The following is a 67,774-nucleotide window of genomic DNA, read 5'->3' as shown; positions in this document are numbered from 1 at the left end:
TCTTTCTTTCTTTCTTTCTTTCTTTCTTTCTTTCTTTCTTTCTTTCTTTCTTTCTTTCTTTCTTTCTTTCTTTCTTTCTTTCTCCAGACAACACTGAACTTAGCTTATTTTGGTGCAGGTGCAATGCTGTGTGACACTTTAAACATGTTTAATTCACACTGGTCGTACCTATGTCAGAGAAACTGAATGCATATGAAGGGCCAGATCCCCAGCTGGTTTAAATCAGCCATAGCTCCATTAAAGTACATTAGGCCAGTTGCCCTGCTGGCACAATTTGGCATAGTGCTGTGGAGCTACACCAGTTTACAGGCACCGACTATCTGTATGCTAATGGTATAGTGGTTTGAGCATTGGCTTCCTAAACCCAAGGTTCTGAGTTCAGTTCTTGAGGGGGCCATTTAGGGATCTGGGATTAAAAAAAAATTTGGGGATTGGTCCTGCTTTAATCAGGGGGATAGACTTGAGGTCCCTTCCAACCCTGATATTCTATTTCAATGTCCTTCTTTTATACCAGGCACTCAAGTTCACCTATCTTTATAATTATACTTCTTGCATTTGTATACAAGCATATATAAAATTTGTGAATATTTGGTTGTCTACTTTCAGGTGATGTAATTCAATGGGACTCTTTTTTATTTGATTATTTCTCTTCAGCTCCCACCTGTATTTTATCAACGTCTATCCTCTCCTCTTTATTAGGATATAGAGAATCCCCATTAATAGATTCTCCTATAAGGGGTGACTCTATCCAAACCATGTGCTCTTCTGCCCCGTCAGCTTTCTCCCAGCCTTTAGTTAATAGAGATGACATCTTGGCCCAAAGATTCTGGTAACTCAAGAGTAATATAAGCACACATGTAAGTTAGTTGTCAGGGGTCCTTTGGTTCTAACCTTGGTATAAATGGAAAAGTACCATTACATGCACTGATCTGGCATTCCATGTACCACTCAGTGCAAATCTAGTCACAACCAACCTGCAAAAGAGTCCAGAATTTGCCTGCTGCTGTGAATAATATTTATTTGAACACCATCTTTGTGCATCGCTGTGCACAGTATGTATACAGTACAGAAAAGCAGAGGCTGTGTTTAGATAGACAGCCACAGATAGATAGGATGAAATACCTCTCATTGTATCATAATGACAAATTTCTGTTTGATTTGAATTATGGTAGATAAAAATCTATCTATAGTATTTACACTGGTGGTGGTGTTTGTCTAGATATATGACAGTGTAAATACTCCTGTGTTCATAAACACATTGCATGCTATGTTCTCATGGAGAAAATAATGTCTCAATAATGATTACATTTATAAAGAAACAAAGAATGAGACTGTGGTCATGGGAGAAAGGCAAACATTTTATTCTTAGTGAATAGTCTCAATCAAATCATTTTCCACAGGGCAGCTCTGATCTCCTTGTTCCTCATGCTTTAGATGATCGGATTCACCATTGGAGGCACCACGGAATAGAGAACAGCCAGCATAAGATCCAGACTGGATGTGGAGCTGGAGGTGGGTTTCGGGTAGGCAAAGATGCCAGTGAAAAAGAACAAGAAGACCACAATAAGGTAAGGAAGGTGAGGAAGGTAGGTGGAGAAGGCTTTATGCCTGTGTAAGGATAAGTCCTTTGTCTGCAGCCATATTGTAAGGCCTAAAGCCTAAGGCCTTCGTCTGAAGCAAAATTAAAAGAGCAGCCAAGCAGCAGCCATTAGCTGAGAAGCAGGAAGTCACATCCTCACATTCCATCTAAATTACATTAAAACAGTGTAATATAAGGCTGATAAGAAGGAGACCCTGTCCTAATGGCACCCACTATCAGCAGATCATAGAAGATAAAGAAATAGATCTTAAAATGGCTAAAGAAAAACTTAGTTTGATAGCATTCTGTCTGACAAGAAATCACTTATCAATAGCTATGGTTGTGAAATCCTCATTTCTTTATTGTTTTGTCATTATGGTCTCCACTTCCTTATTGTTTATCTGTATAGTCTCTGTCTGGTTCTTTAATTGTTCCTGTCTGTTACATAATTAATTTTGCTAGGTGTAAATCAATTAAGATGGTGGAGTAAGATTGGTTAAAGAATTTTGTTACACTATATTAGGATTAGTTAGTAAAAATTTATTATAATGATTGGTTAAGGTATAGCTAAAAAGGACTCGAATTTCACTATGTAAACTGGAGTCCAAAAGGAATTTCTTTGGGAACCAACTCCAGGACACCGCCCCAAAGATCAGAGCTGCCAGACCTCAATGCTCTTCCAATGACACCGTGCAGAAACTGGAGTCCCCCAGATGGACCTGATCCCGACTGGCCAAAATGATCCAGACACCAAATGCAATAACCCCAACTTGACTGTGGTGTGAGTGAGAGGAGGTGAGCTTGAGGAGCTGGGGGATTTCACAGAAGAACTAATCGAACATGTTGCCTCCACAGAACATCAATACAAACATGTTTCTGGTGTTCAGGGCAGAACTGAGAAGACCACTGATCCAGGCACTGTCTGCCATTTGGACACAAGCTCCCCTGTTCATCACTGTCTCATAGTGCAGTGATTGGGAGATGGCGACGTATCGGTCGTATGCCATGACAGTCAGTAAAGAGATTTCTGATGAAGCAAAGATGAAAAAGAGAAAGACTTGGGCAAAGCATCCAGAGTAAGAAATAGACCTGGTGTTGGTTAGGGAATTGACCATGGATTTGGAGACAGGGATGTTGGGGTCCACTAGGCATAGCTACCAGGTAACTCGGGAGAGTGGAAGGCCAAAAGTGCCAATGAAACTCTTTTGCTCTGGGCCTACCTGAACCCCCAAACCCCATCTTGTGAACTCTCACCTACTTCTATGCTAACTGCTTACATGCTCTGAAGCAGGCTGAAGCAGAAATGTAAGGTCAGCTTTCTAGCAGATGGCTGCAGTTTCACTCACACTAGCAGACATAATAGAGATAAGGAGCGAGGGAAAGGAGAGGTAGTTAGTTTACAGGCGTCTAACCCAAGGTCGCAGAGACTGGGAAAAGTTTTCTCACAAGCTTATGTAGAGTTTATTGTAACAGTTGTCTGAAAGGGAGGGGTAAGGGGGAACAGCCAGACAAAGAGATGTATGCAAACAGTTTGGAGTATAAAAGGTAAAATTTGTTTGTATTTGTTGCACTGGATTTGAGACATGCTGGTCTCCTAGTGCCATTTCAGAGCTCTGAAATAAACTTGGCTTGCTTTCTCCCCTCGGTGTCTTTATTGGTGCCAAGCACACCGGGCAACGAACCACTGTTGTCCCCTCGAGCCCTTTTGGGCGGGCAACAGTTTTGGCATCCCTGGGTGGGCTCAAGGCTGAAATTTAGCCTTGCCCAGATCCCTCCTGGTGGCCGATGGATTACGGCGACGACCGATGCCCAGAGCTCACCGGTGACTTCATCAGGGGCCTCGGCAGAGACGTGATTTGATCGACCCCGGAGGGCACAACGGTGCAACGCACACAGACAGTGGAGAAGCAGCTGCGGGCGACCGTGGGGAACCGGTCCCGTGGATAGGGTGACGGTGAAGAACCGGACCCTTGGATAAGGTAGGAACAGTCCAGTGGGGACTTTACCTGTTTTGACCTGGGGATGCCCAGAGTCTCCCTAGAATATGGGGCAGGGACAGAGTACAGCTGGCAGGGTACAGTGTACACCCTTAGAATTCATTCCAGTGAACTGGAAAGTGTTTGGATCTGACCAGTTGATTAAAAGTAAATTGAAAAGGTTCTGTACAGTTGATTGGCCTCAGTACCAGCTGGAGTGCCAAGAAAGGTGGCCACTGGAAGGATCACTTAAATATTCTGCTCAAGTGCCATTTGACTCCGACAGACTCGGTAGTATTTGCTGCTAAACCCCAGAACCCTCCCACTGTTGTAATGCCAGAATCGGTGTCCCCTTCGGCTCCTCCACCCCCACAGGCTTCAGAGAGTACCCCCCTCCCCGGGATTGTATCCGTTGATTACTGAGAGTGTGGTAGCCCGTCCAGGAACACAGGAACGGCCAGCCCAGCTAGTGTCTGTCTATTCGCATGTACCTTTTAATCCAGTCCATCTAGCTGCTTTTAAGACAGAGGCAGGAGAATTCTCAACGAATCCAAGCAAGTTCATTTCTATCTTTGAAGGGTGTCTAGCTAGCCATAAGCCTGACTGGGATGACTGTAATATACTTATGAGAACCCTGTTGTCTGAAGTGGAGCGGAATCAGGTCATAGCCAAAGCCAGGGAGGAGGCACAGAAAAGGCATGATGAGGATAGAGAAGGCAAGCCCTTGCCGGATGTCGCTGTCCCCCTAGGGGACCCCCGGTGGAATCCGAATGAGGAGGGGGATTTGAGGCTGCTTAACTCCTATAAGGAACTGCTTATGCATGGTCTCCGACACTCAGCTGTCAGGCATAACAATTGGGCTAAGCCTTATGAACTAATCCAGGACTCGAAAGAAAGTCCAGGGGCTTTCCTGCAGCGTATTCGGGATACCATCAGGCAAACTACTAGTGCAAACCCAGATGATCAGGCAACTGAGGCAATTATAAAGGGTATCTTCACCAGCCGTGCGGCCCCTGATATTAAAAGGAAATTGCAGAAGAAGGAGAATTTAATGGGAATGTCTATGGCTCAGATTTTGGAGACTGCAAACAGGGCTTATAGCCTTAGAGAGGGAGAGAAGGAAAAAAGGCAAGTGAAAATGATGGTAGCAGCAGTGCAGGCTGGCAGCAAAAAAAGGCCACAGAAAGGTGGAAGGGGCAGGGGAATGAGAGGCCGTGGATGTGGACGCCCCGGTCCCCAGGAAAGGCACCTGGGTCGCAACCAGTGTGCCATATGCCGAAAGCAGGGACACTGGAAAAATGAATGCCCTGAAAGGGAAGGTACCCCTATGATGGCAGCGGAGGATTGAGATTAGGGGTGTCAGGGGAGATGGACCATCCTACCCCCGGAACCCCGAGTAAATGTGCGGGTGGGAGATGCGGATATAGACTTTTTAATAGACTCTGGAGCAGCAAGGACCGCTGTAAACAAACCCCTACAGTTGTCTGTGGCAGGCTTCCTCACTGTGGTGGGTGCCACAGGGAAAGGAACCAAGTGCCCAGTATATGCCCCAGCGGAATGTGCCTTGGGAAACAGAACTGTATCACACAAGCTGGTTTACCTCCCTGATTGTCCAACACCACTACTAGGACGGGACCTGCTTTGTCGCTTAGGTGCCACCCTGCATTTCACTCAAGATGATATAACCCTCACCTTACCCCCTGAGAATGCTTGGATAATGATCCTTGCAGTTGAACCCTCAGCTATGCAAGCCCCAGAGTGGAGTGAGTGGGAAAAGCAGGTTTTTCCTCTAGTCTGGGCATCAGGGGTCCCAGGGAAAGCAAACAGTCAAACCCCTGTGCATATTCAGCTCCTCCCAGGAAAAAGCCCAGTGTGGATCAAACAGTATCCAATTAAAAGGGAAGCCAGAGAGGGACTACAAGAGACTATAGATCGATTCCTAGAGTGCGGTGTACTATGAGAATGCCAGTCAGCTTGGAACACCCCCATTCTGCCCATACAGAAGCCCAATGGCACATATCAGCTGGTACAGGACCTCAGGGCAGTTAATGAGTGGGTTAAGACTCTGCACCCCCTGGTTCCAAATCCGTATACACTGTTGGCCTCTATAGGGGGGCAATATACCCATTTCTCAGTCCTAGATTTAAAAGATGCTTTCTTCACGATTCCAGTTGACACCCAGTCTCAGGAGATATTCTCCTTCGAATGGGAAGACAAACGAAGGGTTAAAAAGCAGTTTTGCTGGACAGTATTGGCTCAAGGATTTAAAAATTCCCCCACTCTGTTCGGACAGGCTTTGGCCAGAGACTTGGAGGAGTGGGATAATTCAGACAGATCCCTCCTGCTGCAATATGTAGATGACTTATTAATTGCTGCTGTGGGTCTAATCCCTTGTCTCAGAGCTACTGTGAGTCTCCTAAACTTTATTGGACTGCGAGGATACAGGGTATCTCAAAGCAAAGCCCAAATTGCTCTTTCAGAGGTTCAATATCTGGGATTTCACATCAGGCATGGAGAGACACAGCTCTCAAACAAAAGAAAGGAGGCTATCTGCCAAGTTCCCATCCCCAGCAACCGTAAATGGCTTAGGGCATTCCTGGGCATGGCAGGCTTTTGCAGAATATGGATTCCAGAGTTTGGACTGTGGGCTAAACCTCTGTATGAATGTGTTAAGGGAGCGGAACATGACCCCTTTCACTGGTCCCCAGAAGCAGACAGGGCATTTAAAATCTTGAAAAGGAAGCTGATGGAAGCTCCAGCCCTAGGTCTGCCCAATCTATCTAAGCCGTTCCAACTGTATGTGCATGAACGAAAAGGGGGAGCTTTGGGAATGTTTACCCAGCTATTAGGTGCCTGGAAGCATCCAGTGGCATTCTTTTCTAAACAACTGGATCAAGTTTCAAAGGGATGGCCAGCCTGTTTGAGGGCGGTCGCAGCTACTGCTCTAGTGCTTGGGGAAGCTGAAAAACTGACACTGGGAGGAACTGTGCAAGTGTATGTTCCCCATATGGTCCGAGCCTTGCTGGACACTAAGGGTGGTCTTTGGCTCACACAGGCTCGGGTTGCTCGGTACCAGGTGAAGCTGTTAGAGAATCCTGAAGTCACCCTGCAGATCTGTCCCTCCCTTAATCCAGCTACCCTGCTACCAGAGACAGAAAAGCAGGAACATGACTGTCTAGAAATCATAGATGTTCAGTATTCTAGCTGCCCAGATCTAAAAGATCAGCCACTCCCAAATGCTGACTTGGAATGGTATACAGATGGAAGTAGTACTGTTGTGGATGGGCAAAGGAGGGCTGGTTATGCTGTTGTGTCTCTTCATGATACCGTGGAAGCTGAGAGTTTACTGGCAGGGACATCTGCCCAGCTTGCTGAACTAGTGGCCCTGACTCGTGCACTCGAGCTGGCAAAAGACAAACGGGTTAATATCTTTACTGTCTCAAAGTATGCTTTTGGGGTATTGCATGCTCACGCTGGTTTGTGGAAGCAAAGGGGAATGCTAACAGCCCAAGGCTCTCCGGTCAAGTATGGGTCTCAAATTCTGGCTTTTAGAAGCGGTACAACTCCCCTCAGCAGTAGCAGTGGTGCATTGCAAAGCCCATCAAAGGGAAGATCAAGATGTAACCAAGGGCAATGCCAGAGCAGACAGGGAAGCTAAGCAAGCTGCTACCCTGAAATCACCAACTAAGGAGAATGCCCAGATGCATACCCTCATCCCATCAGTGGGTGAGCTTGCAGCCCCTCAGTACTCCCAAGAGGACAGAAACCTGGCTAACAGTCTCGGTCTCCAGGAAAAGGAGGGATGGCTTTATTCCACAGAGGGAAAAATCCTCCTGCCCAAGGGCTTAATTCGACCAGTGTTGCAGAAACTGCATCAAACCACACACGCAGGCACAGAGGCTCTTACCCAGCTTATGAATAAATATTTTTTAACCTCTGGACTTAAACCCCAAGCATTACAGGTACAAGCTGAATGTTTAATCTGCCAAAAGAATAACCCTCGACCAGGAGTAGCAGTGCCACCAGCCACCCTGGAACCTACCCCAGGCCCAGGATTGGTGTGGCAAATAGACTTTACTGAGTTTCCCAGGACCCAAGGGTACAGGTACCTTCTTGTCTTAGTGGATCGATTCAGCGGATGGCCTGAAGCCTTCCCATGTCGTAACAACACTGCCAAGACAGTGGCTCAAGGAAATCATTCCTCGCTTAGGCCTTCCCCAGTGGATGGAATCTGACAATGGAACACACTTCACATCTCAAATTGTTCAAAAGATATCAAGTGCTCTGCAAATCCCCTGGAAACTCCACACATCATGGCGACCACAAGCCAGTGGAGTAGTGGAACGCACAAATCAGACACTTAAGCGACACCTCTCAAAGGTCTGTCAGGAGGCCTCTCTTAAATGACCTGATGAGATCACTGAGTGCTGTGTTAACTAGTGGGGGAGCCTGAAGCTATATTGCTAAGCAGCTGGTGGAGCAATTTGTGGGGACGACTGGAGGAGCAACGAGCCGCGCGGAGCCTTGCGGGGCCGGTTGGAGTGGCCCAGGGGAACGGCAAGCGGAGCTGTTTGCGGGGATGGCTGGAGCGGCTCACGGGTCGGTGAGCGGAGCGGAGCAGCTTGTAGAGTGGAGCAGTTCATGGGACAGCAGGAAGTGGACTGGCTCGCGGTGAAGGCTGCGGCGTAACCCAACGGAGAGATGGCCGGCCGGCCTCGGATCACGTAAGGTGCCCCTTAACACCCTGCGTGCCCCCCCCCCTTTTACTCTGGGGCTGCACTGACCAGGGACAGAGACTTTGGGGTTTGTTGGACTTTTGGGACTTTGGGTGGTTGCTGGACCCAAGAGACTTTGGGGGTGTTGGACTTTGGGGACTCTGGGTGATTTTTGGGTTGCTGGATTCAAGAACCAAAGGGAAAGGACACAGCCCAGTCTGCTGGGGTGGGTTTTTTGCTCATGGTTGGTGTTATGAATCCTGTTAGTGGTGTTTTTCCAATTTAATGCTGATGTCGTTTACCTCTTGTTATTAAACATTTTCTGCTACACTCAGATTCCGTGCTTGCGAGAGGGGAAGTATTGCCTCTTAGAGGCACCCAGGGGGTGGTATGTAATTGTCCCCCCCCTGGGTGGGGGCTCGAGCTGGTTTTCCATTGCGTTATTGAAACGGAACCCCTAGATACAGAACCCGGCCCTTGTTGCTGCCAACTTAGATGGGCAGAAGAGTTACACATGTAACCCAGGAAGAAAGCCCAGAGCCGGTACTTAGTGCTGTGAATTCCAGGTGAGAGAGAGAGGGAGGTTTGGAGGAGGAAATCAAATACATCAAGAGGGGAGAATGCGAAAGGTCTGCAACACGGCAGGCTGAGACTTTTATCTCTCCCCCCTCCCCCGAGAGAGGGAAAACTGAGGCATAGAGTGATCTGATTCCCCTCCCCAAATTATTTTGCAAAGGAGGGGGATGGGGGCTCCTATCCAAACCAGTTCCCTTCCCATCAACTCTGCTTCCCCTGCTGCAAGACCACTGTAGGGGCTGAATATCTCCATTAAACTCTGGCTCCTTCATTTGCCCTGCAACAATAAAATAGACCGGCTTTGGGGGGGGGAGGAATATCCCACCCCCACAAGCTGTGTGGACATTACGTTTTTTTGGGGGGGGGCATGATAATATTCCGGATCGATCAAACACCCAGCTCAGCTTTCTAGCCATCCAGCAGCTCTAGGGCAGGGAAGGAAGGTGCTCTTGGTGCAGAGTGGTCGCAAAACAGGGGTGAATTTAGCGAGGGGGGGCTCCGGTTGAAATCCCACCCGATGCAGCCACACAGAATCGCTGGCGGCACTAGGAGAGGCCAGGAGTGGAAGCAGGTGGCCCGGGGGTGGGGGGACATTTGCCCTCAGTCCTGGGCTCTGGGATGGACTAGGCTGGGTGGGTGGTGGGTTCAGTCTAGTCTTCCAGCCTGTTGCTCTCGCTGGGGTTTGTGGTTTTCATCTGGCTCCACCGAAAAGATCAAACAAGCCCAGTAGAAAAGGGGGTGAGAGAGGCGGGAAGGGGTTTGTAAGGGGTTAAAGTGATCCATCAATGAAAGAGTAAAACCAGAATTTGACTGGGTTTCCCCCCAGCCACCACTCCTGCAAACATTGGGCAAGGGGCAGCCCCATCCCCCACTGAGGCTATGGTGAGGGGCAGCAGGGGAGGAAGGAAGCCACATGTGATGGCAGTCCCCTCCCCCCCAGCACCCACCACCCCCTCTCCGGCCCCCAAACTCTGTCCCAGAGCCTGCACCCACCCCTCCTCACTCCCTCCCAGAGCCTGCACCCCTCCACCCATCCTGCACCCCACACCGTGCCCCAGCCCGGAGCCTGCACCCAAACTCTGTCCCACTCAGCCCTGGGCAGAGGTAACCTTATTCCAGTTCTTCACCACCCTCCTAGTGAATTTTTTCCCCCTAATATCCAATCTAAACCTCCCCCACTGCAACTTGAGACCATTACTCCTTGTTCTGTCATCTGGTACCACTGACAACAGTCTGGATCCATTCTCTTTGGAACCCCCTTTCAGGTAGTTGAAAGCAGCTATCAAATCCCCCCTCATTCTTCTCTTCTGCAGACTAAATAATCCCAGTTCCCTCAGCCTCTCCTCATAAATCATGTGCTCCAGCCCCCTAATAATTTTTGTTGCTCTCCGCTGGACACTTTCCAATTGTTCCACATCCTTCTTTTAGTGTAGGGCCCAAAACTGGACACAATACTGCAGATGAGGCCTCAACAATGCCGAATACAGGGGAATGATCACATCCCTCAATCTGATGGCAATGCCCCTACTTATACAGCCCAAAATGCCGTTAGCCTTCTTGGCAACAAGGGCACACTGTTGACTCATAATGCAGCTAAGATTTGGTATGATAAATCAATGCGTCAGCAGGCCATGTGATGTTGCATTGGAATCATTACAGATGAACTGTCATACATGATGCTGAGTGAGTCCATGTCATATTTCCCTGGAAAGTGGATATCAGTGTTAGCATTTTAGTTTCATGCCCAAGTCCAAAGCCTGCTGTTTGAAGCAACAGGGGATCCCTCTTGGCAGAATTGTTGCATTTGGGGTTGCACTTTACTCCATCCTTCACATGGCATTTTATCAAGCCATATCCTGAGCCAGATCTTTAGATGGTGCAAACTGATGCAGCTCCATTGACTTTAAGGGAGCCATGCCAATTTACATTTGTGTGTTAACTCACCACTCCTTGTTAATGGCAATGACGAGTGCTGTGCACCTTTGACACTCCTACTATGACATATTACTGAGGGGAATCTGGGCCATTCCCTCTGTCACTTTAATCCTGACGATTGGTTTTGTCCTTCCCTTAACAGCCATCACACAATGTGCCGAGGAAGAAAATGTCCAGCCGAACTACCATGACCGGGTTCCTTCTCCTGGGATTCTCTGACATTCGGGAGCTGCAGATTTTGCACTTTGTGGTGTTTCTGCTGATTTACCTGGCAGGCCTGATGGGGAATCTTCTCATCATCACAGCCATAGCCCTCGACCACTATCTTCACACCCCCATGTACTTCTTCCTGGTGAATCTGTCCATCATAGACCTCGGCTCCATCTCTGTCACCATCCCCAAATCCATGATCAGTTCCCTCATGAACACCAGGGTGATTTCTTATCCTGGATGTGTCACCTAAGTCTTTCTCTTCGTAGTCTTAATTGCAGCTGATCTTGCCTTACTCACCATCATGGCTTACGACCGACATGTCGCCATCTGCCAACCACTGCACTATGAGAGAGTGATGAACAGGAGAGCTTGTGTCCAAATGGCATCCAGTGCCTGGATTACTGGTATTGTCTACTCTGCTGTGCACACCGGGAACACCTTCAGTTTACCCTTCTGCCAGTCCAATGTCATCAACCAGTTCTTCTGTGAAATCCCCCAGCTACTCAAGCTCGCCTGCTCTGACTCATACCTTAGTGAAGCTGGGGCTATTGTCTTTAGTGTTTTCTTAGGTTTAAACTGCTTTGTTTTTATAATTGCATCTTATATTCAGATCTTCAAAACTGTGCTGAGAATCCCCTCTGAGAAGGGCCAGCATAAAGCCTTCTCCACCTGCCTCCCTCACCTTACTGTGGTCTCCTTGTTTATTTGCACTGGGACCTTTGCCTACCTGAAACCCACCTCTAGCTCAGCATCAGGTCTGGATCTCATGGTGGGTGTTCTCTATTCCGTTGTGCCTCCAATGATGAATCCAGTCATCTACAGCATGAGGAACAAGGAGGTCAAAACTGCATTGAAGAAACTGATTGTGTGGAGGTTATTCACCAAGAATTAAAATGTCAATCATTGCTCCTTGACTGCGATTTCATTCTGGATTTCTTTATAAAGATAATCAAGTGATGACAAAACTGTATTCTTGAGACCATAGCAAGCAATCTGTTTATGAAGTAGTAACATTCAGAATAACTCAACTGAATAAAATGACAGTGAAGAATTACACCTGTGTAAATAAGATCAGAATCTATATATCTAACCATATATATAGGTTGGTGTGTACATAGATTTCTTAGGGATTTATAGTGCTACCATCGCCATGCTGTCTGACCATATAGCACTAAATATCAATAGCCATAACTATATTCCTTGTGGAGTTCATGAAGTCTTGCTCTTCTCCTTTTTTGGGATAATAATTGTGCTTCATGTATGGTTGGTTTGTCTTGTGTTTGTTTGATTGTTTCTTTTTTCATTTTGTTTCATTTTTTATAGGTTGGTCACCTTGTTTCTTTGTTTCAGGTGGTTTTTTGGGGGGCAGAAATTTTGGATATTATATATTATTATTCAAATATCTTGGGACACCCCTTGAGCCTCGTGTGAAATCCGTGGTATGTTGTGTTCCCATTCTCTGGGGTTAGGTTCAGCTAGGGCAGGGTGACAAGGTGGTTTGCTCCTGAGATGAGATCAGAGCCATGGAGACCGGATTCAGCTATCTAGCCACAGAGACATAGTGGGTTGTGACAGTGTTTGAAGCCTGCACAAGCTGGGATCTTCTCTAGAACTGCGAGGGGATTTCAGTCCCTGATCCCATTTAGTCCTTCAACTCGCAGGCTGAGAAAGGGAGCAGGGAGTTCCCATCTTTGGAGTGGATCCCTGTCTGCTAGGAACTACAGAGAGATCCAGCAACTCAAGGAAAGGGCAGGGAAATTGCTGCTGGATAATACAGAGATGGGGCATTGTTGACAGATAGGCAATGAGTGAAGAATCCTGAACTGTGAAATGCATCACAAGCTGGGAAATTTCCACGAAGCTCAGCACAGTAAGTTGTCTGCTTTGAAATATCTACAGCAGCTCAGTTTTTTCCCCCCAGAAAAAAATGGATTTTTCATAGAAATTGTTTAAACCAAACCATTTTTGTTTTTGTTACTTGAAAACCCACCAATTTCAGAAAAAAATGCTGAAAACTGGGGGGAAAAATGCTGCAATTAGAAATGAAATGTTTTCAGTTTCCCAATATCAATATGGTTTTTCTAGCATAATGGAGGCTTCCCACGAAAATTTCTTCGACAGTGTCATAACTATAAAGGGAAGGGTAACAGCTCTCCTGTGTACAGTACTATAAAATCCCTCCTGGCCAGAGACTCCAAAATCCTTTTACCTGTAAAGGGTTAAGAAGCTCAGGTAACCTGGCTGACACCTGACCCAAAGGACCAATAAGGGGACAAGATACTTTCAAATCTGGGGGGGGGAAGGCTTTTGTTTGTGCTCTTTGTTTTGGGGGTTGTTCGCTCTTGGGACTGAGAGGGACCAGACATCAATCCAGGTTCTCCAAATCTTTCTGAACAAGTCTCTCATATTTCAAACTTGTAAGTAAACAGCCAGGCAAGGTGTGTTAGTTTGTTTTTGTTTTCTCAATTTGTAAATTTACCTTTTGCTAGAGTGTTTATCTCTGTTTGCTGTACTTTGAACCTAAGGCTAGAGGGGGGGTCCTCTGAGCTCTTTAAGTTTGATTACCCTGTAAAGTTATTTTCCATCCTGATTTTACAGAGATTTTTACCTTTTTCTTTAATTAAAAGCCTTCTTTTTAAGAACCTGATTGATTTTTCCATGTTTTTAGATCCAAGGGGGTTGGATCTTGATCCACCAGGAGTTGGTGGGAGGAAGGAGGGGGGATGGTTCATTTCTCCTTCTTTTAAGATCCAAGGGGTTTGGATCTATATTCACCAGGGAATTGGTGAAGAGTCTCTCAAGGCTACCCAGGGAAGGGAATTAGCTTTGGTAGTGGTGGCAGTGGACCAGATCTAAGCTGGTAGTTAAGCTTAGAAGTTTTCATGCAGGCCCCCACATTTGTACCCTAAAGTTCAAAGTGGGGAAGCAGCCTTGACAGACAGAAAACCCAATTTCCTTTTGAAGTAATTGAAGCAGAAAATATCTGCTCATCCGTAACTGGAAACTTAGATTTGAGCCAGAGTGGGAACATTAATATTGTCCAATAACAGCACAAGTTTGAAACCGATTCGCTCTGTTGCAATGGCGTTTATTTCTGTTTCAAAGGGATACTTTCAGGATGGTAAATCTGAGTAATAGCTAAGTCAGTAGCCCACAGCATATGTATTAAACATACTAACTCCTTTAAACTAATGACAGTAGGTAAAAGCCCCCAGCCAACGCCTGTCTCTCTTGACCCTGTGCAAGTATCTAGAGAAGGTCAATGGGATTAGAACCTAGATCTTCTGCTTTAGCACCATGTCTTCTGACTCTTCTGCCAGCTGAACACCAATACTGTTCACAGGTGCACAGAACAGACACATAATCAGACACAGCCCATCCCCCACAGAGTTCCGTCCTACCAGACAAGGCAGAGAAAAGGAGAGGGGAAACTGAGGCACAAGGAGGGAGTGGAGTGGCCTAAGGTCACACAGCAGGTCAGTGGCAGAGCCAAGAACAGAATCTGATGGCCACTGACTCACACATAAAGTGACAGAGGTAAATGACACAGCAGAGAGGTAGTTGAGTGATCAAAGGGCATAATGCATTTGTGAGACAGAATGGAAAAAACAGGAACAAATAAAACCATATGTAAAGAAAAACCTTTTGAGGTAAAATTTAAAATATGGTGGGAAGATGGCAAAAATGTAACATGAAAATAGGTAAAGCCAAAAGATTTTGAAGAGCAATGGACATATTTGTACATACTAAAGGGGGAAGGTCACCTAAGGTTTAGATTTAGTTATGATGAGAACAATCTAAATATGAGTACTCTGAACTGTACCTTTTGGAATTTAGAATTTGATGTAGTCACCCTAGATGTGACTAATAAACAAAAATGGGTAATGCTCATGTAAAATGAAATGAGTCAATGGCTCTTAAATTATGGAAATATGGTATAATAGCAAATCCTTCCATAATGATAAGATTGAGTTGCTTTAGGAAAATTAATGGGGGAATATATTTTCGGCAATATGGGTTTTTTTATGTCTATTAATCAGATACCAGTAAACAAGATTTCACCAAAAATCGTGGCAGACAAGCACCCATATAGGAGGGGAGAAGTAATCGAAGCCCCAACTATTGTGGATCAAACATCTGGTTGAAAGAAGTGCAAGTAAACATAAGTGCACAACATCCGAAGTGTATGCCATATGCCTTGCCTGTATTACAAGTGTGGCAACAGCAATGGGGAGACAACTATATGAAATAAGAGCAGTATAGGTAAATATATCATAGGTAGTATTGAAGCTGGAGCTGGAGTTTTAAACTCATTTAATATTAAAATGTTACAAGGGAAAATGTCAGCTTTGGGTAAGATTTTGGGGGCTATACAGACAGATGTGACACAAAATTTTGATGCATTATCGAAACAAGAAATAAAAAGTGTGGAACTCCAACTAAAACAAGCCCAAGCCTTGAAAACGTCTTTAAATGTAAATCTATTTAGTGTGTCTGAAATTGACAGTAAAACTGTACTAGCAGTACAATGTGTACAAATGCAAACTTATAAAATATAATACATAAAAAAATGGTTAATCCATTAAGTAATGGGCAATGGCCTTTTGAATGGTTCAAAGATCCTCATATATGAAATCAATGAATTACAGGATGGAAGAAATATATGAAGTTTAACTGGGATCAAGCCACTCTAAGGGGAGAGTCAAAAGGCAAAATGCTGTTACACAACACAGGAAAGCAAAGAAAAGCAGTAATGGCCTAGGCATTGCCAAAAATTATGAATGGAGAGTTATGGCAAATAGAAATAACTGGGACACACTTGATTCAAGAAGAAGGGGATTATAAATTAGTAGAATTAACAAAACATTGTAAAGAGTGGGGATGAAGCAAATGGGTGTGCCCACAATTAACTTGGTCCCTAGAGGGATGTCATTTGAACCATTCAAGCGGACAATATACCATGTGATATTTAGCCTCTACTGGCACAAAAGTGTTTAATTTAGGCAATGGGTGTATTTGTGTGGCAGCCACTAATAAACATCAAGGAGTCTGGTGGCACTTTAAAGACTAACAGATTTACTTGGGCATAAGCTTTTGTGGGTAAAACACCACTTCTTCAGATGCATGAAAAACGTGTATTTTGGAGAAGTATAACAAAAAATGGCCCAATTAAGTCTTGTAAATGTAATGTAACAAAGGTCATTGTTAATAACATTATTTACCGAGGTCCTCTATTTTAAAAAAAGAAAATTATTTAGGAACCAAAAAATTTAAACTGGTCCTTAATTTGGGAATATACTGAAAACAATGGAAAAAATAACTAATAAAAGCAAAAGAACCCCCCAGGCAATATGAAAAAAATGTATCTAAGTCTGCTCAGCTGGAAAAATAAACATTTTAATCCACAATGGTCAAAAAAAATTGGTAATTTCTCATTGGTATAATGCTTTTAAAGGATGGTCTCCCAGTGTCACAGCTCTTCTAAATTTAATTCTACATCCTATTGTGATGGGATTTGCATTAATGATTTTGTTAGCCTTTATTATGTTATGTTTATACTGCCAAATAAGAAAGCAACAAGAAGATTTGGAGCAAGTAATATATAAAATTTAATTGCTTGCAAAATTATAAAATGATACAATAATTAACAGCATTAAACATGTATCAAGAGGGGGGAATGTTGGGATATATATACATTGTGATTCATATAGCCATGTAATATGTTATAGGTCATTGAGGCCTGGTATGAATGAGGTGTGCTTGACATGAATGCGTGTGTTGAAAGGTAGCAACCGAAGCATGGACTATTAGAACTATTAGAACTCTTTGTGCAAAAACAATCTTATGCTCCGAGAAAAATATGGAAAATCATCAGAAAAGGAAACCAGAAAAGACACCAGCTGGACTGATATAAAATTCTATAAGAACTGGAGGAAATGGCATGCCTTAAATCATGGTGGCCCCCCCAAAATTGTCTCTTTGGAATTGTGTGGGTAGAAGGCCTAGTAAACAAAGGCAAAAAACCTATGACACAACGGAATGGACTATAAACGGGTGCTTATAATTTCTGCAAATAGAAGTCATTTATTGATCCAAAGTCCCATGTAAATATAAATGTGGTTTTCGCCGGCTCCCCGCATCTTATGATCTTATTCTGACGGAAGGAACCTTGACTGGACATTGGAACCATTCTGATCTTTGGCCTGTGGCCTCTGGTATAGTATGCTTGCGGTGTGAATGTGAAATAAGTAAGGTTTGTTTTGTAATCAATAAAGAGTATTTAAAGTATTATATACCAACACTGTGTCCGGTATCTGCTTGCTCCCCATCCCATAGAAAGACCTCTATTGCGGGTCTAACAGGCTGAGATCTGAGGGACCAGAGAAGGGGTCAGCAATGCAGCTAACCCTGTAACCATGACAACTGAGATTTAGCCATTCAATTCAAAGGGTTGATTTGGATTTGGCAAATGGTCTCTTATCCGCACAAGGATCCAAATGTATCTAGATCAGAGAAGCTGGTTGTTGTTATTGATTATTATTATTAGTGCTATTGTTATTATTAATACATTATTATTGTGTTGTTAATTATTATTATTTAAAGCATGTTTGTGTATGCATTATATAAAAACAGGATAGATAGATAGATAATCAATGCCAATTATTGTGCATCTTTTTCTGTTCATGACTGTTGATGTCCAGTCATGATTTCCTTTAAAGTTTTCATTATTAGGTGTTATTTATCAAAGAGTTTCTCTGAATATCTCTTACTCCATAGCTCATTTACAAGAACTTCATGATCAGCATTGTCTGTGAGCCTTGAGTTGTTTTGACTGGACATACTCTAACATGCTCTGTTTCTCTTGCCTTACTGGTTACTAATTGTTATTATAATTGGGTTTCTTATAAACGAATTCAGTTGGTGAATTGTTACAGCTTCTTGTCCAAACACTCAGTGATTAAGAATTTAAAACTCAACTCCTTTGAATATTCTAAGCTAAGGCACTGATCTGGGGAAAAAAAACACTTTGCCACATAAACATGAGAGAAGTCCTACTGAAGGCTTACAGCTAAATTCATGCTTGTGTGTGTGTGTGTGTGTGTGTGTTGATCATAGAATCATAGAATATCAGGGTTGGAAAGGACCTCAGGAGGTCATCTAGTCTAACCCCCTGCTCAAAGCAGGACCAATTCCCAACTAAATCATCCCAGCCAGCACTTTGTCAAGCCTGACCTTAAAAACCTCTAAGGAAGGAGATTCCACCACCTCCCTAGGTAACCCATTCCAGTGCTTCACTAGCCTCCTAGTGAAAAAGTTTCTCCTAAACCTCCCCCACTGCAACTTGAGACCATTACTCCTTGTTTTGTCATCAGGTACCACTGAGAACAGTCTAGATCCAAAGTATTGGCAGTGTGGATGCGATTTTCAACTGGCACATATCCATGGGGTAGGAGCAGGTTTGTATTTGGGTGGCTCGTTCGAACCACTACCCATACTGTCCTGGTTACACTGCTATTTTGAGCTATCGTGTCTTTGCTCAAGTGCTCAGGACCTGATCACACATATAATGTGCAAACAGAATAAGACCCAGACCAGTGATTATACACATGCTGCTTTAAAAGGGCCAGTTTCACAAAGCTGAAAACAATGATAAGCTAAATCAGCTGGGTGGAAGAATTTAATCATAAAATGTGTATGGGAAATTGATTAAGAACATTTGACTAGATGCCCAAAAAGTCACTGGCCCACAATTGAGGAAGAAAGTCATATTGGTTTTAAAAAATGGTTTAGAGGGGAAATGAAGGCAGCTATAACTAATAAATAGTAATAATATAAAATAAATGGAAAAAAGGGGGAAAATTATAGTGACAAATATAATTCAGAAGCTAGAAATTGTAGAAAATGGATAAGGGAAGCAAAGGGACACAAATAGAAATTCATGACCAGCAGATTTAAGGACAATAAGAAGGAGTTTTTAAAGTACATTATGAATAAAAAGAATCCTTACAATGACACTGGTCTACTACTAGATGGAAATGCTAAAATTATCAGTAATAATGCAGAAAAGATAGAGACATAGAATAAATATTTCTGTTCTGTATTGGCAGGGAACACATGATGTAGTCATATTATATGATACTCTTTACATTACACTAGTATCTCAGGAGGACGTTAAAAAGTGGGTACTACAGTTAAATATTTTCAAATAAGCAGGTCAGGATAACTTGCATCCAAGAGTTTTAAAAGAGCTGGTTGTTGAGCTCACTAGTTAATGAGTAAAGTTAATGTTTATTTTCAATAAATCTTGGAATACGAGAGAAGTTCTAGAGGACTGGAAGAAAGATAATGTTGGATCAATATTTTAAAAAGATAAACAGAGTGACCTAGGTAATTATAGGCCTGTCAGTCTGACATTGATACTGGGCAAGGTAATAGAAGGCTGATACAGGACTTGATTAATAAAGAATTAAAGGAAGGTAATATAATTAATACTAATCAACATGTATTTATGGAAATTAGATCCTGTCAAGCTAACTTTTTTTAATAAGATTACACATTTGGTTGATTAAGGACTTGTCTACACTAACACTGACGTTGATGTAAGTTATATCACTCAGGGGTGTGAAAAAACCACCTCCCAAGCAACATAACTTACATCGACTTACAGTGGTGTCAATTTAGCATGGTAGTGAAGACAAGCCCAAAGGTAATAGTGTTGATGTAATAGACTTCTATAAGGCATTTGACTTGGTGCCACATGACATTTTGATTTAAAAAAAAAGAGATAAAATTAATATGGCACATTAAATGGCTTAAAATCTGACAGAAAGGAATTGTAAATGAGGATGACTCATTGAATGGCTGTGTATCTAGCGGGGTCCCACAGGTATCCGTTCTTGGCCTTACTCGGCTTAACACTTTTTTTGATGACATGGAAGAAATCAAGGCTGCCGGAGGAGTGGAGCAGAGAAAGCCCATCTGTGGAGTGGATCCCTGTCTTCTAGGAACTACCGAGAAACCCAGAAACTCCAGAAATCCAGCACAGGGACACGGGAACAGCTGCTGGATAATATATTGATGTGTGCATAGATTGATAGATAGATAATGAACAATGATTCCCAGCACTGGAGGATCAAATGCATCACAAACTGGGAATAATTCCGCAAATACCAGCACAGTGAGTTTGTTCTTTCAATTAAAGATTTAACTGTATTAAAATACAAGACAACGTTTAAGAACAGAAATATGAATTGCCATTGGAAATATTTCAGACATTTTCTCTCAATCCAGTCAATTATCTACAGCCTGTCAGATTTATTTTTCAGCAGAAAATTTTGACTTTTTATAAAAGTTCCAAAAATCACCAGTTTTTGTATTTTTGGCAACTGAGAAACAAACATTTTCAGCTAAAAAGTGCTGAATACTAAACAATTTCATCTGACATTTCCCCCCAAAGCGGGTTTTTTAAAAAAAACATTTTTTTCATAGAAAGTCTCAGCTATTTAACATTTCTGTCAATAACCTGGAAGAAAGCACAAAATCATCACTGAAGAAGTTTGCAGATGATACAAAAATTGGGGGACTGGTGAATAATGGAGAGGACAGGTCTCTCCAATTTGTCCACATCCTTTCTGTAGTGGGGGGCCCAAAACTAGACACAATACTCCAGATATAGCCTCACCAGTGCCCAATTGAGGGGAATAATCACTTCTCTCGATCTGCTGGCACTGCTCCTACTAATGCAGTACACTATGCCATTAGCCTTCTTGGCAACAGGGGCACATTGCTGACTCATATCTACCTTCTCATTACTGTAATCCCCAGGTCCTTTTCTGCAGAACTGCTGCATAGCCAGTTGATCCCCAGCCTATAGCGGTGCATGGGATTCTTCTGTTCTAAGTGCAGGACTCTGCACTTGTCCTTGTTGAAGCTCATCAGATATCTTTTAGCCCAATCCTCCAATTTGTCTAAGTCACTCAGTACCCTATCCCTACCCTCCATCTTATCTACCTGTCCCCAGCTTAGTGTCATCCGCAAACTTGCTGAGGGTGCAATCCATCCCGTCATCCAGATCATTAATAAAGATGTTCAACAAAACCGGCCCCAGGATAGACTCCTGAGGCACGCTGCTTGATACCTGCTGCCAAGTGGACATCCAGCCATTGATCACTAACCGTTGAGCCTGATGATCTAGCCAGCTTTCTATCCACCTTATAGTCCATTCATCCAAACCATACTTCTTTAATTTGCTGGCAAGAATACTGTGGGAGATAGTATCAAAAGCTTTGCTAAAGTCAAGGTATATCACGTCCACTGCTTTCCCCATATCCACAGAGCCAATTAACTCATCATAGAAGGCAATCAGGTTAATCAGGCATGACTTGTACTTGGGGAATCCATGTTGACTGTTCCTGAACACCTTCCTCTCCTCTACGTCCTTCAAAATGGATTCCTTGAGGACCTGCTCCATGATTTTTCCAGGGACTGAGGTGAGGCTGACAGGTCTGTAGTTCCCAGGATTCTCCTTCTTCCCTTTTTTAAATATGGGCATTATATTTGCCTTTTTCCAGTCATCTGGGACCTCCCCCGACCACCACGAATTTTCAAAGATAATGGCCAATGGCTCTGCAATCACATCAGCCAACTTCCTCAGCACCCTCAGATGCATTAGATCCGGCCCCATGGACTTATGCTTGTTCAGCTTTTCTAAATAGTCCTTAGCCTGTTCTTCCCCCACTGAGGGCTGCTCACCTCCTCCCCATACTGTGCTGCCCAATGCAACAGTCTGGGAGCTGACCTTGTCTGTGAAGTCTAAGGCAAAAAAGCATTGAGTACTTCAGCTTTTTCTACATCATCTGTCCCTAGGTTGCCTCCCCCATTCAGTAAGGGTCCCACACTTTCCCTGACCTTCTTCTTGTTGCTAACATACCTGTAGAAACCCTTCTTGTTACCCTTCACATCCCTTGCTAGCTGCAACTTCAATTGTGCTTTGGCTTTCCTGATTGCAGAACTGCATGCTCGAGAACTATTTTAATACTTTCCCCTAGTCCTCTGTCCAAGTTTCCACTTCTTGTAAGCTTCCATTTTGTGTTTAAACTCACCGCAGATTTCTCTGTTAAGCCAAGCTGGTCACCTGCCATATTTGCTATTCTTTCTGCACATTGGGATGGCTTGTTCCTGCGCCCTCAATAAGACTTCTTTAAAATACAGTCGGCTCTCCTGGATTCCTTTCCTCCTCATACTAGCCTCTCAGGGGATCCTGCCCATCAGTTCCCTGAGGGAGTCAAAGTCTGCTTTTCTGAAGTCCAGGGTCCGTATTCTGCTGCTCTCCTTTCTTCCTTTTTCCCCCCAGGATCCTGAACTTGACCATCTCATGATCAATGCTGCCCAGTTGCCACCCACTACTACTTCCCCTACCAATTCTTCCCTGTTTTTGAGCAGCAGGTCAAGAGGAGCACGGCCTCTAGTTGGTTCCTCCAGCACTTGCACCAGGAAGTTGGGGGAGCATGGACCCTAATACAGCTTTGGGGAAGGGTGGACCCTAATTCAGAGCCAAGTTCTGGGTATGGGCCCACCTCTGATTCATTTGCAATGCCGTGTATTCCTGCTTGAAATATTCTCCTTCTTTCAGCCAGACAACTCTCAGCTCTTACATAACATGGAAGGCCCAGACATGATCCAATTGGAGTCAATGGATTCATAGATTCCAAGGATAGATGGGACCATTGTGATCATCTAGTCTGACCTCCTGTGTAACACAGGCTATAGAACTTCCCCAAAATATTTCCTGGAGCAGATCTTTTAGAAAAAAACATCCAATTTTGATTTAAAAATTTTCAGTGATGGAGAATCCACCACAATCCTTGGTAAATTGTTCCAATGATTAATTACTTTCATCATTAAAAATTACACCTCATTTCTAGTGTAAGTTTATCTAGTTTCAACTTCCAGCCATTGGATCATGTTATAGCTTTCTATGCTACATGGAGGAGACCATTATTAAATATTTGCTCCCCATGTAGGTACTTATAGACTGTAATCAGTCACCCTTAACCTTCTCTTTCAGTTAAATAAAGAGATCAATGAGTCTAGCACCATCATTAATGTTTTCTAATTCTTTAATCATTCCTGTGGCTCTTCTTGGAACCCTCTGCAAGTTAGCATCATTCTTGACTTTTTGACACTAGAACTGGACATCGTATTCCAGAAGTGATTGCACTACTGCCAAATACAGAGATTAAAATAACCCCTCTCCATGTACTCGAGATTTATCTGTTTGTATATTCCAGGATTGCATTTTGACCAAATTCACAGTAGGAATTCATGTTCAGCTGATTATCCACCACCACCCCCAAATCTTTTTCTTAGTCACCGCTTCTCACCGTGCAGATTCCCATCCTGTAAGGATGACCAAGTGATCTAGATTGCTCTGAATCAGTGACCTGTCCTCTTTATTATTCAGCACTCAACACAAAAATTGGGGATCTTCAAACTTGATCAGTGATGATTTTATATTTTCTGCCAAGTCATTCACAGAAATGTTAAATAGTGGAGGACCAGGAACCAATCACTGAGGAACTCCATGGGAAACAAGCTCACTTGCTGATGATTCCCTGTTTACAGTTACATTTACAGTTAGTAAGTTTTTCATTCATTTAAAGTCCGGCAGATTAATTTTATATTGTTTTAATTTTTTAATCAAAATGCCACGAGGTACCAACCAAACACCTTACAGAAGTCTAAGTCTATTAAGTCAAGACTATTCCTTTATCAACCAAATGTGTAATCTCATTTAAAAAAAGGAATCATGTTAGCTTGACAAGATCTGTTTTCCATAAACCCACACTAGGCACCTGTCTCCATCTTTAGGTGTCTAAATCCCTTTGCAAGCCCGGCCCACAGAGAACAGAAGCTGGACTGGAAACAGAAAACTCTGGGGGATATCCCTGGGGTCAAACTAGAGGATCACAATGGTCCCTTTTGGCTTTAATATTGAGCAATCGATGAACTTTTGGCTCTGGGCCTCTGCTTCTGAGCTGTGCAGGGCTCCATGGAGTGAGTCCCATACATCCTTAGGAACTAAACATGGATAAATAGACTTCCCACAGCATCACTCCTTTAATGACAGTGACGCTCAAAACCAGCTCCACACAGCTCAGCTGCAGAGAATACGAATTCATATATATAAATATATAAATTCTTTAAGGGTTTTACTATCAATTTGCTTAAATATCTAGTGCTGTTTTTTAAAAACCTCCCTGATGAAAATTAGATCTTTTCATTAAAATCCCAAAACATATTTTTCAGCATTAAGACGCAAAAACCTTCCACTGAAAACGTCAGTTTTTTTACCTACAAAGCAAAAACTGAGATTTTGGGTTTCCTACAAAATATTAAACATATTCAGAAACAACAGACAGATTCTGATGTATTTTCATTCCAAAACACAGGGGAAAAAAACCCAAACAAAAAAAATTCAACAGAAAATTTCTAACCAGCCTTAAACAAGGGTGGGGAACATGAATTTAGACTGAGAAGTTCATATCCTCAAAAGATATGCTGTAGTTCAAAGAAGAATTATCTCAGGAAGTTCTGCAGCCTTTGTTATACAGGAGGACAGACTAGATCAGGGGTGGCCAACCTGTGGCTCCGGAGCCACATGTGGCTCTTCAGAAGTTAATATGCTGCTCCTTGTATAGGCACCAACTCTGGGGCTGGAGCTACTGGCTCCAACTTTCCAGTGTGCTGGGGGGTTCTCACTGCTCAACCCCTGGCTCTGCCACAGGCCCTGCCCCCACTCTACCCCTTCCCACCTCCTCCTCTGAGCCTGCCATGCCCTCGTTCCTCCCTCCTTCCCCCCAAAGCCTTCTGCACTCCATGAAACAGCTGATCATGAGGTGCGGGGAGAGAAGGGGAGGCACTGATTGGCGGGGCTGCCGGTGGGTGGGAGGTGCTGGGAGCAGCGAGGGGGGGGAGTTGATGGGGGGCTGCTGACGTATTACTGTGGCTCTTTGGCAAAGTCCATTGGTAAATTCTGGCTCCTTCTCAGGCTCAGGTTGTCCATCCCTGGACTAGATGACCGCAATGGTCCCTTCTGACTTTGGAATCTCTGAATCATAATTTCAAACCCATTCATTCTCTTGCACCTGGGTTTATTTCTGTGTTTCAGCATCCATACATTTCAAACAGACTAGCACCTTTAAACCCAGGGTCAGAGTTGAACTAAGCAACTGAAGTCTTCTCTCCTGACCACACTCAGGGATGTGTGAGAGATCAATAAGACTGAAATACAGATCTCCTGATCTACCTCTATGTCCAGGGCACAACAGTGCCATCAGCTGAGCACTGCCACTGTAAATGGGTGCACAGAGCATACACATGATAAGACACAGGCCATCCCCCACAGAGCTTCCAGTCCAAGTAGAGGAGGCAGAGAAAGGGGAAACAAAGGCACAGAGATGGGAAGTGACTGGGCACACAGCAGGTCCGTGGCAGAGCCAAGAACAGAAGCCAAGTCTCTGGAAGGCCACTGGACTGCATGGCACAGACATAAAGTCACAGTGGTAAATGACAGCAGTAATGGAGGCATGCTCCCAGTCCATCCTTGCACAGAGATGATCGTGCAGCTGGGATTTGGTGCTATTGGTCAATGTGTAAGCAAGTAGCAACTCATCTATGCTCAGAGCTCTCTGTGGACTCATTACAGACGAGCTGCCATTTAGAATGCTGGGTGAGGCAATGTCTTATTCCCTTTGGAAGTGGAAATCAGGCAGTGTTGGGGCTTTGGTATTTCAGGCTACAGATACAATTGGAACTGGGACTGTGATTCCCTGTTCACAAGTGGTGGCACGGGCTAGCTGCCCCAGGTTCATACCTATGGAGTCCAGAAGGGTTTATACTCAGGGTGGCTAGCCCATGCTGCCATAGTGACACTACTATTTTTACCTAAGTCAATTTTCCCTAGTGTGATAATGCACCAGACTAGAGATTGTCAGAAGTGAGGAGTCTTGGCCATTCCAAGTCCATGGAAGTGAGACTTGCTCTGCAGCCCAGACATTCATATCAGGGGATATCACACAGAGAAAATCACAGTCATTCCCTCTGTCGTTCCAATCCTGACTATTGCCCTTCTCCTTCCCTCCACAGACAGGAGACGATACACTGAGAAGGATAATGCAGAATTGAACTGAACCGAGTTCCTTCTCCTGGGATTCTCTGATGTTCAGGAGTTGCAGATTTTGCACTTTGTTTCTAGTGATTTACCTGGCATCCCTGCTGGGGAATCTTCTCATCATCACAGTGGTAGCCCTCGACCACCATCTTCAGATCCCCATGTACTTTTTCCTGATGAATCTGGCCATCCTAGACCTCGGCTCCATCTCTGTCCCTGTCCCAAAATCCATGGTCAATTCCTTAACTAACACCAGGTAGATTTCTTACTCTGGATGTGTCACCCAAGTCTTTCTCCTTTTCTTCTTTGCTTCAGCAGGTATTGCCTTACTCACTGTCATGGCGTATGATCGATATGTCGCCATCTGCCAACCATTTCACTATGAGACTGTGATGAACAGGAGATACAAATGGCAGCCAGTGCCTGGATCAGTGGTCTACTGAATTCTGCACTTAACACTGGGAACACCTTCTGTGGAGGCAACATAGTGGATCAGTTCTTCTGTGAAATCCCCCAGCTCCTCAAGCTCGCCTGCTCTGACTCATATTTGAGAGAAGTTGGTTTTCTTGTATTTGGTGTGTGTTTAGACCTAGGTTGCTTTGTTTTTATAATTGTGTCATATGTTCAGATCTTCAAAACTGTGCTGAGAATCCCCTCTGAGCAGGGCCGACATAAAGCCTTCTCCACCTACCTCCCTCACCTCATTGTGATCTCCTTGTTAATTTGCACTGCGTCCTTTGCCTACCTGAAGCCCACCTCCAGCTCAGCATCAGGACTGGATCTCATGGTGGCTGTTCTCTATTCTGTGGTGTCTCCAATGATGAATCCGATCATCTATAGCATGAGGAATAAGGAGATCAAAGATTCCCTGTGGAAAATGATTGGATCAAGGCTATTCATCAAGAATAAAATGTCTGCCTGTCTCACATGACCACGGTCTCATTCTGTTTCTTTATAAATTTAATCAACCGTTGACATTATTTTCTCCATGAGAACGTAGCATGCAATCTGTTTATGAACACAGGGATATTTACACTGGGATATATCTAGCCAAAAACCACTGCAATCAATGGAGTTAATATAGAGTTACAACTGCGTAAGAAAGTAAAAAATTTATCTAATCTATCTATCTATCATAATTCACAATCCAACAGAAATCTGTCATTATGACACAATGAGGTGTGTTCTGTCCTGTTTATCTGCCTATCTAAACATACACTCTGTTTCTTCTGTATTGTATACATACTGTGCACATCAATGCACAAAGATGGTGTTCAAATAAACATTATTCACAGCAGCAGGCAAATTTTGGACTCTTTTGCAGCTTGGATGTGACTAGATTTGCACTGAATGGTACATGGAATACAAGGTCGGTGCATGAAATGGTACTTTTCCTTTTACACCAAGGTTAGAACTAAAGGACCCCCAACAAGTAACTTACACTAGTGCTTATGTTACTATTGAGTGACCAGAATATTTTGGCCAAGATGTCATCTGTATTAACTAATGGCTGGGAGAAACCCGAGAGGTGCAGAAGAGCACATGGTTTGGATACAGACATCCCTTATGGGAGAATCTATGAATGGCGATTCTCTATATCCTAATAAAGAGGAGAGAATAGAAGTTGATAAAATACAAGTGGGAGCTGAAGAGAAACAATCAAATGAGAAAGAGTCCCATTCAATTACATCATGTGAAGGCAGACAACTACATATTCACAAATTTTATATATGCTTGTATACAAATGCAAGAAGTGTAAATACTAAGGCCTGGTCTACACTAACCCCCCAAGTCGAACTAAGGTACGCAACTTCAGCTATGTGAATAACGTAGCTGAAGTCAACATACCTTAGTTCGAACTTACCGCGGTTCAGACGCGGTCCACACGCGGCAGGCAGGCTCCCCGTCGATTCCGCGGTACTCCTCTTGCCGAGCTGGAGTACCGCAGTCGACGGCGAGCACTTCCTGGTTCGACTTATTGCGTCCAGACCAGACGCAATAAGTCGAACCCAGAACTTCGATCCCCAGCCGCCGAACTAGCGGCTGGGTGTAGACCAGCCCTTAGATACGTGAATTTGAGGGTCTGATTTTAAAGGAGGATATTGAAATAATTGGTGTCACAGAAACCTGGTGGAATAATGATAATCAATGGGACATGGCAATACCAGGGTATAAAGTATATAGGAATGATGGCTTGGTCATGCTCGTGGGGGACTGGCACTACATGTGAAAGAAAGCACAGAGTCAAATATAGTAAAACTCTAAAACATACCATAGAATGTATGGATAGAAATGCCATGCTTGAATAATATGAGTGTAGCGGTAGGAATATAGTACTGACCACCTGACCAGGATGGTAATAGTGACTGAGAAACACTCAAGGAGATTAGAGAGGCTACAAAAATAGAAAACTCAATAATAATGGGGGATTTCAACTATCCCAATATTGACCTGGTACAGGTCACCTCAGGAACGGATGGAGAGACAAAATTTCTAGACACCATTAACGACTGCTTCTTGGAGTATCTAGTCCCTGCTCCAAGAGGGGAGAAGCAATTTTTGATTTAGTCTTTAATGGTGCACAGGATCTGGTCCAAGAGGTGAATATAGCCAAACTGCTCGTTAGTAGCAACCATAATGTAATTAAATTTAACATCATGATGGTGGGGGGAAATACCAAAGAAGCCTACTACAGTAGCATTTAATTTAAAAAAGGGGAACCCTGTTTGGGTGATCAGTTTAATTATTAATGGAATGATGTCAGATTGGAGGAAGATCTCAAGTCAGGTTCTACAGGGATCTGTTCTGGGCTTGGTGTTAACATCTTTATTAATTACCTAGATGTAGGAGTAGAGAGCATACTGATGAAATTTGCAGATGACACAATGCTGGGGGATGTTTCCAACATTTTGGAGGATAAAACTAAAACTGGGCTATAAACAACAAAATGAAATCCATCAAAGACAAATGTAAGGTTCTACACTTAGGCGGAAAAACCACATGCACAAACAGAATGGGAGATAATGGGCTTGGCAGCAGCACTGTTGAGAAGGATCTGGGAATTATGGTGGAACACAACCTCAACATGAGTCAACAATGTGATGCTGTGGAAAAAAAGTAAATGCAAATTTAGGTTGCATTAACAGAGGCATAGCATGCAAGTGGCAGGAGTTTAGTTAGGCCTCAGCTGGAGTATTGTGTCCAATTTTGGTCACCAATGTATAGAAAGGAACTGGAAAGGATCCAGAGGTGAATGACAAAGATGATCAAAGGGATGGAATGCAAACTGTATGAGCAAAGACTGAAGGAACTGGGTATGTTTAGTTTGGAAAAGAGGAGATTAAGGGGGGACATGACAGCAGTCTTCAAGTACTTGAAACGCTGCCATAAAAAGATGGAGAAAAGTTGTTTTCTTTTGCCACAGAGGCAAGACAAGAGGCAATGGGTTCAAACTACAGCATAGCAGATTTAGATTAAATCTCAGAAAAAACTTCCTAGCAGTAAGAACAGTAGGACAATAGAACAGACTGCCTACAGAGGTTGTGGAAGCTCCTTCACTGGAGGTTTTCAAAAGGAGGCTGGATAGCCGTCTGTCTTGGATGGTTTAGACACAACATGTAGGTAGGGGGTAGACTAGATGACCCTTGCAGTCCCTTCTAATCCTATGGTTCTATTATTCTATGATTCTATGAAAAATGAGGAAGCTAGTTAAACGGGAATTAAAAGGAAGAATCACAAGAGTGAAATGCCTACAAGCTGCATGGAAACATTAAAAACAAAACAAAACAAAGGCTCAAATTAAATGTATACTTCAAATAAAAAAAACATTGTAAGACGACCTAGAAAAGACACTGTGACACATGGTCAGAAAGGGTTAAGCATCCTGCAGGATAAATGAACCAAATTCAACCTTTAGGGACATATTGGTAGATAATGTTTGTGTTTTTGTGTGGTTACATATATATTGTTAGAGGCTGACAATGTGACCAAACAGTTCATGTCTGTGCTGTATTCTGTTAATTCAGAGATCAAAAGGAGATCTTAACATGTAAATGAACTGTAAATATAGTGATATCACTTTACTGATCTCTTTGAAATGTATAGCAAATCACCTGCGAATGATGGAAAACAGATCTCCAGTCCCACCTGGATCACCCAGGATATGAACACTGGATTATAATTTATGGACTATTTCTGAAATAACTCTTTGTAACTACAAAGCTCACCATCTCTGCTATAAAACTGATCTTAGAATGCTACTCATGTCTGTATGTAACCTGATCTTTTAACCAGTACACTCTCTCTCTCTTCTTTTTTAATAAATTTTAGTTTAGTTAATAAGAATTGGCTGTAAGCGTGTATTTGGGTAAGAGCTGAAATATTCATTAACTTGGGAGATAATGTGTCTGATCCTTTGGGACTGGTAGAACTTTCTTATATGATGAATAAGATTTACAGTAATCCTCATCGTATTTGACTTGGGTGTCTGGGTGGAAGCCCAAGGCTGGATTGCTATAAGGGACCTGTGTCTTGGCTTCTGTGTAACCAGTAAGGTATTATAGGAGCTGTTGTGTGCTGGCTTGGTAAATCTAAGTATTGGAATATCCACCAGCTTTGGGGATTGTCTGCCCCATTCTTTTCAGTTTGCCCTAATTGAGTAACCTCAGTGTGGCTACTCTGGAACTCTGGTCACAGACACAAATAATAACAGCAAAAAACAAAATTACATCAGAAGCAGGAAACTTGACAAACAATCAGTGGGGCCACTGGATGATTGAGGTGCTAAAGGAGCACCTGAGGAAGAGAAGGCCGTTACGGAGAAGCTAAATGAATTATTTGCATCCGTCTTCACCGCAGAGGATGTGAGGGAGATTCCTTCACCTGTGCCATTGATTTTAGGTGACAAATCTGAGGAACTATCCCAGGCAGACGTGCAAGAGAGACGAGGTGGGTGAGGTAATATCATTTATTGGTCCAAGTTCTTGAAAGCTACAATGATGCAGCCTGGGACAGTAGCTCTGAGATGTGGGAACTACTGTGTTCATCTCCATGGGTGTTCCCAGCCCCCTCCTTGGATCTTTAGAGCCTCTGAAAGGAGGGAAACTTGCCCGTTTTTAGCTCCCCACCCAAAGGGGTTGGACTCTCCAAGATGTTGGCTCATGTGGGGGGCAGGGAGGGGGCTACAGATGCTCCCAAAATGGCAACCCCTCCCTAAGCCTTGCTCGCACAAGGGGATGTATGGAGAGTGGTCCACCCCTTTAGATGGGCACAGGCCCCCTAGATGCTGGCACACATGAGGGGCAGAAAGAGGGGCTCAGACACCCAAGAGTGAAAAGCCCCCCCCATCCCAGCTCAGGGCAGGGAGGGGGCAAGGACCCGCCTAGAGGGGCAAGAGACCCCTAGATCTGGGCGCACACATGAGAGGGGAGCATGTGGGGCTGACAAGTGCCCCTGCCCCTTTTTTCACTCAGTCCCCCTCCCACTCACCCCCACATCCCCTACCCATTGTCTCATCTCTCCACACCCCCTAACCCTCACACCTTCCTCATCTGAGCCCCCAACCTCTCTTCCCTCCACTACAAACCATCTCCATTTATCCCCCTCCCCATTCCTCCCTGCCTTCGCTGCAGCCCCAAACCCTTCTCCCTCTATTCCCCCAATCCTCTGCATCATAATTACCCCTCCCTTCCCAGGAAGCTCTCACATGTCTAACTTTTCCCACAAAAACTTTGAGTACATTCCCCCCAAAAATAAAATTGCCACCCAGGACACACAAATTGTAGCAACATCCAATGACTCAGCCCAAAATGCATTTTGTCCTAGGTGGGCATTAGTCATTAACTTTTACTTAGTTATGTTACCTAAAGTGTGAATTCACAGCCATCAGTCTCAGCGATGTCTGTGATTCACCCAGTCATTAGTTTAACAGCACTAGTCAGAAGAAGGAAACCATTTTGGCAGCCATCTTGTGGCTCTGGAACCCCAAATTTGAATCAGTGAAGCTACTCCATGTGTTCATGAGTCACAGCAAATTTTAAAACAATCCGAGTAACTGTTCAGATTTTAGGCCACTTACAAGAGTCGAGCTTTAAAACAATAAAAAATTGAGAGAATGGAAACTCTGATTGTTTAAATCTGCACACCCTCTAAAAAGTGAACATTCCTGTTCTTAAATGTCCTTCTAAATTTGGATAAACGAAAGTGTTAATGGGGGCCATGCACTGACTTGGGTAAAACTCGACAAATTGAGACCATTTTGACCTGAATCACATCAATAGTTTGAGCTGAAGCGCTGTGCTATTTTATTCCAGAGCTGATATCTCTGCAAAGCCCAGCTCAACTGACTCCAAATCTGGAACACTACTCCTACCCTGAACCCTCCCAAGGCACAGCAAATTGCAAAGGAATCCAAGTTAGCATGTTGGTATTAGAGATCTTAGAAAGGGTGACCTTTAAACAGGAATTATGATGCAACAGTGATGCTATACTGGTGCTGCCGTGCCAAGATAATTTTTGCGATAGATAAAGGGAGAGGTAGCTCCCTTTTATAAAAACCCAACCAGACAGTTAGCTATAAAATCCCTCTTAGTAGCTGTTCTCTACTTGCTTTACCTGTAAAGGGTTAAAAAGTCCAACTGCTATGCATAGATAAAAAGAAGTAAGTGGGCACCTGAGATAGAATAAGAGATAAGAATAATAATGCAGAAATGCAACAAATCTATAGGCCCAAGCCTATAAGAATTAGTGTAAGTGCTTAATATAAAAGCAAGGCCTCACAGCCTTGGTAGAAGTAAGTTGCTTCATCAAGTTAGCAGCTGGTACCAGTTTTAGGGTATTGGGGGAGAGGAGGTTAACAACAATAGATGATCAGCAGCTGTTTAACTGTCGGCAATCATGGCAACTAATTGACATATATGCTAATAAATTTCAACTAATGAATATACTCATCTATAGGAAAAGGACACCTCATTACTCTGAGCATGAGGCAGTGAAGATATGGTAAAAGAGGAGGGAGTTATTCATGCATGTGCCTGATGAACATCAAGGCCTATACATTCTTGGCATGGATTAGGCTATTGGAGTTCTCCATCAGCATGATGAAGCCAAATAGAAACTTTCTCAACCCTTTGAGTCCTCTCGAAGTGTAGAGTGAGTATTCCCAGCCAATGGTGCTGAACATTATTATGGGGTTGTATTATTTCACCTTATGAGTGTGGATTGCTTTACAAATCATAGTAATAATAAAAATTTCGCAATCACAAAAAGTGTTCCTGGACTGTGAGTTGTTGTCACAGATGGGCACAATGGGGCTCTCAGCTAAATATTAATTCTGATAATACTGAGCCTGATCTTGGGACAAGAACCTGCCATATTTCAGAGTGTTAATTGGGGATGCTAAATAATTAGGGAGATCAAGACGTAATCAATAGCTCAGGCAACAGTAGAGAAGGCTAAGGTAGTGTAGGGCAGAGAAGTCTACTGGTGGCAGAGGGCAGAGAGGTCAATGGTTGGTGAAGGAGGTGAATTTTACAGTTGATGAATGGGATGTCTTTTATGGTAAAGGAGGGAGAATGTTATGGAGGATAAACTACTGCAGAGCGGGAGAACCGAGTCAAAATTTCTTACAATGCTGTGTACAGGCCAACACTTTGGGGTATGTTTTTTTATCTGTCTCTATAAATAATTCACATGACGCTGTTACTGCATTCTATGGCATTTCACCACCTGTGTGTTTCAGAGTGACTCCAGAATTGGAGTTTTTGGTCTTGTGAGGAGCAGTGCAAATTCATCTCTCATGTAAATTGACCAGGCAACATTAATTACGGGTGGTGATGTGCCCTTTTTACCATGAATGGATTAGGCTCACTGCGTGCTACAGCACCACTAGGTTTTGGTAGATGGGAGAGTTGATGTTCTCAACAGTTGGGTTTCTGGGACCTGGATGTGTCAGTTGCTTTAGACACCACCCTGTGAGTAGAACAGAGTGAGATCACCATTGACAAGGGCTGGCATGGAGTGAGGATGCGGTGCCACTGCCCGTGTCTTCAGTGCTATTTAGATCACTACTGCTGAGATTTTCAAAGCTGCCTTGGCAATTGGGATGCCAGTCCCCATTAATTTCTTTCAGAACTGAGCATCCAAAATTCTCTAACTGGTTTGCAATTTCAGCCCAAAAGATTAGAGAAAGGGTTAAAAAAAAAACAGGCCTATCTCCCATTTTCAAAAGTGCCCCACTACCTCCCTAGAGACACCTAAATACCTTTAAAAACTTGGCCCTTAGTCACCTGGGCATCTAAGGTCTTGTCTACACTTTGAAATGAGACAGCATCACAGGTGTAGCCTAGTCCATGCCATTTTAGGGATCTTTCAGCATTAGTATTTGCAGTCTGGTGGATCAAAGCAAGTTCAATATAACGCGGTTTCATCTATAACCCGGTACGATTTTTTGGCTCCTGAGGACAGCGTTATATTGAGGTAGAGGTGTAACTATCAGTCCCTCTACTCGGCCAGGCCCCAATGTAAGGGGGAGATCTGGACCATCAGACTCGTTTGGCAGGCCAGGGACCAGAGAGATGGCCGCTTGTCTCTTACCACCAAATCCCCAGGAAACAGTGTGATTCTATGTAAGGAATGATACAAAGTATCAGCTTAATGTTATATTACTGCTGCATTTTTATGTGACTGGGAACATTGTGTCTTTACTAATTGTACTAATAAAATTGCTTAAAGTTTTACTTTACCCTGGTATAAAAATGTCACCCCTAAAATCACAGATCCAAACCGACACTGCTCTGATGGCAAACGTTTCTAGTACAGATCAGGTCTCTGTGTTCATTTTTAAGATTACATTCTAAGTGCATCAGAGTCATTTCCTTGAGTGTGTGTCTACTAGGGAACAGTATTGTGTGAATAGGTGTGCTATTGTCAGTGTACATTATTTTCAATGTGCTCTTGGGGAAATCAACATGCAATTGAGTTTTTACACTGCTCTGCGTCTCTTTGAGAATGTGTGTTTCTGACTGTGAATCATTGTGTGAATTTATGAATGTATAACATCATGTGTGAAACATACGTGAGCGTGTGTGCATTATCAGCGCTCGTTAGGATCTGTGAGTGGATTTCTGAGTGTTCATTTGTGTATGATTGCTTCTGAATGACAATATTGTGTGTTTATCAGTGCAAAGTGTTGTGTGAGTGTGTGTGTTTTGTGATTGTGCATTGCTGTGTGTATGTTTCAAAGTGCACATAACTGGTTATTTACCAGTGAATATTACTATGTTTGTGAGTGTATTTTGACTTAGCAGAGTCCCTGTATTAAAGCCAAAAGCTGCTATCTACCTGCAGCTCTTAGCCTCTAAGATGCTAACGTTTTAGTGAGTTATTGAAAGGAGATAAGTTGAAGAGTAGAACTAGTTGGGAAAGGGGGTTTCTCATCTTGTGAGGCTTTTCAAAAAATTTGAAATATTTCCCCATCCCATGCAAGGAAGAAATTGAATTATTTTTCAAACAGATAATCTGAAAGCAAAACAAAACAAAAATAAAAAAACAGATTGGGTCAAAAGAAAACATTTGGCTTCCATCATTTTTATAGTTTCATAGAATTTTAGGCCAGGAGGGATGATGCAAGCAACTAGTCAGAACTTCTTTTTATCACAGGCCATTGAATCCCACCCAGTTACCCTTGTGTTGAGCCCAACGACTTCAGTTAAACTAAAGCATTTCAGTCCTAAGCAAACTGCACTGTTGTGAGCCACAGGCCTAGACCTGGGCAGATTAAGGTCTCACCTGTGTTCTAGGCCCTGGCAAGGACAGGGAACTGATCAGCTGGGGCACATCCAGGTGATCCTAGGAGGTGACCTGAACCCCATGCTCCAGGGCACAGTTTCATTTTGATTTTGACCCTTTATTTTTCACCTTTTCTTTAGACTGAATTAACTGAAATTTCCAAATGATTTTTTTTTCAAATTGAAAAATGTCAAAACTGGACATTTGAATCTTCTAAAAGAAATCAAATTAAGATATTCATCAAAACCAACCAACCCTTTGCTGTGAACAGGGTTTCCTGATGAACAAAACCATATTGTGAGAAAGTTTCCAACCCGAGTTCATAATCAGTCCACTGTCTACAATTTCTTCCTCCCCTCTTAGGCCCCAACCCTGAAACATGTCCCGCCGTCCCACCGGCAGACTTCTATGTCCATGTGAATGCCGTTCAACCAGGGGCTCTCAAACTTTTCTCAGATCACTGACCATATCAAGAGAGAGATGCCTTGTGCACCCGGCTCCTCTTCATTGTGATCTCATCAACTTCCTCTCCTCCCAGACACAAATATAGAGACCACCTCCTTTGCCCATTCAAGTTCACACAACACCTCAACATAAACCTACTGCCTCATCTTCAGTTCAGATTCACAGGCAAAGGAAATGGATTTGAAACTGTTTAACGAGGCGAGATCCCCAGCAGGTCAATATCAGCCATAGCTCCATTGGTGTCAATGGGCAAGAACCACAGCTGGTGTAAATCAGCAGTAGCTCCAGTGGAGTTAATGAGGCCAGATTCCCCAGCTGGTGAAAACTGACAACTCCCTGGGCATGTTAGGGCTAGATCCCCAGCTAATGGAAATCAAAGTAGCTCCACTGGAATCAAATGGCCAAATCTCAACTTGGCATAAACAGCCCTAACCAGCGGCGGCTCCAGGCACCAGCGCTCCAAGCGCGTGCCTGGGGCGGCAAGCCGTGGGGGGCACCCTGCTGGTCCCTGCGAGGGCGGCAGTCAGACTGCCTTCGGCGGCTTGCCTGCGGGAGGTCTGCCAGTCCCTCGGATTTGGTGGCAATTCGGCCATGGGTACGCCGAAGCCGCGGGACCAGGGACCTCCTGCAGGCATGCCGCCCAAGGCAGCCTGCCTGCCGTGCTTGGGCAGCAAAAAAGCTAGAGCCGCCCCTGGCCCTAACTACTAAGAACTCAATGGAACTGTATCAGTTTCCACCAGTTTAGGACATTGCAGTGAGCTTTTTGTGTTTCCCTCTGGCTACTTCTTAGTGGCCAACATCAGTCAGGGCAGCCTGAGCTGTGGGTTCCTCTGGTGTCTGCATCCCAAGAGCTGCTGATGCAATGCAGGAGAAAAACATCTCTGCTCTTGCAGAGCTGATTATGTGGAGTTAATGAAGGAACAGGCTACTCCAGTTCAGCTGGGGCTCTGGTGCCACTGGGCTCTGAGCTATTTTAGGTTACATGTCTGTGCTATAAATATATAGTTTATTCTGTAATCTCCTTCAGACACCCTTTGGGCATCAGCCCTGCCTTGTTTTTAGCCCAGCATCCTTTCAGGGTGCTTCTACCACTTGAGATCCAGGACATATTGTGTTCCCGCTCTGGGTGGTTAGGTTCGGCAAGAGCAGCTTGTCATGGTGGTTTGCTCCTGAGGTAAGATCAGAGCTGGGCTCACTGTCCCGGAGACCGGAGTCAGCTATTTAACCCCAGAACAAGCACATCCTGGGTTGTGACTGTGTTTGAAGCCTGCACAAACGGGAATCAGTTTCACAGCTGGGTGGGGCTTCCTGCCTCCATCCTATTTAGTCCTTCACCTCTCAGCCAAGACAGTCCAAGGAGGGAAGCAGAGAGTGTCTATCTGTGGAGAGTATCCTTGTCTTCTAGGAACTGCAGAGAGACCCAGCAACTCAGGAAATATGATGGAGTGGCAGGGAAAAAGCTGCTGGATAATACAGAGATGGGGTGTTATTGGCAGATACAGAGATAGGCAATGACTGAAGAATCCTGGTGGTGAAGTGTCTAATTCATCACAGGCTGGGAAATATTCCACAAAGACCAGCGCTGTAAGTTTGTTATTTCAGTTAAACATGTTCAGTTATTAATATGCTGGGAAAATTTCATAATAGATCTATGGGTTACAATTGGAACTCTTTAAGATTCTTAATATAATTTAATCAAACCTTTAGAGCTGCTCAGAGGTTGTTTGTTTATTTGTGGCAGAAAACAGTTGACTTTTCATAGAAATTTTGATAGAAATGTTTGTGTGTGTGTTCATTGAGAATCAGACAATATCAGGTAAACTGCTGGAAACTGAAACATTTTCACCCAAATTAAGGGGGGGGGGGGAGTTTTGCAATAAGTTGTGCTTCGGGAATAACAAAATTCCCCAGAATATTTCTTTAGTTGAAAACCCAGGTTTCCTTTGAAATAATTTAAAAAGAAAATGTCTGAATACTCCAGATTGGAAACTTAGATGTAAGCCAAGATGGGAACATTGATATTGTCCAATAATAGTAAAAGTTGCACCCAGTCACTATATTGCAACTGTGTTTATTTCTGTTTCAAAGGGATACTTGGTGATTCATAAAACTGAGTAAGTAGCAAAGTTGGTAGCCCACAGCATAGATGTTAAACATACTAGTGCCTTAGATGGAGAACAGAGAATTGAAGCCCCCTACCAAAGCCTGTCTCTCTTATCCCTGCCAAGGACATAGAGGAGGTGAATGTGATTAGAACCGAGTTATTCTGCTCTAGCTCCGTATCCTCTGTCCCACACTGCTGCTGGCTAAACACAATTGTTGTAAATGGGGCCACTGAACATACACCTAATAAGACAAAGCCCATCCCTAACAGAGCCGACAGTCCTAGCAGACAAGGCAGAGAAAGGGATGGAGGGGAAACAGAGGCACAGGGAGGGGAACTGACTGGCCCAAGGTCACACAGCAGATCAGTGGCAGAAACAAGAATAGAATCCAAGTCTCCTGATGGCCACTGACCTGCACAGCCATAAACTGACAGAGGTAAACAATGCAGCAGAGAGGTAGCTGAGCAATGCTACTAGCCCATCAGTACACAGAGATGGAAATGGGATCTTGTGTCACAAATCAAGACGTAAGCAGGCAGCAGGCTGTCTATGTGGTATTGCAATGGAATCATTACAGACGAGATGTCATGCAGGATACTGAGTTACTATATGTCATATTTTCCTGGAAAGTGGCTATCAAACAGTGTTGACATTTTAGCATTTTAGTTTCATGCCCAAGTCCAGAGCCTCCTGTTTGTAGCAAGAGGGGATCCAACTTGGCTAGAATTGTTGCATTGTGATTGTACTTTACACTATCCTTCACACGGCATCTTATCAAGTCATATCCTGAGTTAGATCTTCAGATGGTGCAAACTGATGCAGCTCCATTGACTTTAAGGGAGCCACTCCAATTTACATTCATGTGATAACTCACCAATCCTAGTTAATAGGAGTGACGAGTGCTGTGCATCATTGTCACTCAAATCACGAGATATCGCTGCAGGGAATCAGGGCCACTCCCGCTGTCAGTGTAATTCCCAATGTCTTTGTCCTTCCCTCCACAGCCATCACACAATGAACTGAGAAAGAAAATGTCCAATCGAACCACCGTGACTGAGTTCCTTCTCCTGGGATTCTCTGATGTTCGGGAGCTGCAGATTTTGCACTTTGTGGTGTTTCTGCTGATTTACCTGGCAGGCCTGATGGGAAATCTTCTCATCATCACAGCCATAGCCCTCGACCACCATCTTCACACCCCCATGTACTTCTTCCTGGTGAATCTGTCCATCATAGACCTCGGCTCCATCTCTGTCACCATCCCCAAATCCATGATCAATTCCCTCATGAACACCAGGTCAATTTCTTATCCTGGATGTGTCACCCAAGTCTTTCTCTTTGTAGTCTTCATTGCAGCTGATTTTGCCTTACTCACCATCATGGCTTACGACCGACACGTTGCTATCTGCCAACCACTGCACTACGAGAGAGTGATGAACAGGACAGCTTGTGTCCAAATGGCAGCCAGTGCCTGGATTACTGGTATTGTCTACTCTGCCGTGCACACCGGGAACACGTTTAGTTTACCCTTCTGCCAGTCCAATGTCATCAACCAGTTCTTCTGTGAAATCCCCCAGCTACTCAAGCTCGCTTGCTCTGACTCGTACCTCAGTGAAGTTGGGCTTCTTGCCTTTAGTGTGTTTTTAGGTTTAAACTGCTTTGTTTTTATATTTGTGTCTTATGTTCAGATCTTCAAAACCGTGCTTAGAATCCCCTCTGAGCAGGGTCGGCATAAAGCCTTCTCCACCTGCCTCCCTCACCTCACTGTGATCTCCTTGTCACTTTTCACTGCCATGTTTGACTATCTGAAATTAACCTCCAGCTCAGCATCTAATCTAGATCTCTTGGTGGGTTTTCTCTATGCTGTCGTGCCTCCAATGATGAATCCATTCATCTACAGCATGAGGAACAAGGAGATCAAAGCTGCATTAAAGAAACTGATTGTGTGGAGGTTATTCACCAAGAATTAAAGTGTCTGTCATTGCACCTTGATTGAGATGTCATTCTGAGTTTTTTTATGGATATATTGAACTGTTGATGAAATTGTCTCCTTGAGAACATAGGTGCAATCTGTTTAGGAACTCATAAAATCCAGACTAACTCCACTGAAGTCAAATGAGTTAGTTTAGAATTACACCAGTGTAAATACAATCAGAATCTAAATATTTATCCATAAATGTACATACACACCTATCTGGCTGTCTTAGGAATTTATACTGCTACCATCGCCATGCTATCTGTACGTGCTGCACGGAATATCAACAACCATAGCTAGGTCACTACTGGACTTCATGAACTTTCTGGCCCTTCTGCTTTTTGGGATAGAAACTGTAGTTGGGGTATGAGACAATTGGCTTGTTTGTTTCCTTGATTCTTTTCTTTTTCATGTTGTTTCATTTTATTGATTCATTGGTTGACTTGTTTCTTTGTTCCAGGTGACTTTTGGGGGGTAGGAATTTGCAGGGTGGAATATGTTTGATTAAATGGGGGTATCTGTTAATTTTGTCATCTATTGAAGGTGTCAATGTCATAATATCGTTAAAGTGGTTTTCTGATAGACTTGAAGTTTTCCTTTCCCCAATGATAAAGAATTGAAACAAAGTTTCTGTATATGTCTGGATAGCTGAGTTGCTGTTCAAATTATTATTTTAATGCTGGTGGGATTTTATTGTCTTATTTTTAATGTGTTAGGGCACAAAGATCATTATATAATTATGAGTATTATCTTTTTTTATTTTAATAAATAAATACTGCATTCTTCTTGCTATGGTGGAAAGGTATTTGGAAGAGAAAGCTATTGCAGTGTTTCCTAAAGACAAACTGAGTCAGGGTAATAAAGACAAATTTTTATCCTACCAAACTACTGCAGTGATGGATCTGGAATTCCTCATATTTTCTCTTATGTTATGCTTTGTTCCTACAGTGGTAAATAAATCATACTTTGTATGGAGAAGCCTGGCTAGTCACTTAACTTACTACTGGTCACAGTTCCTGTGGGAAGAATTCCAGGTACCAAACCTGGTTGGAAAAATCATAGTTGGTACACAAATTGCTATAGCCTGGTACCCAGTTTGAGAGGGGATGAATCAAACAATTCCACCCTAAGAGAGGGACAGGCGCAAAGCTGAGATCTCAGGGTGTGAAATCAGGAACCAGAGTAGGGAGCAGAGGTTCAGCTAATCATGTAGCCGTAACAATTGGGATTTAGACATTGGCCAATGGTCTCTCATCCACACAAGGATCCAATTGTGTCTAGATCACAGAAGTTGGCTTCTTCATTATTATTAATACTATTATTTATTATTTATTAAACCATGTTTGTGCATGGCTGTGTATACTACATATGCAATAGATAAAAGAAGAGCATGTGGAAAGCTAGATCATGAGTAATCAATGCCAATTTATTGTGCCTCTTTTTCAGTCTATGACTGTTGCTGTCCAGATCATGATTTTCCTGACAGTATTTATTATTTGTTGTTATTTCTGTGAATATTTCTTACTCCATTGCTTTTTTACAAGAACTACTGTGCATTGTCTGTGTGCTTTGAGCCATTTTAACTGGATATATTTTAACGTGCTCTGCTTCTTTTGCCTTTTTCGATACATTGGATTATTATAATTATTTTTTATTAAAAATAAATGGACAGCTCCTCAGTTGGTCTAAATCATCATAGCTTCTTGTCCAAACACTCAATGATTATGAAATTACAACTGAACTCCTTTGAATATTCTGAACTAAGGCACTGATCTGGAAAAACACGTAAGCCAGTGCTTAACTTTAAACATGGCAGACGTCCCATTGAAGGCTAACAGCGAAACTTATGGTTAAAGGTTTTTTTTCTTTGGATTATGGGGTATGGATGTGATTTTCAACTGGGCCTATGGTAATTAGACATCCAACTCTTATTGACTTTCAGTGGGAGTTCAGCACCCAATTCCCTTGGGTCCCTTTGAAATATCCTATCCCAATTGGTTCAAGTTCACCATTACCATGAACATTCATGTCTGCACTGGTGGAATGTTCATGGAATGTAACCACAAAGGGGCCATGGACTCACCTGAGCCAAATTAATTTTAAAGTCAAACTAATATTCATACAAAAATGTTTTTATGACTTTCACTTGGTTCTTCAAATAATACAGGGTAAGAGCTGACTTGAGCTTCTGGCAGAAACATTTAAAATTGTAACTCCAAGTTTCCTTTGTTGCAATATGGTGCTATATATGTCAATAATTAGTCATGCTCATTGAACACCAGGTAATTGCTATTTGCTGAGACACTTGAGAAAATAGGTGGTGGTTCATTGACACTGGAATTGCCTTCTCATGCTACAGCCCAACTCGATTGACCTTCAGGATGTGCCCTGAGGCCTACTCGTTCTCCCAAGTTTTCCTTGCAGTGGCGGATTGAGGAGGCAATTGACTGGATTCATGGGAAGAATTATACTGAGGTTTCATTAGTTGAGGTGAGAGAATGTTATGGTGAATACATGAGGAATGAACTTATGGAGATGAGTGAAAAGGGTAAAAGTTGATTGTTGGATGAGGGACCAAGACTGTATAGATTGTGAATGGGTGAGGTGACTTCTAGTCTTCCCGAGAAGGGAGTCACCAACCCCCCACACACACACACTTTGTTTCCTCCGTGGAGTGGGGGACGGGAGCGTCCCAGACTTGGGGAAACATGGCATCTCCTCCTCCACCTTTGGGGGAGATTCCTCAGCCCTAGTTACCAGGACACCATTTTTTTAACTATATGGACGATGGGTTGGGAGTAAGGGGGGAGAACTACAAGCAGCATCAGCTTCCTTCCTGTGACAGAGCCACTTTCTCTTCCCCTGGTGATACAACTGCAGTCCTCTGCAGCTGGGTAGCTTCGTAGACCTTGGAGGTCTCCATTGGCATATTTTCAGTGAATACCTCCTGTGCATGGATGCTCCTCAGCTTAGCCACTGCTGTTGTAGCTCTCCCACCTGCTTCCTGAGACATTCTACCAGCAGACACCTCTCACACTGGATGGTATCCCCAACCTGGCTTTCTCTGATGGAAATGCAGGACACAGTCTCTGCAAATCTACATCAGGAACTGGATAGAGGCATCCAGGGTCGGGTTCTCTGAGCAATGTTAGCACTGGCGACACCACTTTTCTGAACCATGCTGATTTCATTTTTTCTCCCTCCTACAATCTCCCTCTTAAACTCCCCTGTTTGCTGCCCCCTGTTTGTCAGTTCCCCTTGGTCTCTTAGGGCGTGTCTACACTACAAAGCTAAGTCAATTTAATGTAAGTCGACATCGAGCCTCCACAGTCATTACGTCAGTCGTACGTGTCCACACCATGCTCAGTGTGCCAGTGGAGTATGTCCTCACTAGCAGCGCTTGCATCAATGCCCGGAGCAGCGCACCGTGGGTAGCTATCCCACAGTGCAACTAGCCACAGGTGGTCTGGGGATGGGCCTGCAATGCCGAATGGGACCAAAACATTGTTTCAAGGGGGAATGGGAATATGGCTTTGACCTGCCATGATGCACTTTCCTCCCTCCCTTCCTTGCAATCAATGACAAATGACCCATGGTTTTTTGTGCCTTTTTTTGATAGCCTGGCTTAGCCGCGTATATGCCATAGCCCGAGAAGCATGGACCCCGCTCAGCTGTGCAATCTTGTTGTGAGCATTACAAACATCTCGCACCTTATCCTGCAGTATTTCCAGAGCAGCGGCAGGAACCAGTGCACGGAACATTGCAATGTCATTCAAGCAGCCCTGCTGCAAGCCACAGAATGAAACAATTCCCAGTTGCTGCTGGCAGTCGTGCAGCAGCTGAACATGGTGGAACGCCATTTCTGGTCCCGGGAAACAAGCACTAACTGGTGGGATCGCATAGATATGCAGCAATGGGATGATGAGCTTCCAGGAGCTTTGTGTTGAGCTTTCCCCAGCCTTGAAGCACAGCAACACTAAAATGAGACCTGCTCTGAGGGTGGAGAAGCCAATGGTGATTGCTCTGTGGAAGCTTGTTCCCGGTGCGCTTATGTTGGTCACCGTCTTAGCTGGGTGCACCAGGGACCTCCAGAGCCAAGGGCAGGGGTCCCTGCAGCTTGAGCTAAACAGCCAGGCTCCCTGATAGGGGGTGACTCACAGGCTCTGGGGATTGGATTCAGAGGGGATCCGGAACACACCACTGGGAGGCATTAGTATGTGTGATTCTGCAGAGCTGCTTTATCTGAACTGTCCGGAGGCCAGGGCCGCCCAAATGTTTCTGCTAATCAGATGTCATTGATATTGCAGTTTATTTTCAGATACACATGGTCACTCAGATTCTCACACTCCAGAATGGGCATGTAACCTAGGCTAACGCAGTGTGGCTCCTTGTCCCCCTCTAGTGGTCAGAGCTTGTACAGCAGCTTATATGTCTGCTATTGCCTCTGTACTAGTTCATTTAGTGCTTTTAGCACAGACAGTACAGGATTCTGTTTGAAAATCTACAGGTCCTGTGTTCAACCGCTACAAACCTTCTATCAAGGGACACTGACATCTAGTGCCACACAACAGTGTACAGCCCACAAACACACACTACTTCACAGCCTACATATACACAAACACACAGTAGTGTCCAGTCTGCATGCAAACACACAATCGTGTTCAACCCATGTACACATGCAAAACCACAATAGTGTAAAGTCCAGATTTACACAGGTATAATCAGAATACAGTTCTAAAGGCTTATCTGCAAAGTGAGAGGCAATGTGGTCGCCAGCCAACGGTACTCATAAATTCCAAGGCCAGAAGGGACAATTGTGATCATCAAGTCTGACCTCCTGTAACACACTAGCCAAAGAACTCCCCAAAATAATTCCTTTGGCACTAGAGCACACCTCAAAAATAAAAAATCTAACCTTGATTTCAAAATAGCCAGTGATACAGAATCAATCAAAACTCTTGGTAAATTGGTTCAATGGTTAATTACCCTTGCTGTGAAGAATTTGCACCTTATTTGTAGTCTGAATTTGTCTAGCTGAATTTGTAGTCTGAATTTAGATCATATTATACCTTTTTCGGCTCTACTGAAGAGCCTCTTATGAAATATTTGTACCCTGTGTAGGTACTTCTAGACCTCGAGGATGCTAAGGAATGTATAAACATGGGGACTAGACTGTAGCTACCTTCTTACCCCTAGAAGAAACCACACCATCTCAAAAGTGAAGCACATTGTCCAGGTAATGTATGTGGTGGGGGGGGCAGAACTGTTCTGTGGCTTCTGAGCCCTTTCGCCCACCACTAAAAACCTAATTTTCAGAAGTACCAAGCCACCACCCTCCCTCGCTGCATTAGTGTTGTCTGCAGGAAGAAAACATATAGTGGCTGAGAGAAAGAAAGAAAGAAAGAAAGAAAGAAAGAAGTTGGCCCATTCATCCCACTAGAAATTCTCATCAGATACAGAAAATCTTAGCAACACTGAATTCCTCCAAAGTTCCATCCGCAGTGAGAATGAATCGCTTCTTAACCATTAAAAGTTGCACTCTTTTAATTAATCCCATGGGTCAAATTACTAAGAAAGTGCAGACTGGTTTGGAACTTTTGTCTCATCTTCAATTCAGATTCAGAGGCAAAGAATATGGATTGCAAACTGTGAAATGGGTCAGCCGGTATAAATCAGACATAAGCCCAGTGGAGTTATTGAGGACATATTTCCAGCTGGTCAAAACTGACATAGCTTCATGGGGGTCTTAGGGTCAGATCCACAGCTAATGGAAATCAGTGTAGCGCCAATGAAATCAGAGGGCCACATCTCCACTTGGCATGAACAGCCCTAACTACTCAGAACTCAATGGAACTGTATCAATTTACACCAGTTTAGGAGGTTGCACTGAGCTTTTAATGTTTGCCTCTGGGTACCTCTTAGTGACCAACATCAAACAGCCAGGGGAGCCTGAGCTGTGGGTTCCTCTGGTGGCTGCATCCCAAGAGTGGCTGATACAACATGGGGGGGGGGGCGGAATCTCTGCTCTCTCAGAACTGTTTATGGTGGGCTAATGAAAGAACAGGCTATTCCAGGCCAGCTGGGGCTGTGGTGCCACCATGCTCTGAGGTATTGTAGGTCACATGTCTGTGCCTCAAATATATATTTTATTCTGCAATCTCCTTCAGACACCCTTTGGTCCTCAGCCCTTCTTTATTTTTAGCCACAGGTCCATTCAGGGATGCAGCCATCATGTGAGAACCAGTGTTGGTTGTGTTCCCCCTCTGGGAGGGTAGTGTCATCTAAGGCAGGTTGTCAGGATGGTTCAGCCAGATGTGAGATCAGAGCTGGGCTCACAACCCTGGAGACCGGATTCAGCTATTTAGCTTCAGGACAGATACATAGAATCATAGAATATTAGGGTTGGAAGAGACCTCAGGAGGTCATCTAGTCCAAACCCCTGCTCAAAGCAGGACTAACCACAACTAAAACATCCCAGCCAGGGGTTTGTCAAGCCGGGCCTTAAAAACCTCTAAGGAAGGAGATTCCACCACCTCCCTAGGGAACCCATTCCAGTGCTTCACCACCCTCCTAGTGAAATATTTTTTCCTAATATCCAATCTAGACCTCCCCCACTGCAACTTGAGACCATTGATTCTTGTTCTGTCATCTGCCACCACTAAGACAGCCTAGCTCCAACCTCTTTTGAATGCCCCTTCAGGTACTTGAAGGCTGCTATCAAATTCACCCTTCTCTTCTGCATACTAAATAAGCCCATTTCCCTCAGCCTCTCCTCATAAATCATGTGCCCCAGCCCCCTAATCATTTTAGTTGCCCTCCGCTGGACTCTCTCCAATTTGTCCACATCCTTTCTGTAGTGGGGGGCCCAAAACAAGACACAATACTCCAGATGTGGCCTCACAAGTGCCGAATAGAGTAGAATAATCACTTCCCTTGATCTGCTGGCAATGCTCCTACTAATCCAGCCCAATATGCCGTTAGCCTTCTTGGAAAAAAGGGCACACTGTTGACTCATATCCAGCTTCTCATCCACTGTAATCCCCAGGTCCTTTTCTGCAGAACTGCTGCTTAGCCAGTCGGTCCACAGCCTGTAGCAGTGCTTGGGATTCTTCTGTCCTAAATTCAGGACTCTGAACTTGTCCTTGTTGAACCTCATCAGATTTCTTTTGGCCCAATCCTCCAATTTGTCTAGGTCACTCTGGACCCTATCTCTATCCTCCAGCATATCTACCTCTCCCCGCAGCTTAGTGTCATTCGTGAATTTGCTGAGGGTGCAATCCATCCCATCATCCAGATCATTAATGAACATGTTGAACAAAACTGGCCCCAGGACCGACACCTGGGGCACTCCGCTTGATACCAGCTGCCAACTAGACATCATGCCATTGATCACTACATCCTGAGCTGTGACCCTGTTTTGAAGCCTGCACAAGCCAGGATTAGTGTCAGAGCTGGGAGGGGCTTTCTGTCCCCATCCTATTTAGTCCTTCACCTCTCAGCCAAGTCTAACCAAGAAGGGAGCAGGGAGCGCCCATCTGTGGAGTGGATCCCTGTCTGCTAGGAAGTGCAGAGAGACCCAGCAACTCAGGAAATATGGTGACAGGGCAGGGAAATGGCTGCTGGATAACACAGTGTTGAGGCATTATTGATATGTGCACAGATAGACAAGGACTGAAGAACGCTGGCAGTGGACTGTCAAATGCATCACAGGCTGGGAAACATTCCACAAAGACCAACACTGTAAATTTGTAATCTCAATTAGAGTTGTTTGGTTATTGATGTACTGGAGAAATGTAATAATGAAGTATGAATTACAACTGAAACTTAAGCCATTTACTATCATTTAAACATCTACAGCTTCTTGACTTTTTTTCCCGCAGCAGGAAAAAAAAAAACAATTTTCACAGAAATTGTGAAAACCAAAACATTTTCATTTTTGTTAATTGAGAACCAAAGAATTGCTGATAAAAACTTCTGAAAACGGGGAAATTTTCACTGAATTTTTTAATAATTTTTTACAATAAAAATGTTTTTTTTAAGGATAGCAGAGACTTCCCATATAAATTTCTTCAGTTGAAAACGCAGTTCTCCTTTGAAATAATTTAAACAGAAAATGTCTCAATTCCCCAGCATGGAAATTTAGAATTAAGCCAGGGTGACAGCACTGATATTGTCCAAATAATACCACACTTTTGAACCCATTCACTCTACTGCAATCCCGTTTATTGCTGTTTCAAAGGGATATTTGCAGGATGAAAAAACTGAATAAGCAGCAAAGTTGCTACCCACAGAATATGCCATATACATGCAGGCACCTTTAAACTGGGCACAGAGAGTTGAAGCCCCCAGCCAAAGTCTATCTCTGCCCAAGGACATAGAGGAGGGCAATGGGACTAAACCCAGACCTCCTGCTCTAGCACCATATCTTCTATCTTACACTGATGCCTGCTAAACAGAAATGCTCTTAACAGGTGCACAGAACATATGCATAGCAAGACACAGCCTAAGTCCCTGAGAGTTTACAACTTAAGTAGACAAGCAGAGAAAGGGAGGGAGGGGAAACAGAGGCACATGGAGGGGAAGTGTGTGGCCCAAGGTCACATAGCAGGTCCGTGGCAGAACCAAAAACAGAAACCAAGTCTCCTGATGGCCACTGAGCTGCACAGCACAGACATAAAGTCAGAGGGAAATGATACAACATAGAATTAGCTGAGCAATGCTATTAGCTGCTCATAACACAGAGATGGAAATGCAACTGGGATTCAGAGCCATAAATCAGTTTGTAAGCAGGCACTCCATTTGTGTGGTTTTGCAGTGGAAACATTACAAATGCGCTGTCGTATGGGATGCTTTGTGAGTCCATGTAAATATTTCCCTGGAAAGTGGAAATCAGGCAGCATTCCCTTTTTAGTATTTTAGCTTCATACCCAAGTTTACAGCCTGCTGTCTGGAGCAATAGGGGAGTTATCTTGATTGGATCATTGGGTTTGGATGTGCTTTCCTCCATCCTTCATATTGTATTTTACCAAGCCACATCCTGAGCCAGATCTTCAAATGGTGCACATTGATGCAGCTCGATTGACTTTAAGGGAGCCGTGCCAATTTACATTCATGTGATCACTCACCACTCCTAGATAACAGCAGTGATGAGCGCTATGCATTGTTGACACTCACATTATGAGATATTGCTGCAGGAAATCAGGGCCACTCCCTCTGTCACTGTAATCCCCACTACTGTCTTTGCCCTTCTCTCCACAGTCATCACACAATGAACTGAGAAAGAAAATGTCCAATCGAACCACCCTGACCGAGATCCTTCTCCTGGGATTCTCTGATGTTTGGGAGCTGCAGATTTTGCACTTTGTGGTGTTCCTGATGACTTACCTGGAAGGCCTGATGTGGAATCTTCTCATCATCTCAGCCGTAGCCCTTGACCACAATCTTCACACTCCCATGTACTTCTTCCTGGTGAAGCTGTCCATTCTAGACATCGGCTCCATATCCGTCACCATCCCCAAATCCATGGTCAATTCCTTCATGAACACCAGGGTGATTTCTTATCCTGGATGTGTCACCCAAGTGTTTCTATTTGTAGTCTTCACTTCAACTGATTTTGCCTTACTCACCATCATGGCGTATGACCGACACATTGCCATCTGCCAACCACTGCACTATGAACAGGGGAGCTTGTGTCCAAATGGCAGCCAGTACCTGGATTCCTGGTATTGTCTACTCAGCCCTGCACACTGAGAACACCTTCAAGTTACCCTTCTGCCAGTCCAATGTCATCAACCAGTTCTTCTGTGAAATCCCCCAGCTGCTCAAGCTTGCCTGCTCTGACTCGTACCTCAGTGAAGTTCGGCTTCTTGCCTTTGGTGTGTTTTTAGGTTTAAACTGCTTTGTTTTTATAATTGTCTTATGTTCAGATCTTCAAAACCATGCTGAGAATCCCCTCTGAGCAGGGCCGGCATAAAGCTTTCTCCACCTGCCTCCCTCACCTCACTGTGGTCTCTTTGTTTCTTTGCATTGGCATCTTTGAGTACCTGAAACATACCTCAAGCTCAGCATTAAATATGGATCTCACGATGGGTGTTCTCTATTCCCTGGTGCCTCCAGTGTTGAATCCGATCATCTACAGCATGAGGAACAAGGAGATCAAAGCTGCATTAAAGAAACTGATTGTCTGGAGGTTATTCAACAAGAATTAAAATGTCCATCATTGCTCCTTGATTGAGATTTCATTCTGAGCTTCTTCTTGGATATAATCAACTGATGACAAAATTGTCTCCTTAAGAACATAGGGTGCAATCTGTTTATGAATTCATAAAATCCAGACTAACTCCTTTGAAGTTAAATGAGTTAGTTTAGAAGTACACCAGTGTAAATAAGATTAGAATCTAAATATCTAGCCATAAATGTACATACACCTATCTCTCTTTGAGATTTATACTGCTAACATTGCCATGCTATCTGAGCATGTTGCACAGAATATCAACAGCCATAGCTGAATCACTAGTGAACATGAAGTCTCTTTCTCTTCTCCTTTTTTGGGGTAAAAATTGTGGGTGGGTTTGGCTTGTTTGTTTGCTTGATTGTTTCTTTTTCATGTTTCATTTTATTGATTCATTGGTTGACTTTTTTTTGTCCCAGATGACTTTTTGTGGTAGGAATTTGCAGGGTGGAATGTGTTTGATTAAATGTGGGAATCAGATTACTTTGTCATTTATTCAAGGTGTCAATGTCATAATCTCTTTGAAGGAGTTTTCGGAGAGACTGGAGGTTTTCTTTTCCCTAGTGATGAAGAATTGAAAGAAAGTTTCTGTAGGTGTGTGGCTAGCTGAGTTCCTTTTTAAACAATTATTGTAATGTTATTAGAGAGATTGCCTTGTGCACACGTCCTCTCTCCTTCATCATCTCAGCAACTGCCTCTCCACCCAGACATAATTATAGAGACGATAGTCCCTTGCCAGTTCAAGTTCACACAATATCCCAACATAAGCAACTCTGCATACGGAAACGTGGTATTAGGAAAGCATTTAGGGCTGGATTAAAGTTTAGGGACTATAAATCAGTGTCCAGGGCTTCAGCTCCAGGAGTCACAACATTACAACAGAATCTCAGCTTCCATTTCCTAAACTATAGCCATTTTCTAGTCCTCATGGTTGAGAAGGAAAGCTTGAAAATGTTCTCCAAGACAAAAGACAAGTGTAATCAATAGAGCAATGGCTGTCTGAGTCTTGCATGAGCCAATCACTCATGGGATGGAGTGGGCTGTCCTCAGTTAACTAATGCAACACCTGCCTCAATCTATAGACAGCCTGAGACAATTGCTCTGAGAGGTGGAAACTGCATAGGGTATAATGATGCAGCTACATCTTCCTGAGTCTGCAGAGAGCCTGAACCAGTCACAAAGTTAACTCCATAAGGCTGAGGTGCAAGTGGCTGCTCTGGGACTGCTCTCACCATCAGTGGATAGATGGGGCAATTCTGGGAGACACAACCCAGTTTTTTACAGACGTGGCACCACTTCTCCCCACTCTTTCCTTTGAGGAGGCCTGTGTCCTGCTGGAGTACGTCCTTCCTCTGGGTGGATGTCCCTGACTGGGCTTTTTCCTGCTCTCTGATTCCTCCCTATCTCTGTTATGCCACCTAGCGACTTTCTATATATTCATCAGCCAATTTCCCAGCTGGGTGCCCATTTCACAGGTTTCTGTCTATGAACCATGATATCAATATCATAGAATATTTTATGGTTATTTACATTGGATGGAGGTTCTAAGCAATGAGAATCTCAAATCCTGGAACACATATGAAACTAGACATCATAAGAACAGCCATATTGGGTCAGACCAAAGGTCCATCCAGCCCAGTTTCCTGTCTTCTGACAGTGGCCAATGCCTGGTGCCTCAGAGGGAATGAACAGAACAGGAAATCATCAAGTGATCCATCCCATCGCCCATTCCTAGCTTCTGTCAAACAGAGGATAGGGACACCATCCCTGCCCATCCTGGCTAATAACCATTGATGGACCTATCCTCCATGATTTTTTCTATTTCTCTTTGAACCCTGTTATACCCTTGGCCTTCACAACATCCTCTGGCAAAGAGTTCCATGGGTTGACTATGCTTTGTGTGAAGAAATACTTCCTTTTGTTTGTTTTAAACCTGCTGCCTATTAATGTCATTGGGTGACCTCTAGTTCTTCTGGTATGAGAAGGAGTAAACTTCCTTATTTACTTTCTCCACACCAGTCATAATTGTATAGACCTCTATCATATCCCTCTTAGTCGTCTCTTTTCCATGCTGAAAAGTCCCAATTTTGTTAATCTCTCCCCATACAGAAAGCCATTCCATTATCCCTAATCATTTTTGTTGCCCTTTTTTTAACCTTTTCCAATTCCAATATATGAGTTTTTTTTTAGATAGGGCAAATTCACCTGCACATAGTATTCAAGATATGGGAGCACCATGGATTTATATAGAGGCAATATGATATTTTATGTCTTAGCTATGCTTTTCCTAATGATTCCCAACATTCTGTTCACTTTTTTGATGGCCGCTGCACATTGAGTGGAGGTTTGCAGAGAACTATACACATTGACTCCAAGATCTCTTTCTTGAGTGGTAACAGCTAAATTAGACCCTATCATTTTAAATGTATAGTTGGGATTATGTTTTTTCAATGTGCATTACTTTGCATTTATCAACATTGAATTTCATCTGCCTTTTTGTTGCCCAGTCATTCAGTTTTGTGAGATCCTTTGTAACTCTTCACAGTCTGCTTTGCACTTAATTTTCTTGAATTGTTTTATATCATCTGCAAATTTTGCCACCTCACTGTTTATCCCTTTTTCCAGATCATTTATAAATATGTTGAAAAGTACTGGTCCCAGTAGTGACCCCTGGGGGGACACCACTATTTCTCTCTCTCCATTCTGAAAACTGAGCATTTATTCCTACCCTTTGTTTCCTATCTTTTAGCCAGTTACTGATCCATGAGAGGACCTTCCCTCCAATCCCATGACAGCTTACTTTGCTTAAGAGCCTTTGGTGAGGGACCTTGTCAAATGCTTTCTAAAAATCTAAATACACTATATCCACTGGATCCCCCTTGTCCATATGCTTGTTGACCCCCTCAAAGAATTCTAGTAGATTGGTGAGGCATGATTTCCCTTTACAAAAAACATTTTTACTCTTCCCCAAAAAATCACATTCATCTATGTGTCTGATAATTCTGTTCTTAACTCTAGTTTCAACCAGTTTTCCTGGTACTGAAGTCAGGGTTACCAACCTGTAATTGACAGGATTACCTCTGGAACCTTTTTTAAAAATTGGTGTCACATTTGCTATCCTCCAGTCATCTGGCACAGAAATGATTTAAATGATAGCTTACATACCACAGTTAGTAGTTCTGCAATTTCACATTTGAGTTCCTTCAGAACTCTTGGGTGAATACCCTCTGTTTCTGGTGATTTATTACTGTTTAGTTTATCAATTTGTTCCAAAACCTCCTCTAATGACACTTCAATCTGGGACAGTTCCTCAGATACATCATTTAAAAAGAATGGCTCAGGTTTGGGAGTCTCCCTCACATCCTCAGCCGTGAAGATTGATGCAAAGTATTCATTTAGTTTCTCCGCAATGGCCTTATCGTCCTTGAGTGCTCCTTTAGCATCTCAATCATCAAGTGGCCCCACTGATTGTTTAGCAGGCTTCCTGCTTCTGATGTACTTTTAAAAAATTGCTATTACTTTTTGTGTCTTTGGCTAGCTGTTTTTTTTTAATTCTTTTTTGGCTTTCCTAATTATATTTTTACACTTCATTTGCCACAGTTTATGCTCCTTTCTATTTTCCTCACTATGATTTAACTTCCACTTTTTAAATAATGCCTTTTTTGCCTCTCACTGCTTCTTTTACTTTGTTCTGCATCCAGGGTGGCACTTTCTTGGTTCTTTTACTATGTTTCTATTTTGGGGTGTACATTTAATTTGAGCCTCCATTATGGTGTCTTTGAAAAGTTTCCATGCAGCTTGCAGGGATTTCACTTTTGGTGCTGTACCTTTTAATTTCTTTTTAACTAACTTCCTCATTTTTGTGTAGTTCCCCTTTCTGAAATTAAATGCTTCCATGGTGGGCTGCTGACAGTTGTGTATTCCCCACCACAGGGATGTTGAATTTATTTATATTATGGTCACTATTACCAAGCGGTCTATCTATATTTACCTCTTGGACCAGAACCTGTGCTCCATTTAGGACTAAATCAAGAATTGCCTCTCCTCTTATGAGTTCCAGGACTAGCTGCTCCAAGAAGCAGTCATTTAAGGTATCAAGAAACATTCTCTCTGCATCCTGTCCTGAGGTGACATGTACCCAGTCAATATGGGGATAGTTGAAATCCCCCATTATTATTGATCTTTTTATTTTTATAACCTCTCTAATCTCCCTGAGTATTTCAAAGTCACTATACCATCGTGGTCAGCTGGTCAGTAGTATATCCCCAATGCTATGTTTTTATTATTCAAGCATGGAATTACTATCCATAGAGATTCTATGGTACATTTTGGTTCATTTGAGATTTTTACTTCATTTGACTCTGTGTTTTCTTTAACATATAGGGCCACCTCCCTCCCCACCAGCACAGATACTCAGATCACATCAAATGGAACAGCTCAATAGCAATATGCCAATTTACACCATCTGGATATCTGACCTCATTACACAAGGTGTGTGTGTGTGTGTGGCGGGGGGGAGGGGTTCTGACCCCACTGACTCCAATGAAGCTACAAGTGATTTACATTAACTGGGGAGCTGACCCTTCAAATTTGTTCAGTCTCTCTGACATACGTACAACAAGTGTGAATTAATCATTTTTAGGATGTCATGAACCACTGCATCTGCAGCCCAATGAGCCTTTCACTTTAGTGTTGTCTGTAGGAAGAAAACATATAAAACGTATAAGTCCTGAGAAAGAAAGAAAGAAAGAAAGAAAGAAAGATGCTCCATTCATCCCAATAGAAATTGAAAATCAGATACAGAAAATCTTACCAACACTGAATTCCTGCAAAGTTCAGTCCCAGTAGGAATGAATCACTCCTTAGCCATTAAAAGTTACACCCTTGCCATTAATACCCTGGGGCAAAGAGCTAAGAAAGTGCAGATGGGTTTGGAACTTTTGTCTCATCTTCAGTTCAATTTCCCAGGCAAAGAATATGGTCCAGATCCCCAGCTAGTGTAAATCAAAGTAGCTCCATCAAAATCAAAAGGCCACATCTCCACTTGGCGTAAACAGGCTTAACTACTCAGAACTCAATGGAACTGTGCCAATTTACAGAAGTTTAGGACATTGCATTGAGCTTTTATTGTTTGCCTCTGGCAGCTTCTTAGTGACCAACATCAAACAGCCAGGGAAGCCTGAGCTGTGGGTTCCTCTGGTGGTTGCATCCCAAGAGCTGCTGATGCAATGCAGGAGAAAAAAATCGCTGGTCTCTCAGAGCTGATTATGTGGCATTAATGAAGGAACAGGCTAGTCCAGACCAGCTGGGGCTCTGTTGCCACTGGGCTCTGAGCTATTGTAGGTCACATGTCTGTGCTACAAATATACAGTTTATTCTGAAATCTTCATGGAACACCACTTGAACCTCAGCCCTGTCTTATTTTTAGCCAAGGATTATTCCACGGATGCTGCCATTGTGTGAGATCCAGGGCAGGTGCTGTTCCCCCTCTGGGGGGTTAGGGTCAGTGAGGGCAGGTTGTCAGGGTGGTTTGCTCCAGAGGTGAGATCAGAGCTGGGCTCACAGCCCTTGGGAACAGATTCAGTTATTTATCCCCCAGGCAGCTAAATCCTGGGCTGTGACCATTCTTTAAAGCCTTCACAAGCCAGGACCATTTTCAGAGCTGGGAGGCGCTTTCAGACCCTCCTCCTATTTAGTCCTTCACCTCTCGGCCAAGTCTACTGGAGGAGAGGAGCAGGGAGCGCCCATCTGTGGAGTGGGTCCCTGCCTGCTGGGAACTGCAGAGAGACCAAGAAATTCGGGAAATATGGTGACGGGGAATGCAAACAGCTGCTGGATAACACAGTTATGAAGCATTATTGAGAGATATAGGAATAGACAATGACAGAAGAATCCTGGCAGTGGACTGTCCAATGCCTCACAGGCTGGGAAACATTCCCCAAAGACCAACACCGTAAGTTTGCTTTTTAGTTAAATATGTTTGGGTATTAATATACTGGAGCACTGTAATAAGAACTATGAATTGCATTAAAACTCTTTTAAGACTTCTACTATAATTTCATCAAACATCTAGAGCTCCTGTATTTTTTCCTCAGCAGAAAAAAAAACAATTTTCATAGAAACTGAAAAACCAAGACATTTTTTGTGTGTTTATCGAGAACCAAACAATTGCTGCTAAAATCTGCTGAAAACTGGGAAATTTTCACTGAATGTTTTGAAAAAACGTTTTGATTTTTACACTAGAAATGTTTTTAAGGATAGCAGAGACTTCCTATGAAAATTTCTTCAGTTGATAACCCAGTTCTCCTTTGAAATGATTTAAACAGAAAATTTCTGAATTCCCCAGATTGGAAATTTATAATTAAGCCACAAAAACAATGAGGAGTCCGTGGCACCTTAAAGACTAACAGATTTATTTGGGCATAAGCTTTTGTGGGAAATTTGCAGATACAGGCAAAAATATAAATACAAATTTATGCCTGTATCTGCAATTTTCACTCCATGCATCTGAAGAAGTGGGTTTTTTACCCACGAAACCTTGTTTTTGTGGACACAGACTAACACGGCTACCCCTCAGATAATTAAGCCAGGGTGCCAACATTGATATTGTCCAATAACACCACACTTTCAAACCTATTCCCTCTATTGCAATCCCATTTATTGCTGTTTCAAAGGGATACTTGCAGGATTGTAAAACTGAATAAGCGGTAAATTTGACACTCACAGAATATGTTTTATACATGCAGGCACCTTTAAATTGAGGCACAGAGATTTGAAGCCCCCAGCCAAAGCCTGTCTCTGCTCAATTACATAGAAGAGGGCAATGTGACTAGATCCCAGATCTGCTCCAGCACTGTATCCTCTGTCCCCCACTGATGCCTGCTAAACAGTAATGCTCTTAACACACATAGGACAGAACACACACCTAGTAAGACCCAGACGATGCCCCAAAGAGATTACAACGGAAGTAGACAAGGCAGAGAAAGGGAGGGAGGAGAAACAGAGGCACAGGGAGGGGAAGTGACTGGCCTAAGGTCATAAAGCAGGTCAGTGGTAGAATCAAGAATAGAAACCAAAGCTCCTGATAGCCACTGAACCACACAGCGGAAACATAAAGTCAGAAGGAAATGATACGCATAGAATTAGCCGAGTGATGCTATTAGCCTCTCACCACACAGAGATGGAAATGCAGCTGGGATTTGGTGCCATAAATCAATGAGGTGTTGCAGTGGAATCATTACAAATGAGCTGTCATATGTGATGCTTTGTTAGTCCATGTCATATTTCCTAGGACAGTGGCATAGGACTTCCGACTTCCCCTCTTTCCTGTGGGTGCTTGACCCCCACCCCCACTCCACCCCTTCCATGAGGCCCCGCCCCTGCCCCACCTCTTCTCATCCCATCCCTTCCCCGCCCCCATTCCAACCCCTTCCCCAAAGTACCAGCCCCAACTCCGCTCCCTCCCTGCCAATATTCCAACTCCTTCCACAATTCCCCACTCAGGCCCTGCCTCCTCCCCTGAGTGCACCACATTCCCACCCCTCCCCCTCCCTCTTCCTGTTTGGCAGTGGCCAGGCGGGAAGCGCTGGGAGGTAGGCAGAGGAGCGGGGACGCGGCATGCTTAGGGGAGGAGAAGGCGGGGGGAGGGGGGTGAGGGGAGCTTGGCTGCCGGTGGGTGCAGAGCACCCACTAATTTTTCCCCGTGGGTGCTCCAGCCCCGGAACACCCATGGAGTCGGCGCCTATGGACAGTGGAAATCAGGCAGCATTAGCTTTTTAGTACTTTAACTTCATACCCACGTTTGTGGCCTGCTGTCTGGACCAACTAGGGAATTATCTTGGGCCTGGTCTACACTAGGCGTTTATGTCGAATTTAGCACCGTTAAATCGAATTAACCCTGCACCCGTCCACACCACGAGGCTATTTAGTTCGACATAGAGCTCTCTTTAAATCGATTTCTGTAATCCTCCCCAACGAGAGGAGTAGCGCTAAATTCGAAATGGCCATATCGAATTAGGCTAGGTGTGGATGGAAATCGACGCTAATAGCTCCGGGAGCTATCCCACAGTGCAACACTCTGTTGACGCTCTGGACAGCAGTCCGAGCTCGGATGCTCTGACCAGCCACACCCCGGGAAAATTTGAATTCCTTTTCCTGTCTGGGCAGTTTGAATCGCAGTTTCTGTTTGGACACCGTGGCGAGCTCAGCAGCAGTGGCAAAGATGCAGAGCTCTCCAGCAGAGATGGCCGTGCAATCCCAGACTAGAAAGAGGGCCCCAGCATGGACTGATCGGGAAGTCTTGGATCTCATTGCTGTGTGGGGAGATGAGTCCGTGCTTGTCGAGCTGCGCTCCAAAAGACGGAATGCAAAGATCTACGAGAAGATCTCTAAAGCCATGGCAGAGAGAGGATACAGCCGAGATGCAACGCAGTGCCGCGTGAAAATCAAGGAGCTGAGACAAGGCTACCAAAAAACCAAAGAGGCAAACGGACGCTCCGGATCCCAGCCCCACACATCCCGTTTCTACGAGGCACTGCATTCCATCCTAAGTGCGGCCGCCACCACTACCCCACCACTGACCGTGGACTCTGAGGATGGGATATTGTCCGCGGCCGGTTCCTCCGACATGTTAGCGGACGGGGAAGATGAAGAAGGAGATGAGGAGGACGAGGCAGTCGACAGCGCTGGCACCGCTGATTTCCCCGACAGCCAAGAGCTCTTCATCACCCTCACAGAGATCCCCTACCAACCGTCCCCCGCCGTTACCCCAGACACAGATTCAGGGGAAGGATCAAGCAGTAAGTGTTTTAAATATCTTAACATTTATTTATAACAGAACTTGCATATTTTAAATATTAACAATAGCTAAAGTGCTTTCAAGTATGTAAACTTTTATTTATAACAGAACAGGAAGATTTGAAATATTAACAATGGGTAAAGTGCTTCTAAACATGTAAACAGGAAAGTGCAACAAAAAGGGGAAACTGAACAAAGGGTTTCATGATTACTGTGTCTTTGGCCGCTTCAATGTATAGTCCGAACCATTTTAAGAAAATTCAACAATGTCCGCTTCATGATTACACTGCCCAAGACGCTCCACTCTTTTGTCCCTCCAAGGGCACCTAACCCAAAAACTGGTCGATGTGTCCTGGGATAGAGGCGAGATCCCCCAGGGAGAACTCCTCATAGGCCTCCTGCAGGTGTCTTTCCAGCCTAATTATCAGGTTCTTTGGCAGGGAGAGCTTATTAGGCCCCCCGTGGTATGACACGTTTCCCTGCCACAACGCCAGCAGGTATTCGGGGATCATGGCCTTGCACAGCATAGCAGCAAATGGCCCCGGTTTCTGCAGGCTGTCCCGCAGCATCCTCTCCTTCTGGCTCTCCGAGACCCTCAGGAGGGTGATGTCTGGCATGACGCCCTGCTTTGAATTAGGTAGGGGACAGTTAGTATTGGGACTGCTTGCCCGTTCCTTTACAGAACTGCAACCGCCGGTTTACAGCCACGCGGTTTACAGCTGCGAGGGGCTGGGACAGGGGCAGAGTTCATGCTTGCAGGATTGCTGCCAGCAGAGACTCGCATTGCTTTCTATGTGAAAGGAGGCCAGTGCCACTCTTAAAGTTTTAAGCAGCCACAAGTCTACGGCTTACCATGTTTGCCAGCTAGACAAAGTCCGGTGTCCTGCCCCGCTCCTCAGCTCGCTACAGCAAGACCGCAGGCACTGTAGGCGAGGGCCGAAAATTCGACCTTGTCCTCAGTGTGCGTGTGATAGGTGCTCTGCATGGTCTTGTTCACAGAGAAAGACTATGTTCTCTGTTCACTGATACATTGATCTGTCTCAGGAATTCACTCCCTTTTTCCAATTCCCACAGCAACATCTGCCCAGAGGCTAGCGCACATTAGGAGGAGGAAGAAGAGGACACGGGAAGACATGTTTGCTGAACTAATGGGATGCTCCCGAGCACAGGCAGCCCGGCAGACACAGTGGAGGGAGAACTTGTCCCAAATGCACCGGGCAAACATGGAACAGGAGGAGAGGTGGCGACAGGAGGACAGGCAGGCTACTCAAACGCTGCTTGGACTAATGAGGGAGCAAACGGACACGCTCTGCCGCCTTGTGGATGTTCTGCAGGACCGGAGGCAGGAGGAGAGAGCCCCGCTGCAATCTCTCTCTAACCGCCCTGCCCCACCACCAAGTCCCATACCCCCCTCACCCAAAGTCCAAACACGGAGGGGCGGCAGGGGCCGTGAAAACTTTCACTCCACCCCAGCGGACAGCTATAGCACTAGAAGGCTCTCATTCCCCAAAATCTGAAAAGTCCTTTCCTACCCGCCTCACACAAGACCCCGTCCAAGTTTCACCCCCCCGTTCCATGTGCGATTGTTAATAAAAAATACATTTCTGTTCATTACTGTTTCCATCCTCTTCTTTTGGAGGAGAGTCTGTCTGAAGGGGGGGAAGGGGCTTGGTAATTAGACAGGACAGTCACCTTTAGCAGGGGGCAGGCCCAGCAGCAGGGCACATACACAGTGCAGTGACTAGTTACCCTGGTCAGTCTGGGAGATGGCTTTCATGTTCTGTGGGGGGGGGCGGGGTTGCTCTGTGACTTTGTGGTGGGGGAGGGCAGTTTAGAAGCATCATTAGCATCACAACACTAAACCCAGGTTTAAAACATTCCCACGAAAAGAGTAATGAAGACAACGGTGTTCATTAGCAAAACAGAACAGATTTTATTTTTTGGGAAGGGGGTGAGGGGGTAACTGGGTAAAGAAACGGGGGCAAGTTCAGCTTCTGTGTCCACAAACTTAAAAGTCACTGGGTACCCTGCTCAGTCCTGGAACTGGCTTTCAAAGCCTCCCGGATGCACAGCGCGTCCCGCTGGGATCTTCTAATCACCCGGCTGTCTGGCTGGGCGTAATCAGCAGCCAGGCTATTTGCCTCAACCTCCCACCCCGCCATAAAGGTCTCCCCCTTGCTCTCACAGAGATTGTGGAGCACGCAGCAAGCTGCTATAACAATGGGGATATTGGTTTCGCTGAGATCACAGTGAGTCAGTAAACTTCTCCAAGTAAATATCAGTCAGGGCTGCTCGCATGCGGGTGTCCTTGCGCTTCAGGGCAGGGGACAGCAAGTCACAAAGTTCCAGGAAAGTCCCCTTCCGCATGCAAAAGTTTTGCAGCCACTGGGATTCATCCCAGACCAGAAGCACTATGCGGTCCCACCAGTACGTGCTTGTTTCCCGGGCCCAGAATCGCCGTTCAACAAAATCCACATGCCCCATTGCAAACGCGATGTCCTCGGCGCTGGGTGTCGTGGTTTCTGACAGGCGTGTGCTACTCTCGGAGTTCAGGTCCTCACCCCGCTGCCGTAGCCTCCTCGCCTGATTTCTCTCTATCTGCCTCTGTGAAAGGTGGATGATGAGCTGCGAGGCGTTGACAACGGCCACAGCTGCAGCGATGGTCGCAGCGGGATCCATGCTCGCGGTGCTGTGGCGTCCGCGCTGTCACTGACCAGAAAAGTGCACGAACTGATTTCCCCCCGGCGCTTTCAAGGAGAGAGGGAGGGAGGGAGTGACGATTGGATGACGACAGTTACCCAAAAGCACCCTCGAGACATTTTTTTCCCCCAGAAGGCATTGGGGGCTCGACCCAGAATTCCAATGGGCAGTGGGGACTGCGGGAACTGTGGGATAGCTGCCCACAGTGCACTGCTTCCAATGTCGACGCTTTCCCTGGTAGTGTGGACTGACAAAGTCGAATTACTGTCCTTGGTGTGGACACACACGTTCGACTTTCTAATATCAATTGCAAATATTTGATTTAACTAAAATCGAACTACTCTCGTAGTGTAGACATACCCTTGGTTAGATAATTGGGTTTGGATGTGCTTTGCTCCATCGTTTATACTATATTTTTTCAAGACATATCCTGAGCCAGATCTTCATATGGTGCAAAATGATGCAGCTCCATTGACTTTAAGGAAGCCATGCCAATTTACACATGTGTGTTAAGTCCTAGTTAATGGCAATGACGAGTGCTGTGTGCACCTTTCTCACTTGCGTTGTGACATATTACTGAGGGGAATCACGGCCATTCCCTCTGTCATACTAATCCCGACCGTTGTCTTTGTCCTTCCCTTCACAGTCATCACACAATGTACTGAGGAAAGAAATGTCCAACTGATCAACCATGACCAAGTTCCTTCTCCTGGGATTCTCTGAAATTTGGGAGCTGCAGTTTTAGAATTTTGTGATATTTCTAATGCTTTATCTGGCAGCCCTGCTGGGGAATCTTCTCATCATCACAGCCATAGCCCTCGACCACCATCTTCACATCCCCATATACTTCTTCCTGGTGAACCTGTCCATCCTAGACCTCGGCTCCATCTCTGTCACTATCCCCAAATGCATTGTCAATTCCGTCCTGAACATCAGGTCGATTTCTTATCCTGCATATATGTGACACTCTGTACCTCGGGGGAACACCCAGCACCCCCAAGTTCATCCTTGTAAAATGATTGTGTGCTATCCAAAGCAAAGTTTATCATGTTGGGTTTCTTCGGAAGGCTCATGATGCACTGAGCATTGTTGTTGTAGTGATGTTATAATAATTGTTACAGTAATGTTATAGGTTATAATTTCATGTATATAGTTATGAGGCTGAAAATGTATTATCGTGGCTTAAAATAAGCCTAGGCAAAAACTCTCCATGAGCAGAGAGGCAGTTCACACCTCATCAGGGCAGGTGTGGGACAAACCCAGCCCAGCCTCACAGGAACAAAGGACGTTGGCTTAGGCAGCAACAAAAGAATCTGTTGGACTCTCGAGTGAGTCACCCCGCTCCCTTTGGTCAGTTTGGGACTGTGATGAGGTAATGCTCACCTGACTCTGAAGGGGGGGGCAAAGCCAAGAGGGAAGAAAGAACATGATAAAAAGGAGAGATGTTTGCCATGCTCTCTCTCTTCCACCTACATCTACAGACACCACACCAAGCGACTGAAGCACTGATCAAAGGGGAGAGCCTGGCTGAAGAGCAACCAGCCAGCCTGTGGTGAGAAGCATCTAAGTTTGTAAGGGCATTGAAAGTGTTAAAATCAGATTAGAATGTGTTTTGCTTTTATTTCATTTGACCAAATCTGACTTCTTATGCTTTGATTTATAATCACTTAAAATCTATCTTTGTAGTTAATAAATCTGTTTATTTAGTCTACCTGAAGCAATGTGTTTGGTTTGAAATGTGTCAGAGATTCCCCTTGGGATAACAAGCCTGGTACATATTAATTTCTTTGGTAAATTGGCGAACTCATATAAGCGTCCAGCGAGCATAACTGGACACTGCAAGACGGAGGTTCCTAGGGTTGTGTCTGATACCGGAGATGTTGGCTAGTTCATTTGGTTCCACAATCCAAGGAACAGCTTACATACCAGGGGCTGTGTGTGAACAGCCCAGGAGTGGGGGTTCTCACAACAGAGCAGGGTAAGGCTGGCTCCCAGAGTCAAGGACTGGGGTGACCTAGAAGATCACTGGTCCAAATAACACCAGAGGCCATACTTACAGAATGGGGAACTCTATCCTGTGAATTGGGGGTCATGGAGATACTCAGCTGAACATGAACTTCCAGTACAACAGAGGTGAATGCAACCCTTGGATGCAGAAATAGGGGAATCTAAAGTAGGAGAAGAGCTGCATGCGGCTCTTTGGAAGTTAATATGCGGCTCCTTGCAAATGTGCCGACTCTGGGGCTGGAGCTACAGGAGCAAACTTTTCAATGTGCCAGGGGTGCTCATTGCTCAACCCCCGGCTCTGCCCCAGGTCCTGATCGCACCCCTTCCCCCAAGGCTCCTGCCCCTTCTCCCAAGCCTGCTGTGCACTCACTCCTCCCCCTTCCCCCCAGAGCCTCCTGCACACCGTGAAACAGCTGATTGTGGTGGGAAGGAGGCACAGGGAGTGAAGGGGAGGCGCTGATTGGTGGGGCTGCCAGCAGGCGGGAGGCACTCAGGGTAGGAGGGGGGAGCTTATGGTGGGGCTGCTGAAATATTACTGTGGCTCTTTGGCAATGTACATTGGTAAATTCTGGCTCCTTCTCAGGCTCAGGTTGGCCACTCCTGGCTTAGAACCTCCATCCCATATTTATAACCCTGAAATAGTCTAAGATCTTGAGATCATGGTTCATAGAAAGAAATCTGTGAGGTGGGCAACCAGCTGGGAAATTGGCTGGTGAATATATACACATTAGGTCTGGGATCGCTAGATAACAGAACAGGGATCAGAGAGCGGAGAGAGGCCCAGTCACAGACACCCACCCAGAGAAAGCTACGGAGCTACCTACTCCAGCATGAGGCAAGCAACCTCAGAGGTACTCCCAGAAAGAGTGGGGAGAAGTGGTCGTACATCTGTAAAACACTGGGTTGTATCTCTCAGAATTGATCCAAGTGGTAAAGTTAACTCCCCAGCAGGAGTTAACTTTTTGACTGTATCAGGCTATCTGAAGTCTCAGGAAGGTGGTACTGTGTCTGTTTCACTCAAAGCAGTCTAATCATCTCAGAGCAATTGGTTCAGACTCTATGGAGACTCAGGCAGATGTTGCTCTATTGGTTAAATTTGGCTGTCATCTTAGTCGTGGGTTATGTTTTCTAGCTTTCCAGTCCATGAAGAATAGAAAATTACTTTTGTTTAAAAAAATAAAAAAACTGAGAATCTGCTGTAATTCCATGACTCCTGGAGCTGGGCCCCTGGGCTAAATCTACAGTGCTTAACCCTTAATCCAGTTACTAATGGTATCCTACTGTCACATTTCCATATGAACAATTTCTGTAGCTTGTGCAGGGATGTTATGTGATGTTGAATGGGCAAGGTGGGTAGTCCCCAAAATTTTGTCTGGGTGGAGAGGCAGAGGATTACAAATGAGAGAGGAACCTTCTCTCTACTGGTGTACCATCATATGCTCTAAAAAAAGTCTGAGAACTTCAAGACAGAAAAGTCTGTCTAGTTGGGTCCCTTTTCAGGATTGGGACTAAAGAAAAGTAACATTTGAAAATAGGGCTCAAAATAATTATTGCAAATATTGTCTTAATATTAACAAGATGGCAAATACTAACGCTGAAGGATCCCTAAAAAGACAAGGACTGGGATGAAGGTATGACGCTGTAGTGTTAAAAGCGTAAAGAAGTCCTTAGACTCTCAAGTTACTAAGAACAAGTTTTAAAGATATTTAGGTGCCTCTAGGAAATTATTGGGGCACTTTTGAAAGTGGGAGTTCATCTCCTTAAAGCATTTGAAATTTAGAATATTAAGTAACACTTTTCTTCTAACAACATTCCTTAGCCTCTTTCCCTTTAGCTGAACAGAGTTCTTAGAAGGAAAAACAAAATAAAGCAAAACAAAACAAAACTTTTCTGACAGTCACTCCTTAACTTTACCTTTGTTAGCTAAGTAGATTGAGCTCCTTGAATCTATCAATATATGGCATTTTTCCAATCCTTTAATCATTCTCATGGCTCTTCTCTGAACCCTCTCCAATTTATGCACATCTTCTTGAACTGTGGAGAGGAAAAGATTATTCCAGCAGCAGTAGTGCCACTGCCAATGATAGAGGTAAAACAATTTCTCTACTCCTACTTTAGATTCCCCTATTTCTGCATCCAAGGGTTGCATTCACCTCTGTTGTACTGGAAGTTCATGTTCAGCTGAGTATCTCCATGACCCCCAATTCACAGGATAGAGTTCCCCATACTGTAAGTATGTCCTAATTCTTTGTTCCTAGATGTTCCTAAACATTTACATTTAGCCATATCAAAAAGAATATTGTTTGCATTTCCAGTTTAGCAAGTGATCCAGATAACTCTGTATCAGTAGTCCATCCTCTTATTATTTAACACTCCCTCAATTTTTGTGTTACCTGCAAAGCTTATGAGTCATGATTATGTTTTCTTCCAGGTCACTAATAAAAATGTTAAGGTGTGTTGGGTCAGGAACCAATCCCTGCAAAATGTCACATGGTACCACCTCAAATGTCTTCCAGATGTCTAAATATATTACATCAATATTCATCTCTTTATCAACCCAACTTGTAATCTCATCACAAAAAGAGATCAGGTTAGTCTGAAAGGACCTATTTTCGATAAATCCATGTTCATTTGCATTAATTATATTAACAACATTAAATTCTTTATTAATTGAGTCCCATATCAGTCATCCTTGGCTGGGATCAATGTCAGGCTGAGAGGCCAATAATTACTTGGGTCACCTCATTTACCCCTTTTAAATATTGGCACAACATTAGATTATTTCACGTCTTCTGGAATTTCCCCTGTGTTCCAAGACTCACTACAAAGAAACGTTAATGATCCAGTGAGCTCTGCAGACAACTCTTTTAAAATTCTGTGAAACAAGTTGTCTGGACATCCAGATTTAAATAATGTCTGACTGAGGAGTCCCTTCTTCATGCCCCTGGACCTCTCCACAGTAACAGACCACAAGGGGGAATATTATTGCCAATATTGTGGATGTAGGTGTGATGGGGACACTTGTTCTCTGGGAACTTGACAGAGCTCTCCAGTGAATTTCAGGGCAGTCACCATGAATCCATCCAGTTGAAATTCAGATACAGAAAATCTCTGCAATACTGAATTCCTCCAAAGTTCTGTCCCCAGTGGGAATGAATCGCTCCGTAGCCATTAAAAGTTACACTCTGGCAATTAATCCCATGGGGCAAAGAGCTAAGAACGTGCCGACTGGATAGAAACCTTGGTCTTTCATTCAGTTCAGATTCACAGGCAAATAAAATGGATTTGAAATTGTTTAAGGGAACAGATCCCCAGTTGGTGTAAATCAGCAGTAGCTCCAGTTAATGAGGCCTGATTTCCAACTGGCGAAAACTGATATAGCTTAATGGCCGTCTAAGGGCCAGATCCCCAGCTAATGTAAAACAAAGTAGCTCCATTGAAATCAAAGGTCCTGTCATAACTATAAAGGGAAGGGTGGCAGCTCTCCTGTGTACAGTGATATGGAATCCCTCCTAGCCAGAGACTCCAAATCCTTTTACCTGTAAA

At 44.0% G+C, this 67,774-nt stretch overlaps 1 protein-coding gene and 3 pseudogenes across 1 annotated transcript; all 4 read left to right on the top strand.

Annotated features, from left to right (window-relative positions):
* The first annotated feature begins 10,950 nt into the window (after positions 1–10,950).
* Positions 10,951–11,886, top strand: LOC112122981 (annotated as a pseudogene).
* A 14,618-nt stretch (positions 11,887–26,504) lies between these two features.
* LOC112123100 lies at positions 26,505–27,097 on the top strand (annotated as a pseudogene).
* A 12,456-nt stretch (positions 27,098–39,553) lies between these two features.
* Positions 39,554–40,489, top strand: LOC112122976 (olfactory receptor 14A16-like). Its single transcript, XM_026652487.1, has one exon. It carries the CDS (start codon positions 39,554–39,556, stop codon positions 40,487–40,489), a length of 936 nt encoding a protein of 311 aa, XP_026508272.1.
* A 9,290-nt stretch (positions 40,490–49,779) lies between these two features.
* Positions 49,780–50,702, top strand: LOC112122964 (annotated as a pseudogene).
* Positions 50,703–67,774: the final 17,072 nt, after the last annotated feature.

The sequence above is a fragment of the Terrapene carolina genome, unplaced genomic scaffold, assembly GCF_002925995.2.
Source record: "Terrapene carolina triunguis isolate 2854851 unplaced genomic scaffold, T_m_triunguis-2.0 Scaffold119, whole genome shotgun sequence".
Classification (NCBI taxonomy): domain Eukaryota; kingdom Metazoa; phylum Chordata; order Testudines; family Emydidae; genus Terrapene; species Terrapene triunguis.
This window is presented reverse-complemented; position numbering and strand designations above follow the sequence as displayed.

Coding starts and splice junctions, on each gene's coding strand:
- LOC112122976 (XM_026652487.1), top strand. CDS start 39,554: ATGTCCAATCGAACCACCGTGACTGAGTTCCTTCTCCTGGGATTCTCT.